The 64,153-nt window shown below is 40.9% G+C and overlaps 2 protein-coding genes across 4 annotated transcripts in view; one reads left to right on the top strand and one right to left on the bottom strand.

Moving 5' to 3' along the window:
- Positions 1–3,766: 3,766 nt before the first annotated feature.
- PIK3CG (phosphatidylinositol-4,5-bisphosphate 3-kinase catalytic subunit gamma) lies at positions 3,767–41,814 on the bottom strand. Of its 3 annotated transcripts, none has more exons than XM_080575814.1 (11): positions 40,645–41,814; positions 32,077–34,092; positions 27,714–27,779; positions 27,390–27,615; positions 24,046–24,149; positions 21,629–21,775; positions 20,802–20,892; positions 16,638–16,768; positions 13,858–13,969; positions 11,045–11,202; positions 3,767–5,840 (listed from the first exon to the last, which is right to left on the bottom strand). In XM_080575814.1, exons 2-11 carry the CDS (start codon positions 34,078–34,080, stop codon positions 5,559–5,561), a joined length of 3,321 nt encoding a protein of 1,106 aa, XP_080431940.1. In that variant the 5' UTR covers positions 34,081–34,092; positions 40,645–41,814; the 3' UTR covers positions 3,767–5,558. The 3 variants fall into 3 exon arrangements, with proteins under 3 accessions (XP_080431940.1, XP_080431938.1, XP_080431939.1); XM_080575812.1 differs by lacking the exon at positions 40,645–41,814 and adding an exon at positions 40,355–40,590; XM_080575813.1 differs by lacking the exon at positions 40,645–41,814 and adding an exon at positions 35,381–36,937.
- A 21,360-nt stretch (positions 41,815–63,174) lies between these two features.
- CCDC71L (coiled-coil domain containing 71 like) overlaps positions 63,175–64,153 on the top strand; it is a 4,372-nt gene continuing 3,393 nt past the window's right edge. Inside the window, exon 1 of the mRNA XM_080575816.1 lies at positions 63,175–64,153. This exon is cut by the window's right edge and continues 3,393 nt beyond it. The gene's annotated coding sequence lies outside the window, so the exon portion shown is untranslated.

Raw genomic sequence — 64,153 nt, 5'->3', positions numbered from 1 at the left:
TTCTCTCTAGGCAGTCAGAATTACTGTTTGGTAAAGTTTGGGAAATACATCATATTCCGTGGGATAGAAAGAGGTTTGTGAAACAGAAATGCCGTCGTGAACTTCATCAAAATGAAGGATATCTTGACTGGAGGGAGAGCATTTCCTGAAGAGATCTGTTTATCTCACCGAGCTTCTTTTCTGCGGAGACATTTGACAGCAGAGCAGAAGAGCTGCCATCCTGCATCACAGCCAGAGCCTGTCCAGCCCGGTCTCCTGTCTCTGACAGAGGCCAGCTTCAAATGCTTCGGGGAAAAACACATTTCCATCACGATGGGAAATAACCTCCCCATGCCATGAGCTCAGTGCCAATCCCAGACACCTGCTGGTTGACTTGGGGTGGAGGCGCAAGACTGACTGTTCCTTTACAATTTATTATTTTAAATCTCAGGTAATTTAACAGTAAATATTCTTAGCAAAATTCAACTCTGGCCCTATCTTGAATTGTTAATGATCTCTTTGTCAAGAAACTGCATTGCAGCACCAGATTTCTCAGGCTACTAAACCGTCATAGTAGCTCTGGTAGCCTTTTGTGGGGTAATTAGTTTAATCTAGATAAAAGGGGATATGTTCAGAGGCAAAGGAGGATCTGGTACAAAGTCTGAGCTGTAGTTTTAAGACTGTTTTGCACTATGGGCCATTAACACATTTCTGTTTTCTTTTCCTCTCTCCTTTCAGGCATCCTGCCTGGTTATCCCACATTTAGCACACCAGATTTTACCTTCTTTCTTTGTGTGTCTCTCAGTGTTTTACCTTTTCCATCAATGCTGCTACGTACAATTTGCTTTTTCCATTTATTTCTTCATGCACTTATGCAGAGTGTCAGTAAACTCTGATCATAGACGCTACAGCTTGGAAAGCATGACCAGCATTTGCGAACTGACTTGTAAAGCTGAACGCCAGAGAGATTGCAACAAAGTGTGGGATGTGCTCGTACTTACTAGATATAGCACTTCTGCCATACACGGGTCTCTTTTGTTATCTAAAATTAACTGTGTTTCTGGCACGGTGCTGCTGCTGTTTCCAAAGTGACAGCCTCTTCTTTTGCATCCCCAGGAGATCACCTGAGCAATGGTACACCTTTTTCTAAACACCGCCTACTTGTATTGTGGAGGGCTCTTGTCTAAGGCTACCTTGCATGCTCTGAAATTACAAACCCCTATTCCCAGGGGTAGGCAGGGACAAGGTTCTCCTGTCAGGTGCCCACCTGACAGGACACCAACCTTTCTCTTCCTGGGTGAAGACTCATTGGTGCTAGGCTGCTTTGAAAGCCTCTTTTTTTTTTTTTTTTTTAATTGACTGGTGTCAAAAGCTAGGAAAAAACATGCTTTTCTGTCTCCTCCTGTATGTATCACATTAGGACCAGCTGCCAATGCCCCGCTCCTCTCTGACACAATGATGCAAGAACTTCACATGGTGATAGCCCTGTCGTTTGTATCTTTTGATTAGTCTTTATTATTAATGGTGTAAGTGCAGGCAAGTTGCTTTCTTTTCTCTAGCAGCATTTTGCTTTCTGTAAAGCTGTCACAAAGTTTCATATCAGTACATTTTCTGGCCAATTCTGCCTCCAAAATGCAGACTGGGTTGAGTGTGGTTGAACCTCTTCCTGTAGACTTCTGTCCAGGAGAACAGCTGATTTCTGGGCTGCTATTTCCAATGTACTGTATAATTTGCAGCCAGAAGATTCATGAAAGCACGTGTTTTTTTCTGGTACTTCACTGTTGATGAGATACTCAAAAGGCTTACCAGACCTTGTAGGCATTTTGGTACCTTGGATTTTCACTTTAGGTATTATTTTCAAGGCTACATGACAAAGAGTAAGAAAGTCATTGGCACAGTTTGCAGTCTACATTATCTATGGCATTACTCGTGGATTTGCAGAACACTGCCAGTAGATAGTAATAAAGGTTCTTCATGAAAAATACCCTAAAAGTTATGATTCCCATTCGTATTTTTCTCAAGGCAGTTGTTCTTATCTGTATTTCTGTATCATCAGATGTATTTTACAGGAAATTCCGCTAAGTATGTATTAATTAAGGATAAATATTCTGCTAATGGTTAAATACCTCTAACAAGTGCAACCATTCTATTCAAGGGAGATCTAAATATCATAACGTTGTACACCTCTGCCTTACAACCTCTCTTCCTGTCCCAGAATATATTTAGGCTGGAGCCTTGGAGACACACTCCTTGCTAACCAACACCTTTACGATCCTGCTGGAGCCAAAGCGTACGTGAAGTCACAACGGAGTCTGAGGCACTGCCTCTAAGAATAGAATCAAATTGCCACTGTTAGGTGCGGCAATGACGTGAATTTACGCTACTGGAAAAATATAACGCATCTTAAAAGAACATAAAAAATAGACCTTAAAACTAACTTTAAAAAATAATTAAAAAAAATCTTTGGGATAACAGCGGGAAAGGATGATAATTGAGACCTACTCAGAAAAATTAGTAATTTTCTCTCTCCGCATGCTGTGCTAGAGCCTGTGAAAAATGTGTTTAGTGTTTAATTTACACTTCCTGCTTTATAGCCCTTATGAAAAGGCTATTTTGAAGGGCTGGTCTATTTAGAGCGTGCTTAGGCGTTGAAAGACGTTAGGCCCAAACTCAGCAAACTGTGGTCCAACTCCCTGCTCGGGCAGCAGCAGCTGTCCTAAAGAAACACCTTCCAAGGTCTTGGGTGCGCAGCCACCACTGCACAAGGCAACAGCCGGACACTGCACCTTCCAAGGTCTTGGGTGCTCAGCCACCACTGCACAAGGCAACAGCCGGACACTGCACTCTGCCTCCTGGTACCAGCAGCTGCAGAACCTGGCCTGGGAAGAGAAGACCCATACTTGTGCCCAGCCTCCAGCGTGCCCCATCCACCTCCTCACCTGCAGAGCAATTCCATCCCACCTTGAGGCCAGGCTGCCTCAAACCATATCTCCATTTTTTTTCCCCCCCCTTGGCCAAAAAACAGTCTCTTGTGGGTGGAGGTTATGAGAGGCATGTAACAGCCAACGGATCATCAGCCACATGAATGCACGGAAGTGTAAAGGAAGTGGCAGCAAGCTAGTAGCTTCTTCTGTAGGTAGAAAGGAGACTGAGCAGCTGCCGTTGATCTCCCAGAAGTCAGGCTGGCAAAATCCCAATGCGCTGCAGAGGGGTGCTCACCACTGCCTGGCAGCCCAGCCGCACGCTTCATGGGCAAGATGAAGAAAGAAGCCTGCTAATTAGTTCGGCACAGAGGTGTTTCAGATGTCAGTAACAAATACTGTACCTAATTCAGCGTAGCACATTGTAAACTGTTGATAAAAATGACTGGTGTAAGCTTAGTGCAGGACTAAACAGTCTTCCTCTGGGTGCAGGTTTCTTGTAGACCTTTATCTGCATATGGAGGCTGATTTAGGAATGCCTTTTCCCTTGAAGTTGTGATTAGCATTTACTTGACCATGTTGCATTTGAATTTAGCAGTAGATTTACCTGTTCTTTTAAAACCAGGAATTTACTAAAATCTTTAGATTTTTCTTTAAAGAACAAAACAGGAATGAATTAAGTGCTCCTATAAAGTGGTAATATTCTCTTCACACTTTACAATTATAGTAATTGGAATTGTAACACTATAGACTCTTAAAATTGAAGATATTTGATATTCTACGAAGTTATTAATACGGAACTAAAACAATTCCTCTGAGTGGGACTTTGAATATGATTTCTTACTGAGACTACACAGTCTTGAAATGACTGGGTGACAATATTTACTGATATTTTGGGGAAAAGTGCTTATTCATGAAGGAAAATCAAATGAATAGAACATGTCAATTTATTTCAGATCTACAAAATACAAATCTAAAAATATCATTTTACAGACAATATTCACCATTTCATTTATATTTTAGTATGTTCTTAAGCCTATCTTGTGCAGAATGATAATAGAACAACAAAATATTCTACATCTTAACTTTTTAGATTTCCTTAACTAAGTCTATCATATACATCAAAAATATTGCTGTGCACAGTAACCAACTAAACATCTATATTTCAAAAATAGGTTGCCTGTGTCTCATGACAGAGACACCATTTACAGTACATTTATTAAAAATCCTTCCAGAATATACTCAGTAGTAACAGTGGCAGCAGTAGTTAAAATCTTAACAGTTCTGTGAAACTATCGAAGCAAATGATAACAGAATTACAGAATTCAGTTAATCATGTAAATTTAATGTAAAACCCATGTAAAACTACTATGAAAGAAGAAATTACATAGGCACAAGTGCAAAAAAGCAATATTGTAAGCCATCTTCTCTCTTTGGTACAAATCAATTAGGAGGAAGTATACTATATTAATTGAAGTCAAAGACTAACTCATGCTATTTTTTTTCCTACCGTAGGCAGACCACATGATTTGCAGGTATCCTACAGCACACAAGTTAAAATTCTACTTAACACTGCCCGTTTTTTCCTCTTTAAAGTTTAAATATTGAAATTAAAGATAAGGATTTTTTTTTCTTTCATAAATAGCTTTTCAGTAGTATAGTCTCTTCAAGAATTTAAAAATAAATAGCAAAATATACACAATTTCAAAGATTATATTTAATTCCTTATGGGTATATCCTGAAAATATATCTCCAAAGAATAAATAACTTTGGGTTTCTCGAATATTTGGTAAAATGTCAATTACTCTTATGTAAGGACTTTTCTCTGAGGAGTAAGGAAGTACCATTGCTTTTTCTATAAAGCTTTTACTATACAGGTGGAATTTTAGTAAATTTACAGTAAGAATATGATCTGTAATATAATACGGACCTTCCCCATTAAAAAAATACAGTAAAAAAACTTCCAAAAATAAACCTTCAGAATTTCAGGTTCAAACCTGAGGAGCCTCCAGGGAACTCTAAAGTTCTCCTGGAGCGACAGTCACGCTCAGTTGTGTATGTCAGGAGGCTAAAACAACAGTAAGGTAATTTCTTGTAGCAGTAGAATCAAAGCTGTTTCCTACTGATGGCACATTAAAAATCCCAAAACAACAAAATGTTAGGAAAGGGACAAAGGGGAGTGATGTGGGTGAAGAACACTTGATTGTAAACCATCCTGAGAAAGAAATACATTTCCTACAGGCATTTCAATGTATTTTAAATAGAATTTTTTCCCCATTTGAAGGGCTTGACCCTCATGAACAATTAAGGTAATGCCACAGAAAATTTCTATTTGAGTTTGCAGGTTATCATCTTACTCAAGCTCCTCCTTCACTACTACTAAAGAAAAAAAAAATTGCAGGCCACATCAGCAAAGCAGCTAGGTAACAGAATCCAGCAACTTGAAACGTCATTAGACATTCAGGAAAAAAAAAAGATCTTCACTGCAGGAAGATCTTCTGGAGCAGCAAAGCAAAAGCCCCTGCCTTTTTGAAGATCCAGTTAAGCTGCCAGCAAAGTAAAGGCAGTTTCGACTGCTCATTTATTCGGAATGCATAAATAATAACATGTAGATTCGCTAACTTCCTATTCACACCTACAGCTGATTTACATAAAATGTTAAGCAGAATGCTTTTCTACTCCTTGCTTGATTCCAAGCACAAGATGTAAAAACCAATTAAATTGCACAGTCCAGCCCTTATCTCTGCAAACCTCTATCTGATCAAGAAAATGCTTTTTGGCATCTTCTTCGCTTTTCCCTACTGTCAGTGCATCCCGGATATATTCGATATCCTCTTTGCTGGTTAATTGGGGCATTCCAGTCATTAGCATCATGGAGAACAGGATGATCAGCAGGTTTGTGTGGTGTCGAAGAGCTAAATAAGCCTTCACGCATACATCCTACAAAAGAGAAGAATTGTTTGTTAATTGATGAGGTCAACTGAAAGGGATGGTTTAAGATTTTCACAGGAACTCAGGTATGAAGTGCTCTCACTGACCAACACTATTCAATTACTGGCGTACATCAGACAGAGGAGACCCAAGGGAGCTGTTCATCTGAGCAGAAACATTAAACTGATGTCTGCATCCCTTGCTCGTTGTTACTTCATTCATGAACACACCTTAGGGCAACAAGTCCTCTCCTGGTGTACAAACAAAAGGCGCTTTTTAATAATATTATATTAATTGCTAAAGCGTAAAGCCTTAGCTTCACCAAAATTTCAGATTAATTTCCCTGTTGTATAATCCCTTTCTGTGACTGTTAAAGAGACGGCAGTAATTCATCGTCTTCCTCTACAGCTGGAATGTTCCCATTTAAAGACCATGGGACAGCAAGTGATACTGAACAAAGCAGCACCTCCAGGGGTCTATTCTTCATTTTATATATGCGTCTATAAAATGTGCAGAGGTGATGGCTTGCTAATGGAGAAGATTTTTCAGGCTTGGCGTTCTGAGAAATTTTTCCAGCTGACAGCTCTAGTTTAAACTCAGGCACACCGCCTGGCTTTAGGACTGCTATGTTTATGTACTGCCATACTGCATTCAATGGATTATTGTTCTTGGTGGTGTTGTTTTTTTTTTTTCTAAATTGCATTTTCACTTCCATATATAAATAATTTTTGCTTAACAGTATAAACTTTAGAGGAATGAAATTTCTGCAGCTTGGAAAAACATGAAATGCCTTTTAAAAGAATACTTAATGATAAGTGACTAATACATAAATTGAAATGATTATTTTTTATATTAAATTTATTACTCATTTACTTTTAGAAATAACATTTTAAGGAAAACAATGCAATGAAGAAATCAATCAAACATTACAAAGTTAAATTGGACCTGCAATGCAGAAATGTAAAAAGATGAGAAATATTTCCAGGAAGGCTGCTGCTATTAAAACCTAGGCTGAACCAATGCTGATTTTTGCCCAACTAAATATTCATATTAACGTTTCCAGAAATTTATATGAACTTATTTAAATAAATATATGAAATTTAAGTGTTTTAATGTAAATTCTACCAAATCTCATTAGCTCTCTAGAACTCTGTTTATTTTTCACATGGTACATGTTTATTTTTGTTCCTTAGAAACAGTAAGGATTGCACAAATAATCATAACATCTATCACTGTTCACATCAGCATCATCAGGACAAACAATCAGACAGGTTAGGAAGATACAAAGGAAGAAAGATGACACTTTGAAGATCTGTCTGTAGGGTTTCTTTCCTTTTTTTTTTTTCTCCTCTATTGCCTGAGCCCTTAAATCTTTCACTCTAAATTTCCAAATAAATCCTGTCCTGAAATAAGATGAGAACTTACAAACTCTAATGTCAGTTTAGTTCTTGCAAAGCAGAAGATGAATTGCAATGGTCAAAGCACAATTTACAATAGAAAACACAACCACCTTTTCACAGGGATTAGTTTCTCTCCGTGACACTAGGAAAAAAAATTCTACTTATGTGTATCAACTTCAAACAGGGAAATCGTGTCACAAGAGTTAGCGTGTGTTTTGTTCCCCTTGAAAGAGATGAAAGCTCTTTATAGTTATATCAAAGAAGGTTTTGCATTTCTCTATGGATGATGTATCTCGCTACTGAAGGTGTCTGAAGACAGAGAAACAATTACGCAGTCAAGAAACTGGCATCACTACATCTCAAATGCAGTCCTTGTAAGAATTCAACAGATTAAAAAAAATCTGCATCTACTTGTTACAGTTATTTATTCAGGCAGGAATTGAATGGAGGTTTGAATTAACATCTTTCAAGAAAAGTCATTTTTGTGCTTCTGAGAAAGGCAGAGAGAATCAAGAGTAACACAGATGCGTGTGTCAAGGGTTTGTGAATACCACGGGATTAGGAAAAAAAAATGTTGACTAATATAAAGCCACAGGCAAAATGAGAGGAGCTGAGGAGAAACCAACCCCATCTTGGCCAACAGAGAACAAAGAACAATTGATTAATTTGACAGCTTGAAACCGTCATAAGTGTTAGCATCCTAAAGGTCAAGCATTTTTTTAATATAAACTGTCCAAGTTCTGTTATATAGGTCATCTCTTTCCTGTACAGTATACTACAGAAAAAGTGTTTTTCAGTGATGAATTGTACATCCTCCTTCTTTCTGTCACCTTTATTTGACAATCAAATACATGTGATTTTGGAAACAAATGGTACATCCAGAAAAGATTATGAGATTAGTAATGAAAATACAGATCTCTGTATTATCAAGTCAGCAGGGTAAAGTAATGAAATATTAACTAATTAAATAAATGAGATATAATGAATAAAAGTTCATTCATAACTCAGTGGAAAAACTAGTAAAGATAAACTGAGGGTAACTAATGACAGCTATGAGGACAAAGCTCAAAAGACCAGGAAGGTCATCCTACTGAAAAACTTCAATCTTCTAAGTGATAAACTTGCATGCACATAGGAGTAAAAGAGTTGTATGGGTTTCAGCCAAAGGGTGGAAAGGAAACGCCACTACATTTGACACTTACAGGAGAAGAAATCTGGACAGTACTAAGGCATCTGAAAAATTCACAGATGGTACAGAAAAATACTTGTCTTCTTGGATTAAGTCATGCCTATCAAATATTGTTTTCTGCTAAACATTTCTGTCATGTCATTATTAACCTCTGGCATCTATTTTTTTTAAACCATTGTGGGAAAAACAAAAAAAAAGGGAATCAAAATTTAGACTAAGAGCTAATAGAAGTGAGCTTTGCTGCCAGTTTCATAAAGGCTGCCATGCCACTGACAGCTTTAAAAGTTCAGCAATAACTAGCTATACTCTGTTACAGTGGATTTAATCAAAGTTACCTGTCTAATTAGCCTTCTCTGTCGCCTGCAGTATGAGCTGTGGCTAACACATCTGTGGGACTCTATCCAATAGGTGACAGAGAAATAAAATCAAACAAACTCAAAGATATTTTCAAATATTAAAAGACTGAAGCCTGTAAAAACAAAGGATTCATCTAAAGTACAACATATTTAATGTAGCTGAAGTACAAATTAATGAGAGATGCTCTTAAAAATTAATGAAGGATAAATGCTGAGACTTTTCCATTAATACTTGAATGAGTCAGCAGGCACAATGAATGAATCCCTATTAGGAAACACGATAAAACCAGCCAGTTGAAAAGCAAAGCTATCATTTTGTTTACTTTTGGTACTCTGAACATATAATTTAAAAAATACTTTTTTTCCAGCAGAATATGTTCTGCATGTCTTGCTCCATGTTACTATTTTACTTGTATGAAAGTATTTTGCTTTCAGCTTTGTTTTTGATGGTCTTTGAGACAGAAAAGCCTTTCTTAGACAGAAAAGCCTTTTAATGTAGTACCAGTATAGCAGGTTATAAACAGTATGTAATGAAGCAGAACTGTACATGAACTTACATTTTTTTCAGTCAGCGTTACTGTTGTCTGTGTCTAAATCACCCCACTTAAAATGACCAGGTCACATATCACAGTCACAGTTCACAAAGGTAAAGCATGTTAAACACTGTTCAGCTGGTTAATGACACTATGGAACTGATACTGGCACTATCACAGCATTTCTAAACAGTCAGAGTAAAAAAAAATAAATAAAAAAATTGTATTCAGTCAAAACCAGGACTTGCTACTGTATTACAAAGGCATTGCATACCAAAGAAAGGCTAAGACCAAAATCACCTCCTATTACTTTTGGTATTTGAGCTGCTGCAGTAAAGGTCAGACATTCTCTGAAGAGCTGGATGATCCATATACACTAACACAACATCACCTCACCGTAGACAGTAAGACGTTGCTACTCTTCCAATTCTCTATTAGCCCACTTTCATATTTTCTTTTTTTTTTTTTTTGCTTCCAGAACAGAAATATTCTACGAAATGAAATATCCCAAATGGGCATTCTGGTCCCACACGTGGGCATGGCTTACAGCTGCTGAATAGCCACCCTTCTTGTATGCACAGCTCGCAGGCTTCTTTAAGAGCACAGGCTCAGCATTCCCCACTTCCAGAGCAAAACCTACCCTGCTTTTAAACCATCTGAGCTACAAGCCCCCTTCGAAACACCCACACTGTAATAAAGCTAGGCCTTGTGCAAAATAAAGATTCAAAAATAGCACCTGGTTGTTTAGTTATTTTCAGAAGTTTGAGCTCAAGGATGACAATTGCCTCGATACTTGCTGTACAGTAACGTATACGTTCAACAGGATGTATTCACTATCCAACAATAGGTACTCAAAGTTGAAAAACAAACTCTTTACCATGTCAGAGAGACTGGTTCATCCAAAGAGAATCCAGACATCTCATTTAGTCTTCTGCTCTGACTCTAAGACTGGGAGAGACTTTTTCTTTTGATAATATATGGAACCTCCTTTCTAATCAGGCACATATTTAAAGTTCTTGAAGATGTGCACAGGAATACCACTCCAGCTATCCATTTACCTCTGCTCAGCCACGCTCTCAGACACTTCACTAAACATACTAAACAGCATTTTGCTTTGTTCCCTCCTTGCCCAGGTCCCACACAAGTTAACAAAATCACAGCTGTTTTGGAGGGGCTCACTTTCAAATGGAAACTGCAATAGAATAGATTTTTAACACTGTTCTTCTTTTTCAGAGCATTAAGTCCATCCACTTCACAACACTAGAATGTGACATAGTTTAATGCCACTGTAAATTTCTGTCCAGATGCAGTAAGCTGAGCCCCAGGACAAGAGGGCAGATGCAGGAGGGAGTAACACTGGCACAACCAGATGAGGAACACCTAGTTGGACTACACAGAAGACTCTGCTTAATGCTGTCACTCTCTACTGCCACAAATACTGATGTCCCCTACAACATATTTTTGATCAAAACAAGAAAGGGCAGCCTGGCTGGTCTGCTGCTAACTGAAAACCTTCAGTGTGGCTTTGTGGGTGTTTGCATCCTAGTTCCCATAATCCTACAGATAATGTTTGCTTTTAGTTGGAGCTAAAATATCCCAGAATTGTATTATGATACGGTAAATTTTATTAACATAATACCCAGGAGCATAGACCTTTGAAATCTAAGGCACTAATGTTCATTTCAGAGAGTAAAAAACACCGCTTAATTGACTTACAGCTAAATATTCACTTTACCTGAAATTTGTGGAAATGGAGACTTGTCTTCTTTCCGGAAGTCCCCATGACAAACAGAAAATCCGGAGTCAGCACAAAAGGAACTCTTTCCTTATTAATTCCAAGGAAGCTTTTATAATTCCCAAGAATATGGCCGAAATCGATATGAAAAAGGTTACCTTCATAAAAAGAAGTCACAGTTATGCTCAAATACAATAAATTGTCAAGAACACTAATTTGTATTCAACTATACTTCCAAAACCTCTTTTTTTGGGGTAAATATGATAGCTCTTTAGTTCAGCAGAAAACAACATTTTCTCTCTTTTTTTTTGAAATACATAATCATGTCCTCTTGGCAAAGTTACTTTTTGTTTGTCTTTGGAAGTTGTTAAAAACCAGGCCCAACTGCTGTGTTTTCTAAACATACACTTACAGCTTTTCAAAAATGAAGCAAGGAAGGCTTGTGCCTCAGATCCGTAACAATCAGATCCCAGCACATCTGTACATGGAACAGGCTTGCTGGGTACCTTACAAATTCCCAGGGATTCTGGTGCTGTCCAGCTCCTCGACTAATGCCAGGCACTAGAACATGCTTGTTCCTCCCAGAGCTGCATTACCAACTCATGTACCTTCCTGAACTGTACTGAATAAGTTTGTCTTGCCACCCCCTGGATAACTTTGAGATTGTAGTACACTATCAGGTCCCAAGAAAGTGATGAAAAAATCCATTCTTAAGACTGCTACACCTATAGGATCAGAGTGCCCTGCTGCTCTTCGGATTACTTTATTATTTTGTTTGTTTGTCAGACAAGATGGAAAGAGTATGTTTACTTAAAAACATATATTTGTAATAATGGTGTATGTATACAAAAAGATGAAACATCAAATGATGTTAGATGGTACTTGATAGTGATCCTTACGGGGACCACCCTTAGATGTTTCAGCATTTCAGGCAGCTTTTGAGTCCCCATAACCTACCCCACATCCTTCTGGCTTCTGTTGTTCAAGACAGCCTCTGCTAAAGTCTCTTGCTAACCTGCTCCTGATTACAAATGAATAACCTTTCCTTTACTGTCTCCCTTTCTACTGACCTGTCCCTCAATTTTCTGCCAACAGGCACTTACACTGAATTACATAATGCTTATAGTACTATATATATTAATGTTGAATTTAAAGCCTTTTTCTTCTTTTCCTCAAGGACTTCTGGTGAACTTTTTTTTTATTGTAGTCTCCAATTAGCTCATTTCTGCCTTCAGGGTACTTCCTTTCTCCAGCCTTCAACTGGTAAAACTTTAACTACAATATGATTAATATTAAATATACAGTCATCTAACTAAGCCCAAAAGTATTTTCTGTCTCTTAGCATTATGTAAAGACTAATTATGAAGTAGCAAGCTCATGAAACCAGAAGTAAATTTCTTAGACCAAATAAAACTCCCTCATATGTACTGCTTGATCTGGGGTCCTTTCTGGGATTTCCATAGAGAAGTAAAATTGGGGGTGAATCAATACACAGCCACAGAAATGATTCCCAAGGTTTGTAATACAAAAAATTTAGGTTCTTTCAGGAGACTTGCAACCACATGGTAAGATGCTTCTTTCCTCGGGTATGGAGTGGGACAAAAGGAACACAGAATGCTCATGTAACATGCTTGCACAGCCAACTTACACAAAGAAATCTGTGATTTATCACGTTTTTAAAGATATCAATGGACTATTCACAGCTGACACGGTTGTGTTGACCTACTGAGTCACTTGTGAATGGTCTAGACAATGTCCTCCTCTAGACATTGATGGTAAGTAGACAATAGTCTGGTATTCACGGACCAGCAACCTTCTGGAAACACACCTGGTGCTCTTGCATCAGCTCGTCAGTCAGATGACCGAAAGCAGCAACCCTGCAAGAGTAGCTCCCCAACTCAAGCTTAGGGTAGCTCTTGTTGGTTGATCCGGGGGTGCCGCCCAGCGAAGATCTCCGACGTTGCAGAGAGTATGAGAGGTTGATAATTTCCCCAATTTTAGCTCATTAGTCGGTGTGATTAATCTTAAAGGTGCCAATCCCTTGTCAATTGTCAAGTGTGCTTTGCCCCCTGCTTTAATATGCTTTAGCATGCTCATGTTTAAATTGCTTGCTCTTTTAGTATGCTCACTTTGCTGAGTACGCTTATGTTTAAAAGGAAAAATAGAAGTAGATGTTTGTGTAGCTAAGGTTCACTGCTACTATAAAATTACTGCAACCTGGCATTCAGTTTGTTGTCACTTTGTGTTCTGGTATACAAGGAACCCTTTTGTCCTGGGACAAACCATCCCACAGACTTCAGAAGCAAAACCACTACACTCCACGTACACTTTCTAGGATTTTCTACTGGTATATAAACCAATTATGTTCCTCCAGTAACATACAGTCCAGTAACATCTGAATTCTGACGGCAGATACAACTCCACTGGACACACTCAGAAACCCATCCACACTCCAGACAGGTGAATAGATGTCTCCTTTTTAGAGTTTTTTGGCTTTTAGATCTTGTATCTAGACATAAAGATTACTTTTCCATTCCTCATGACTTAGTTTGTAACAAACTCGTCCTTGGAAAATAATAGCATCATTTATGATAAATATCTAGAGCTTATAAGAAGGCCAAAAGGGGTGATGATAGGCTTCAATGTCACACAAGTACCTGAATTTGTAAGCAATGCTGACAGAACTGGATTCTTTTTCTTCATTCATTGTTACATGAATTATTTATTAGATTAAAACATAAACCTAATGAAGTGTAGACAGTCCTCGCATCTTCTATGGAAATCTAAAAGAAAACCAACAAGCCCAAACTCACCGGTTTCTGTAATCATAATGTTATCGTTGTGCCTGTCTCCTATTCCAAGTACAAAGGTTGCCACACAATATCCAGCACAGGAATAAACAAACCTTTCCACAGCTGCCTGAAACTAAAAATAGATTTTAGAGATGTTAAATGCTTCAGTGCTAGAAACTAACATTTCTTCAGTCATTCTCAAATTCATACGCCTTTCTGGTGATGCGTATCAAGCAAAAGTTAAACAAATTGTCTTAAAAAGAACACTGTTGCACAGCAGAGATTAAGATCACAACCCCGCATTGCACTGCCTGTGGCTCTACACCTTAGCTCAAATAAAATAAGCGTGCAGTTGTCCGCACCTTCTGAGAAAGAATAAGGGGAAGAGGGGGGTGAGAAATGCCGCACAACAGCAGCTGGGAGAGCGAGGAAAACCAGCCCTGCAGACCCCAAGGTCAGTGCAGAAGGTGGGCAGGAGGTGATGGATGGACCCAGTGGTACGGAGCCACGCGGGAGGAGTTCTTGAAGAGCTGCTGCCTGAGGGCAGCCCCTGCAGGATCAGTTCGGGAAGGACGGCATCCCGTGGGAGGGACCCCACGTGGAGGAGGGACAGAGAGTGACCGTGAAGGAGTGGGGGAGATGAAGTGTTAGGGACTGACCGCAGCCCCCATATCCCTGTTCACCTGTGCTGCTTGGGGGGAGTATGTAGAAGACAGTGGATGGGGGGGGGAAGGTGCTTTTAGTTTGCTTTTAGCTTCTCACTGCTCTAGCTTGTTAGTAACAGGTAATAAATTACCTTAATCTCCCTACTCTGAGTCTGTTTTGCCTGTGACAATAACTGTTGAGCGATCTCCCCACCCTTATCTCAACCCTTGAGCCCTTTGCATCGTATTTTCTCCCCCTTTCCCTTTAGGAAGGGAGAGTGAGAGAACGGCTGTGGTGGAGTTCAGCTGCCCAGCTGGGTAAAAACACAATGGGGCATCCACAGCTCCTCTGGGCAAACTGTTCCAGTGCCCCAACACCTTCTGAGTGAAGATTTTCCTCCTAACATCTCACCTAAATCTCTCCTCTTTTAGTTTAAAACCATTCCCCCTTGTTCTGTCTTTGTCTGCCTGCGCAAAAAGTCATTCTCCATCTTATTTATAAGACCACTTTAAGTACTGAATAGCTGCAATATCTCCCTGGAGCCTTCTCTTCTCCAGGCTGAACATCCCCAGCTCTCTTAGCCTTTCTTCACAGGAGAGGTGCTCCAGCCCTCTGATCATCTTCGTGGCCCTCCTCTGGACCCACTCTAACAGCCCCCCATCCTTCTTGTGCTGGGGGCCCGAGACCTGAACACAGGGCTCCAGGTGGGGCCTCACAAGGGCAGAGCAGAGGGGCACGATCCCCTCCCTCCCCTGCTGGCCACCCCTCTGTTGGTGCAGCCCAGGACGCAGTTGGCCTTCTGGGCTGCAGGCACGCACTGCTGGCTCATGCTGAGCCTTTCATCCACCAGAACCCCTGAGTCCTTCTCAGTGAGTTCTTCTCCCAGTCTGTGCTCATGTCTGGCACTGCCCAGGTGCAGCACCTTGCACTTGGCCTTGTTGAACCTCATTAGGTTCATGTGGGCCCACTTCTCAAGCTTGCCCAGGTCCCTCTGGATGGCATCCCTTCCTTCTGGGGTATCGACTGCACCACTCAGCTGGGTGCCATCTGCAAACTTGCTGAGCGTGCACTCAATCCCACTGTCTATGTCATTGACAAAGATATTAAACAGCACCGGTCCCGGGACAGGCCCCGGAGGGACACCGCTGGTCCCTGGCCTCCACCTGGAGAGAGAGCCATTGACTGGAACTCACTGGGTGCGGCCTTTAAGCCAACTCCTTATCCACTGAATAAGAATATGGAATTGGCCTCCTAAACAAAGGAGTTGTGAGTACCCAAACCTGTACTTAAAATACTCTAAAACCACACTGCCTCTCAGTGCTCCTAGATGTCCTTTCAATCTGCTCCTCATGTATCACTTCTAAATAACACTGACAAAGGAGCCATTTCTAAAGCATCTTGTTACTCAGGAGCCCGGCTGCCAGCTGGATGCAGAAGGCTCTTTCACAGACACTCACAGATGAGCACAGGGAAAATGAATAGATTTTTCAAACTCATTTAAGTAACAAAACCGTAAACACAACCGTGTTATGGTTAGGAACCCTCAATTAGTAGGGTGCATTTTAAAACCCTGTGTCCTGGTTTAGGCTGGGGTACAGTTAATCTTCTTCATAGTAGCTGGTACGGTGCCATGTTTCAGATTTAGGAGGAAAATAATGTTGACAGCACACCAATATTTTAGTTGTTGCTGAGTAATTCTTATACAAAGTCAAGGACTTTTTGGCTTCTCATATCACCCTGCCAGTGAGGAGGCTGGGCGTGCACAGGGAGCTGGGAGGGAACAGAACCAGGACAGCTGGCCCAAACCGGCCAAAAGGATATTCCGTGACATCCATATGGATGTCATGCTCAGCAATAAAACTGCGGGAGTTGTCTGCCGCAGGGGGCTACCATTGCTTGGGGAGTGGCTAGACATCAGTTGGCTAGTGGTGAGCAACTGCATTGTGCATGACTTGTGTTTTTTTTGTTTTGTTTTGTTTTTCTTTCATTTTCTTTCCTAATAAACAGTCTTCATTTCATCACACAAGTTTTACGTGTTTTTCCCCTGATTCTTTCCTCTATCCCACTGCGGGGCAGAGTAAGCAAACAGCTCTGTTGTGCTTAGCTTCCTGAAGGGTTAAACCACAACACCCTGTTTAAAAATTCAAAGAGCTCACCTTCTCCTCAATGACGCATCTTTCCTTCAGCCACTGGTTTAGTATTTCATCTTTAAACGCACCGGTATTACCAACTGTACTCTGCTGGATTTTGGCAATTGTTGTAGCATCTTTCACAATTTCGATCATTCCTACAGAAAGGAAGGGAGAAGCCAGAATTTATATTAAATGGACATCAAAGCTTATACAATATGCAAAATAATAAACTGTATTTTTTTATATCAACTGCATAATTTCATTGCTTGTGAGCAGCAGTTTATTTTACAAGCAACAGTGGTTCTTGCCCACTCCCAGCTGAAGCCAGCCAGAGCTCCAAACTACCCTGGCATCCTAAACTCTTCCATGAGAACGTAAAACCTTTTAAAATGGTAAGAATCACGCGATGAGTGTACATGAGGCTGCATGAGGCTTTTCCTGAGCAGGGGAACTACCCCTCCTGTCCTCATCCCCTGCCGGAGCCCAGGTACCATCCACTTTCTGAAAAGCTTCTCCCCAGCTTCACTGATTTGAGGAGCTGAAGAGAAGCCACAGTGTTGGGGTAGCCTGGAAACAAAAGTGATACTGGAGGAGCAGTGATGCAGAGAGAGCTATTGTGGGCCCTCCCACTGTAAATCCAATTTAAGCTTACATGTGCATATACACTAAAAGGTTCAGGAATACCAGTGTGCCAGTGGGTTGCTGGTGGAAAACTCATGCTGTTGGGGCCTACACGTTGGTCCAAGTCAGTAAGGACACACTGTTCTTCACCAGCAGAGAAACACAATTCAACAACCAGTCTTTTTCCCACTGGCCATGGGGAAGGTCAACAGCAGACAAGGGTGAAAGTCCCTAAACGGAACAGATCCTCACAAAGGCAAATCAGTGCATCACAGCAATATGTGCAGAAACGTGGACTTTTACTGTTCATACTAACAAGTCATGCAAGAAAAGGGTACCCTAGAGAGAGAAAGCAGAAAGGGAGGCTGCAATACAAAGCTGCACTGTAGCCAAGACCGGCATATGCAGTCTCCTCTTATATTCTCTATGCCTGTAGGAGGGAAGGTCAGATTTTAGTTGAAGTTATTTGGTGACTGGAAATATATTTTCTTCCTCCAGTTCAAGTTCAACAAAGTCTTCTAGGTAAAAGCTTGGCGTCAGTTCCAGCTGAACGATAAGCAACCAACAGAAATATCCCATTCTCTCAGAAGTGACTCAAAGCAGTTTCTGATCTGGATTCAGTTTGACTACCTGAAACAGATGAATTTCTATCTGTTCATAGCCCTACCCTTTTGCAAGTACTGAATTATGTGCAAATTTTTCAGTAACGGAAAAACAAAATAGTAATCTTCTGTTCCATGCATAGATAAATTCTCTTCTGCCTTCCATGCACAAATAAATTCTCCCCTGGTGGTATTTCCTCTGTCATGAAAAAGACGTGGTTTTGTTTGTAACCAAACTGTTGTGGAAATACGACCTCCGAAAACCACCACCACGAAATTAAAAAACTCTGCATTTTGGTTTGTGCTTGTCAAGCTGTTGCTTTCCTCCTCAGTGAGCTCCAGATCACATTCCAGCTGTTGAAAGGCTTCCCCCGTCTGTGCTCACAAATCTCCCTCTACTGGTCAACAGCTTCTTGATTCCAGGGGAGTGGAGCTGCTGCAGGAGGCATCTTCTGCGTTCATTTTCATTTTCAACTTCTCCCAGCAAAGCTGTATTGATTAGCAGTGTGAAAGGTCTGCAGATTTTAAAGCAGATGCTCATGAAAACTCTTTACTGATCATTGTCCACTGTAGTGCCAAAAGACTGATAAAAAACCTACACAAAATGTTGTAGTGATTATTCTGCCTGAGTAAATACTTTAAAGGCACCATGGTAAAAAATAAAAAATAAAAAAAAACGCTGAAATAGTACATCTCTACTGGCAAATCCCTCTGAATACAGATCTGTCTCTCAGTAGGTATGGTTAGTCTTAGAGAAGGCTTCAGTTACTGGGATAGAGGATCTCAAGTGAACTTCATTCAGCTGGGAGGAATCCACAATGTTTCTAGGGATCTGTGGTACTAAAGCAGGTGACTTTTACATTATGTGCCAGCTTGAACTTTTTAAATTTGGCAGTGATACAGCTTAGTAAGTAGTGATAATTGCTCTGCAGAGCCAGGAACATATGGCAACGTCAAGGGGAGAGATAATAGGGTATGATCTTTTACTGGTGATACATGGAAGAGAAAGTTCTTCCCCCTGAGGTCTATTTGGCAGCAGCAGTGGAGGGGGCAGATGTTTCCAGAACTGCAAACTGCATTAAATGCAGATGTCTTCAGCAGACTGAGAAAGATCTATTCAGGAGGGGATACCAGCCAGGTGTCAGGAAATCTGTAAGACACTCGGCTGTTTCCATATACTCAGTGTAAAATGTGGTATTGTCCTTGTGTAAATACACAGAAAATGCCCCAAGTTTCATGGAAATATTATGAGGTAGGGAAGAAGCAGCTTGGAAGAAAACCACAAACGAGTATCATGAAGTAATGTTTGCATGTCACCACTCTTTGGTTTTGTTCTTAACAAGCATAAGCTCTACATCAAAGTGTCCCAGATTGGGTATTACTAATTTAGGCTGCAGGTATTCTCAGCAAACTGAACAGAAGCCTTTATGTGATTAACCATGCCCCTACTGTGGTGCTGGGGGGATGCTAAATTCTTACATCTCCACCATGCAAGTAGGAAAACAAACAATTATTTCCTAACCAAAGATCAAAGAATGGGGAATCAATTAAGAATTCATGAAAGAAAACTGAAGTCTGTAAGTTGAATATGAGAATGCTATGATCACTAGCAGAATCATTCCACCTTCCCCAATTATTTCAATGTTACATTCCCTTAGGATGATTTTAAATAAAATTAAACAAAATCCTGAAATCTATCTAAAAGAAAATAGCTTTTTTTTTTTTTTTTTTTTACAACTTACATAAGGGTAAAAAACAAACAAACAAACACACAACTCCCTATATTTACAGTCAAAGTGTAGTTAGTATTTTTATATATTGTGTTCCATTTCCTATATTAGAATTCTATCAATATGATTTATTTAGTTTTAAAACACTTATATTGGAAAAAGAAAACTCTTTATGTGTCATGAAACCAATTATTTTATCAGTGAGCTTGGGTTCTCTGCAATGCTGAGAAATCTTGAAGCCAAAAGAAAGGATGATAAAAATTTTATGTGGCAATGTATTTTAGAGAGGAAGTACATTGCAGATATTTATTAAAAATTCTTAATTTTATTGGGACTCAGTTCATCATTCTTCAATCCATAAAGCAAAATATATTGTAGAAAGAAAAAAGGAGTAAAAAGCTGGAGATCATGGGAGATATGTGGCAGAATTTATATTATCATTATTTTATCTATCCATGCAGTTACTATCATACTGCTAACTACACAGATGACAGGAGTTAACAACCTTACTAATTTTTACGCATGTCCAGGCTTTGAGTAAATGGCAGAGCAGTACTTGTTAATCCATCTCACTGATGCATGGTTTATACCTGCCAAAGCATTCTTTTCAGCACCATAGCTTCATTTGGACATGGCCAATTTTTCTACACCAAGGAGGTTTTTCTCCAGCCAATTGTTCAGGAACTGGTCAGTAAAATTAACTCTACAAACAATTCTGTATTATCTGGGTACCAGGAAACTGTACAAAGTGGATGTGCTAGGATACATAATATATGCAAACTCAATCACAACGAGTCAGCTTGGAGCCATCAGAAAGTACAAATTATATATCAGTTTGGCATTTCTGGGTGTAAATGGACTTTTCTCAAGCTGATCAAGCTGCTCTACACACCATTACGTGGTCCTTCTGGAAGCTTCAAAAGCAACTCCTTGATTTCTCCCAGCATAAATTCTAGAAAATAGATGATCTGTGCTGTGTTACCTAATGACAAATGAGGAATACAGACTGAACATCCTGTTAACTAATGCTGTTGCTTCTATGTAGTACAGGGTATGAAGTTTTAGGTCAGGAAAAAACACAAATGTTTTGTTAGTTTAACCCTTTTCTCTGCTTCATTCTTATTAATACATTAAAAAAACATCTGGAATAAGTCATTAACTTTCACCACTTCTTCATACCAAGTATGAATATATGATATTTTAAATTTCTAATTATAGTAAGCATGATCTCATACCTATTTTGTTCCCTGTAGAAATACAGCCATATGGTAGCAGACAGAGGTCCAACGATTCTGCTTCCCAAATGGATTCCATAATTCGAAGAATCTAGTAAAACCAAAATGTATCCACTAAGTTATTTCAAGTTGTTTGGGCATTATTTATTACTCACACAAATAACACCACCCATACGTCTGAGATAGGGCTGAACTTGTCTTATTTTGCAGCTTGAGAGATAAACACAGAAAGTGTGCAGCCATTTAAAATTATCACTTACAGAACCAGGCTTTATATTTCCTAACCTGTCCTATGCTCAAGCACTCTCTAGCGTTTTATAAAGTATTAATAAGTATCTTGTATGATTTCTACATGATATGAGATTGAACACATTAGTAAATACACCCATTTTCCCCCATAAATATCACCAAAAGTGCTAACAAGCCAGTTTGTCAGAAAAATTGATGAAATATTACTGCAGCAATGGTACCTGCCAATTTCTTTTTCATTTGTAACTTCACCCACTGCATAAATAAATCACAAAAACTCTTCAGAAAACCAGGCCATCTTGCACTAAATAACCGATTCCTTCTCTCAAACACTAAAATGTGGAGTATGTATGGCATATGGCAGGAAAAAACAGGGTAGCAGTAACATAAAACACTGTAGTACAAAAAAGAAGATCCAGGTTTAATATCAGCTTGTCATACAGTTTAAAAAATGAAAGACGGCCTCCTATTTTATGTGGACAGTAAAGAAAATGTGTACGTTTCTGAGAAGTAAAACAACAGTTAAATATTCACATTATTCACTCTATACCTACAGCACAGCATTTTAGCTATCATACCTGTAAAATAAGCATGTCCTGGCGGAGGTCATCTCCATGTTTGAAGATGATGCCTATGGTTTCATTCGATAGAGCGGTTGGATCTGCACATTTAAACTCAAGCCACAGGGGCTTCTTCTTAGATGCCATTACTTTACATTTTTCTATCTGTGAAAAGACACATTTATTGCTAGGCATTGTACTCCAACATAACACAGCTAACCTTTTCATACGTCAGCTACAGAGTAGTTCACAAACCTCCAACCTGTTATACCACACGAAACACACCGAAATGACATGTAAAGAATGGTACTCGGCTGCCACAGAAAATCTCACTGAACCTGCAAAGCTTTTAACACTCTCCACGATAAAGGGAAAAGCATGCCTTGATGCTCTGAAACTGGATTTAACTTGTAAATCTGCTTCAGACAGAAAGAACTTTCGAACCAGGAATAAAAGCTTCTGACATAATTGGCAAATATTGAACTTCCCAACAGCACTCTGAGAGCTGCTTTGCAAACCAGGAAAATAATAGTTGTCCAATGCAATTTGCCACATCATCTACCCTCATGACTTCTAGTCACCTCGGTTATTCCAGAGTGCTTGATTTAATTCAATTTCCTAAGCAAATCATTCAGTCAAATTTATGTGGAAAATGGCACTTGTGAAAGTAATTTAACATAATAAGTCATAAAATAACAGAATAAACAGTCATTTAGGCTTGCTAAATTTTTAATCTTGAGAAGTTCAGCAATGAAACTACAGAAATTGCATAATTTCAAATGTTTTCTCAACTAATGTCTAATACAAATGTAGTATTAACACTTTCTATCCTGGAATTCCTAGATCATTGTTGGAACACAACCATGTACAGTAAAGGCATCTAAAATCTAGGATCTAAATCTAGATCTAAGCATCTAAAAAAACATTCGTACACTAGTGCTTGAGAGCTGACAGAATTAATGTCAGAAAAAGAGTATTTTGGGATATTCATATTTTGTAGATTGAGGTTCTGAGCTTGCAATTTGAAATAAAACAGTTTGTACATGTTTGTTTTTTTTTTTTTAAAGAAAAGAAATGCTTATCTTTGAATGTACTAGAAACACTGATTTTGCTCCTAATATCTGGTTTAGAATGTTCAAATTTCAGGCTAAGAGGATTTTAAGCTTACGGACAAGTAACACTTGCTAGAATGAAGATGAAATTAAAGGTTACCAACATAGCTCATTGTATCAAATGTGTCTGTTCATACAGTTTGAAGAAAAAAAAAAAGGCTGTAGCCTATGTATTTTTGGACATAACTACTTTCCTTTGTAAATCAATTGCTTCCTGTATCTAGGAAGGTCCTGGTAGGGCTGCACACTTCCTATTGTGAAGGAAAACTAGAAAATATGTTTTATTTTGAAGTCTATTTTTTGTTAAAAAGCTAAATAAATGAAGTTTAAAAGTTAAAAAAATATACAAGTATAAAAATTGATAATATTTAAATTAAGATTTTGAAGAAGTCAGAAATTTTATATTCTTAAGTAAATAATGCTTGAATTGACTTCTGTTCTCACAGCACCTCTGTCGTGCCCAGCTGAGAGGTGTTCAGCTCTTTCAATCTGAAGATAGACTAGGTTGTAGCCTGTCCACAAAGGCACGGGTTTATTTAACAGAAACATGGATAGATATGGAGAAATAATATCAGTTACCCAAATGAGTACCCTAGTGACTGGCTTGTGGGCTCCCTCTCGCTGCACATCAAGTGAATCCAAAGACCTTCATTGTGCTTCTTCACCCTAACCTCACATTGCATAGTAGGTGCAAGAGCAAATCGACTTTCACAACACATCTGTTGTTTTATTAATCATGTTTTTAACTTCGCAAAACATGCAAAGGCATGAGCCTTCATAATCTCACCACAAAACTGTAGGAAGCAACACATAAAAAATAAGTGTTTCTTAACATGTTTCTAAAAATGCTAATTTATATCCTAATAAAAGCAACACAATCAACATATAGATATAGAAAAAATCAAAATAGCTAAGGTCAACATTTTTGTCTAGTAAGACCATGGTCTGGACCTAAACCTTAATGACATATGAAGGTCAGAGACATCTTTAAGGTAAGACAGAGAAAGTAAATGTAGGAACAGAAACTGAATATCCCAAAGCCCCTGAAGTGAACTGAAACAGTTTTATACAGGTATTTAATGTAAAAAGAAGTCAGTTACCTGGTTAAATCCTCAATTTAATTGACATTTAATGATTAGGATTCTATGGTGTTTTTGTTTTAGTGCATGGTAGCATGTAATTACATTTAGAAAAATGCTATTAGCTACGGGAGTAAAATCCTTCGGAAGCCATGAAATATCATCATATTTCATGCAAAAAAAATTTTACCAAATGAAACATAGATAGGAGATTCTTTTTCAAAAAAGGATTTGTACTACTTACCACTAGGGCTCCTGCTCTTAGCCCAGGATCATATGGGACTCTAAAACTTTCTGGAAGTTTGCTGCTCTGTAGTTTTTCAAGCTTTTGTCTAAGCTGTGCAATAACTGCAATTGCAAGTAAGAAAAGTTATTGAAATCAGAAGGTGGAAGGAAAAAAGTTATAACTAATCAAACTTGTTAAGCAACACAATTTAACAAAAAGAGTCCCCGTTTAGTTTTAAATTGCTTTCCTCAAGGATGTTCTGATTTGAGGAATGAAGGAAAACTCTTTAACTTGCTTTATGAATGGGGCTGTTTCAGACACTTAATGCTAAAGTCTTCAAGCACCTCACAAATCATGAGCCCTCTACACAGTGTTGAAAGTACTACACAGTGCTTGGTGTTCTTCTGAAGACTATCTCTAGGGTTTAGGAGATTACATTAAAATGTCACCCTTCATTTAAAAAGAGCAAAAGAACACAGCACAACACACAAAAATATATTTTGACCTTATAACTGCCAAAGAAAAATTGATATATCTACTTCAAAGGCTCAAAAGGAAGACGCAACTAAAAGCACCCTGCATTTTCCATTATTTTGACCTATCTCACTGCACTTATAGCCAGACTCGTGGCTTTTGAATTCTTGGAGTACCGTGTACTATAACCATAAGGTATTCAACTACAGAGATGCTGAATTTACCATCCAAGATTTCCTGTTGTAGCCTTGTTAATCTCACATTCCAGGAAGAAGAAAATTTGCAGTTTATTTATTTATATGAACAAGATTTTTTGTTTACATACAAACTGAATCTCTTCATTGATAAAACCTCAAGCTTTTGAGTCTTCAACTTAAAGCAGTATGCATAATACCATGCACTTTGCTCATCTCAGCTAACGGACATGAGCAATATAAGCAATACATTGGATATTACCCTTTGTTAGGAGAAATACCTGAATGCTACTCCAAAAAAAATTGGAGCTACACAGTAGAGACTGAATATACATGTTCAAGAACTTTTGATGCTAAAAATTAAAAAGCAAAAAAAATAGATTTTAATGAGAAAGCTTGCAATGGACCTGGATATCTAATATATACAAAATTATGACATTTCAAAAGCTGCTATCAAATTAAGAAAGTCAAGCCAAGAAAATTCACAGAATACACATGGGAAACCTATTCTAAATGCTTTTAGAAAAGAAGTACCTAGAAATGCCAGGTGATTGATGTGACGCTGGTAAAAAAAAAAAAAAAAAGATCTGACAGCAAGATACAGGAACTCATAGTAAAAATTAGGCATTAACTGATTTTAAAACACAAGTGAAAGCACTTGCTAAAACATTTTCCAATGTTGACCTAGCTTAAGAACAAAGTACTACGCATTTTAAGAAAAGAAACAGCTGCAAAGGCACATACTTGGAAGACAAATCATCTAATACAGTGGTGATGAAAGCAGACAATCCTATCTAAGCTGGTAATACTATGATCTTAAGAACTTATTTATTATCACTTGTTATGTTTAATTAAAAACAAAGAGATTACACAAAAAGTGAAAGAAAGTTTGATGGCATGATTGCTACTGGAGTACCACAGACCTAAAAGCAATTTAAAAAAAAATCCACAAGCACTTGAGGAAGAAAAATATATACAAGAATTAGAGGAGTCTGCATGACAGAATGAAATGAAACAGTCTAAAGCATTCAGGCTTAAAATATAAATAAATAAGAGCATTAGAAACGATAGGGCAAATAAGCAATGAGCTAAACAAGAAAGTTTAGGAAATGCATTTTTAAAAAATTAAGAAGTATAGAATGCCTATAGGAAAAATTATATCCTCAGTAATCTGAGAATAAATTAAACCAGATATGTCATTAGTAGGACAGTCTGAATGAAAGCCTTATTCAGTGGAAATGTCAATTATGTAAGACTTCTCTAACTGTTCTGCTGTAGATTAAATACAGAGATTCTTTAATTTCAAAATCCGGTGGGTGTTAATGTGATTGCTTTCTCTTGAAACTTTTCTTCTTTTCCCACATACCCTTCACAGATAATGCATTATGGAAACCACTGCTGCTACAGACGTACATCTGCAAGGCTGTAAGTTTCTTTCTGAGACATTCGAATCTGACCAAATGTGTTTAGATTATATAGCACTTTCAGATAAATTTATAGTGCTGTTTACAAAGAATACTTCATATGCATTTAGTAAGTCTTGTAATTCACATTATGTGGCAATGTAACTGATATATATTGAAGAATAAATGAATATTTCCCTTTAAATTTCTTTGTGATTTCATGAAGTGTCTTTTTCAAGTGACATAAACAATTTTAGTAACAAAGGCAGTACCCAATGCTCTGTGTTTATACCATGCTTTTGATACAGAAATCTCCAACCCCAAACAATATCTCCTAACAGCCAGTAAGTACAACAGTCAGTTCCTCAGAGGACGCCTCACTTCTCCAGACAAGGTCTGCAAGAACATCTGCATCCTGACCACCACCCCAGCCACCTCTACGTAACCAGAGCAGGAATGACTTTCTGAACCAAGGACGTTGTGGCCTAGAACATACTAGGCTGAACACACAGGAAGAGCTGGTCTCTCTCTACTGCTTTTAGAATTTGAATATTGTCATATGTCTCATGCAGTTAGTCCCAGCTCCAAGCAACTAACAGGAATGATGATAAAAAAGCTTTTAAGGAAGTCAGTAAAACAAAACAAAACAAAAAACCCTGCTTCCAAAGCAGTGCTTACAGGAACTGAAAGCAACAATACCACATTTGTGTCTCACAGGACTCCTATTCATCACATCACAAAGCACCAAAGATGTGCTCTGATTCATGGCTGATCCACCAGCTTCTTTGTGACCTAGCAGAGACTGTCCTCAACTCCTCCATGGTCTTGCCAAGGGTGTTGGAGTGACTGCTTAGGATAACGCTGTGTTTCTTGGCAAGTGTCATTTTTTGTTCATTTCCAGTTAATGTTTGTGTCCTGGGTTGATTCTTTTTTCAGTGCTGGCACTGAACTAAAGGATATGTTCAAGATCTTAACCTCCCAGTTGCATGGCATGAGGTTCATGAAGATAAGTAAAAGCAGCATGAAAATGTACATTCTACAATATTAATATTCATCCTTTTTGGGGTGGAAAGAGAAAACAAATGTATTATTAGTTCAATCACTATCAACTTACACTGGCATTTTATAAAAAGTAATAACAGCACCCTTTGACTGTCTATGTAGACAGGTATCTACAGCATCATCTATCCATGATTTTTTTTAATAAACAGTACAATTTGATGTCTATATTTTCACACCCAAAGGGAAAAACAACACTATTGCAAATGTAGAAACGCCTGTTAGTGCATACCTTGAGAAGTGACATCATACTTTTCTGCAGAAACCGATTTTATCTCCATTGTGACTTTATGCAGCAATTCAATTACTTGAACCTGTTTCATGAAATCATGTAGCATTGCTTTTCCACAGCCCCTAAGATAGGCTTCTAGGATCACAGCAAATCTCTGCTGGTAGTGCATGGACTGGGCAATCTCGCTTCTTAAAAACCAAAACAAGAAGTGACCGATTCTTTTGTTCTAGAGGTGAAGTAAAACATTACAATTAGCACACGTGACAATTTCTTGACATAATGCCAGGAATTTAGCATGAGTTGGCTGTATTTTAGAGTACTTACTCTCAAACCCCGTTTTAGCAGAAATCTAGCTAATGCACTGTCATGATACGGCTCAAATTTCACAGCCTGAGTAACACAAACAGAGAAGACATGTTAGTAACATATATAAGGCACTTACACTTTATAGTTGCATTTAATACTTTACAGATGACATACAGAACACATTGATGTAAGAGAAGAAACTATAATAAAACAGGCCTTTGGAGAAAACAATGTTGAAGAACAAATGCATGCTTTTTTTTTTTTTGTGTTTCATTCAGCAAGCGCCTTCTATCTGCAACAAGTTCTTTTCAGATTTGTTATTGATGGAACAAATAAAAGCAAGGCAGGGACTGGCTAACCAGTGAGACCAATCTGAGCTCACGAATGCCAGTGAAACAACCCAACACCATCTTCAGGCCACAGCAAAAACCAATAAAATCAGAACAGTCTGCAGTCTGGCTGACACAGGGCACTTGAAAAGATTATTGCCAAATGAAATTATGTGTTTATAACTATTCTTTAATTAAATTTTTCCATTTGGAAGCACCATTTTTTTGACTAAATCCACCATGTCAGGACTCAGGCACTAGGGTTCGTGGCTGCGATCCCCAGCACTAACAGCAGCAGCAGAGGATGCAGGAGCAGCTTTTCAGCGCACCTCATCTCAGGCCCTCTGCCCTTCAGTCCCTAACGAACCCCACAATGGAAGGAAGGCTCTGATACATACCCTATTCTGGTGGAGTACAACTAAGAGGAAGACTTCACCAGAGCTTTTTTTTTTTTAACGACTATGAACACAGACCTTTTTTCTCTTCCAACAGCCACTCCCTTCCACCCAAGCCCGCAGATATTTCAATGCTGCTGCCAAAACAGGGTGGAAACAAGAAATCAACAACTTTTTTGAAGTCTCAGGACTGGAATGTTTTTTTACTGTTATTCTCACCCTCACCACAATAACCAAGTGTCTACAAAAAAAGAAAAGACGCCCATCACATGTTCAGGCACTGGGCTGTGGTGGGGAACTTGTCCACTTCAAGTGGGTTTTCCAGCAGCTTCTTTCCTGTTGACCTAAGGAGTCAAGATCCAAGGAGGATCATATTAAGGCTAATGGGGAAGAAAGGTAGGCATGTATATCCTGTGACACAAAAAGGGAAATAAGAAGCAAACAATCTCTGAACAGTCACAAAATCCCTCATGTGGTGAGAGGTGGTTGGTGAATGGCTTCAGGTTCTGGAAACAGCGAGCCAGGAAGCAGGGAGATTAAGGACAAAGGGATGTGCAGAGAGCCTGGTGCGTGTCCTATGCTCAGCTTTCAGAAGCATCAAAGTATGCCAACGTCTAGCGATAGCTATTCAACACAATATAATGGCTCTTTCAAGACCACTCTGCTCTACAGCTTGCAAAGAAGCAACCAAGGCACCAAGAGAGGCCTACAAAATTCATCAAACAAGTCACAGTGTCCTATGAACTCTTAAAAGTACCGCAGCACACAGCTGTATTTTTATGAGTAGTATTAAAATATCAACACTATTTCTGAAATGTAAATATTTTTGTGGGTTTATTCAAGAGGAAAAAAAAAATCAAGCTTTTTCAGTCAACCTTCTAGAATGAAGCAACCCATAAAAAGCTGTGAAGACTTGTTCCTTCCAGCTGCTAAATGACATTCAAGAAAGCCAAGCACCAGACTTGCCCTTCGAGTCTCATAATTCTGCAAGAACTGTCTTGACCACCTCTGCAATACTGTTTTATTTCCCCAAGCAACAACATCTTATTTAGGAAAGATAATGAGAGCTCACAAGCATAAATTGATTACAAGATATATACAACCTTTTACTTTGTCTGTGAGATTATGGCTATGAGGCTGTTTTTGTGTGTTTTTTTTTTGTTTTTGTTTTTTTAATAAAAAAATCTTTTCACTGCAATAAGGCACCCAAAAGCAATGATTATTGCATAAATTCAGATGGATTTGCTTACAGGTCCAAGAAAGGCTATCACAAACCTCATTCTGGTATACGTTTTGCTGAATGATCGTAGTGCATATCCCTGAAAAACAACTTCAGAATGAAATACAGCCAAACAACCAGCCATTGTTTCCAAACAAGACCTCCTTATATTAAGGTTGTAAATGTATTTTAACATAAAAGAATACTAGAAAAATGTATTATGACTATCCTTATTACGCTTGTGTTTTAGAAATAATTATTTTAACATATCAATCAAATCTTTCTTTTTTTCTTCACAGAGGCAATTATCAACATTTGAATACCAATAATAAAAGGTAGCCATTAAAAACAAGTCTGCTAGCATTTCATCAGGTCCCTGCATGTCAATGCCTTGTCGATTCACCACCAGAAAACCTTTACTCACTGCCATATACAAGCAGTTCAATCTTTTTTTGTTGGTATTTGTTTTTCAATTGATTTTGCTGTATTTTAACTATCCCAACCATGTTTTATCAACTGCACAGAGAACCACAGACCTTTATAGGAAGTTCAGTGGATTTATTTAGGGCATGACTACTTCTGTTTGGGATAAGCTGGTTGGTAAATAAAATGTTTGATTTCTAGCAGCGCTGGGAGGTAGGATGGGAATATCCTGTGCTCAGTGACATAAGCCATAAAGCTTTCAGAAAGGCACACGTGGAAAATGATGACCAGTTTCAGAAGAGACATCTTGGATGTGTCTATCAGAGCAGAGGAATGCCTAACATTCATTCATTCTCTGAAAAGCGTGGATTTTCAAATATGCTGTGGTATCAATGCTCTGCTGCAGGGTGCTGAAGGCCTGTGCTCTGTAATTAGCTACGGAAGAAAAGACAAGAGAGCAGCTGAGAGATGAAAGTTGGGAACTAGTAATTTTTTCCCTTTTGGGGATGACAGTATTTTAATTTCATGATAAGTTTCTCACTGAAAGTGGCACTGTAACATTAAACTACTATGACTTCATGCTACGCTAATTTAATTTACTGTTAGAGAGAGAGATTCTCTTTAAAACTCTCCAGAATTGTATTTCCTGAAAGCAAATCATTTAAAAAAACACATTAAAAAAGATTATTTCCAACCCCCCCTTCTCTTAGGCACTTTGATATGAACCAATCACCATCCCAAACCCCTCATTTGGATACAAAAGCGAATAAAATTGCTGAGCCACACGTAGACTGCAAACCTTGCAGCCAAGCGTATATATAGCAGCAGCTCCGTGGGAGGTCCAATGAGGTAACCACAGCGGTTCCTTTGGTTAATGCATAAGTGCATAAATTCTGCCTGGGGAGCCTAATCTTCAGACAAGCGAAGACAAGGCTAAAAAGGCTTGTTTAAAGCATTACTGATGTGCAGCAAAGTCTGAAAACCTAACTGCATTTTCGCAGTAACCAGGGCTCTCTCGGAGCACACATAAATTAAAAGCCCCATCCCACAGGTTCCCAGGCTGCAGCATTTCCCTTTTTTTTTTTTTTAAATGCCAATTCTGCCCTCTGATTCTTTAAAAAAAAAAAGTATTTCCTGCTCTGCAGGCTGACAGCCCTTCCATGCGAACCAGAGACCTGTCAGCTCTGGGAAGCCTGTGGAGCCGCCGTGCTCCAGGGGACGCGTTTACCACGAAGGGCTGCGGGGTTACACCTTTCATCAGCCATCAGACTCGACTTCGCCACTGACAGCCTGCCCAGCTCCAGCACCACTTTGTTGAAAACAAACCGACCAGTTTGCTTGGATAACTGCTATAAACTTTCCAGGCATTTCATCTAGCAGATCGCACACAAAGCACTGCAAATAAATACAGTGGTGACTCATTTCCATTAAAAACATTTTTTTTCACGCAACTTCCCAGAATGAATTAATTTTATGTATGGAGACATAACATCCTTTTATTTACAGTAAAAATTGTTTAGAACCTTCTAAATAAATTTTCCCCCCTTAACAGACCAAGACCATTGCCACATATTACGTAACTACACTGTCATTCTTGACCTAAAATCCAACCTGTTTTTTATTTTGCCTTCACTGTGTTAACATCTGCTTTCTTTCTCTCTACTTTCTCTCTAGAAATTGGTAAAGCTGATCAACAGTTTGTCAGTGCTGTGGGATTCAGACCTGACATGACCAGGGTTAGAGAGCACAGTTGGGATTTCCTCCCAACATATGCCAACGCTGACAATTTTCAGAAAAACACACTGTTGTAGACACGAGGCAATGGTGCTACAAAACTAATAACATAGACAAAAGATGAAAGTGGAAGGTATGTTTTGGGTTAATTTGGTTAGTACCACTGCTTTGATTAAAGACCAAAGACTTCAAAACCAGGGCCACTTGCAGGCATGGGAATGGTTATGTGGTAATGCAAATATTCTCAGAAGCCAGAGATCAAGAATGCAAATACCCCTTACCTGCACAAGTTGCAAAAGATAATGAAGAACATCATCATCTTCTAAACTTTCCAGTTTTTGAACTGCCATTGCTCGTACATTTTCATCAGAAAAGTTACAGTCCAGAAGTTGCATTGTGAGTCCAACATCTAAAGTGCTTTGATCCCACGCCTCCTTTTTAGCTAGCAACTGGTACGTTTTGGCCACTATTTCTTGTTGTCCCCATTTGACAGAGCTAAGCAGCTTAGGATACGCCTTGGGGTGCTTTATGCTTTCGTATCTAAAGTGCCACAACAGTTCTTTGTCCTCCGGAGAAAGTGGGTTAAGTGGGTCAGTTGCGATGATCTCTTCAAGTTGCTTGCGAAGCTGGTTGGGCATTTCAGCTCGAGTCCTGTCCCCTTGGGAGTCAGATGTTATCCTGTGCTTGGGCAAGGCAATTGGGTGACAATACTTGTCCAGCACAATAGAGATGGCCATGGAGTTTTCTTTATCTGGATTAGTTGCCGATGTGAGTTTGTCTGCATTGATACTTCCTTGTTCTTCCCCCTTGCCTGGGATTTTCCACATGTGGAGCACATACTCCCCACTTCGTAGCAGGAAACGGTGATCTATCAGCAGAAGATTTACATAATAGAGAAGCTGGGTTTTGCATTTCGAATCGGAGTTGGGGGAGTCATGAGACTGAAGGTTCGTCTTTGTGGACAATCCCTGTGCTTTACCACAGTATATCTGAAGATTCAGGAGTGCTCCCTTAGGCAAATCCTTGATTTTGATATCAAACTCCAACCAGATATTCCACAGAACCTCCTCAGTAAAAGGCTTCGAGGAAGTCCTCCTCTGCGAAAGGAGCTGTTGCCCGTGTTGAATGTTAGCCTCAACAAACACCGTAAGATCAGTATTTCTTGGTAAAACTGGGATATCAATGCCAATTATTTTCACCCTAAATTTCCTGTTACAATCCCACAAAGAGATAGTGAAGACCCTCTCGTGATCTTTTCCGTCTATCGTCAATTGCTCATGATACCCTGTAACTCCTGTACAGTCATCCACCAATGGCCACTCCTCCTTCTGAACCTCATCCTCGCTTGGGTCGGGGGGGTTGTCTAACACCAAGTGGATTTCTTCCCCATTCTTAAGGCATTGTCTTATCCAGTGAAAATCTTTGATTGGTGTCTCTCCAGTAATGTACTCATCCCTGCCACAAATCCTGAGAACGAAATCCAATTCGCTGTGATCTTCAGGAATATCCATCAAAGATTTCTTCTTTGCCATTTTTGTGAAAAAGCTATGGAGAATCATATCTGGAGTGTCATCTATTGACACTTTAATTTTTTGGCTAGTTGTTCCTCTATGTATGATTATGAAAATGTTATTATTAGTGATCTTCTTAAACAAATATTCTGGGAGTGGCTTAGATGTAGTCCATGGGTGCATCGCATACAATTTAGGATCCCTGCAGGCTACCTCTATCATTCGTGGAGTGACTAATCTGCGGCGGGTAAATTCTAGTTCATCATCATGCACGTTGCTCACGTCGGTAACATCATACCCAATTAAATTGTTAAGCTGCCGCTGAAATTCCTGAACTTCTTCTGATGGTTTTTGTTTCTGGACAACGTATATCTTGCCTACCTTCTTCTGTAACACTTTCCAGTACAGTATGCAGTCTAAGGTCTGTAATACTTGATGCTTATCATAAATTTCATACCATTGCCCCTTCTTCTGGTACTGGAGAATGAACTGATCCGGGGTGAATGCATGGTAGAAGTCTGTGGTTTGGCTCATCTCTATTGCACGCATCCAAATCTGTGCTTTCATTTGCTCAACTGTACAGTTTCCAGCTATTTCGAGTAACATCATTTCCGGTATTTTAGTATGTTTATTGCTTGTAGGTAAAATGAACTCAATGGCTATCAGTTCCATTGAAGACAAATTACTTGATGTACAATAAGGTTTCATTCTTCTTCTCCTTCGTTTGTTTTCCTCTCTCATAACAACAGGCTGTTCATAATCCCCCAACTCCATGCCAGAAGAAATCTAGCAAAACATAGGAATATTTGATTATTTTCTCATCTACATTTTTCTTTACTGTTTTCTTTTTTTTTTTTAATTCTTTGTAATTAAAATCACAGGCCAGTCCAAATCCTGCTGTGTGTTTTTTAGGTTTCCTCTTCCCCTTAATTTCTGGTCATAAAAACTTGATTTATATAAACCACTCCAGACGTAATCTATTCAATTCAAAACCAAATATATAAAAAAAAAACAATGATTAAGTAATTGAAATAGAGCTTTTAAACAGCCTTTCCAGATTTCACTAAGAATAAGCGGTCTGACTGTATATTTCTGCCATACTGACTTGCTCTTGCTTCTCTTTAATCAAATTGATTCTTCTGCTGCTTCTCCTGTTTTGATGTTGTTGGTATTAACATAAGTGGATTTTCATAGAAATCAAAGGACACATTAATGTGTCCGAGCACAACACTATCCTACCAAGCTCTAGGAAAGGCTGAAATGAACAAACCAAACACTTCATTTGCAGACTGGACAGAAGTGAGCCTACTCCCATTTTCCTCTGCCTCTCTTCTTAGTGATGAGGAATAAGGATTTACACCCCAAAAAATCCCTTAAGATTCAAAAGTCTAGTTCTTCAGACAATTATTTAATATGCATCTAAATTCACGCCTAGCGTCCTTAGATGTGCTTTTTAAAAATAAATCAATTCACCAGACTGGTAACACCCAACCATTTCAAAAGCTAGGACTTTGATTATAAACTATTACTTTGTTTCAGAAGAAAAAACTCTTAAGGGGAGGGTTGGAACTAGATGATTTTAAGGTGCTTTCCAACTCAACCCATTCTATGATTCTATGACATTTTATTACCCTATGCATCCCATCACACCTAAACCAGCTGTAAAACTATTTTGAATGTCAGTAGTTTACCGTATTGGGTTTCAGTAAAAAAAAAAAAAAGTTCACTGTTAATCTCCATTAAACAATATTAAAGTGGAAGTTATTCACCAAGAGCCTGGGAGAGGAAGGCAGCGTTGGTCGGATGCACTCGCACAAGCTGAGTAAAGTTAAGTTACAGCGATACATGAACATCTTTTTCAGATAACGTTTTTTACAAAAAATCTTCCTCTAACTGCTGCAAAAACTCAAATACGCCATCGTAACGATGCCCTAGCAGATAACAGAACAAGAAGATAAAAATATCTTAAACTGAAACAATATAACCTGCTAACGAAAATTATTTTTTCAAGTCCCGGAAAGCAAACAACTGTGGACACCACCTTTATCACTAACAAAACACAAGGAAATATTACCTGCTTATCAAATAAAGGCTGAATTGCTGAAGACGACTCATTTGTTTAATTTCTGAAGTTCCTTTTTTTTTTTTTTAAAGGAAGATCATTCACACAAAAAATTCTTTGTTTAAGCTGTTCTGCTTTTCTTGCTCGCCCTCCTATCCAGATGCAAAGGAAGTGCTGCACTTACCAGGAAGGAAGTTTTAACCAAGTTGATTATACATACGATTGCTCATTTTTTAAAAAAGTCAGAATGCTTTTCCTGTTACAACAGTAAAAATACATTTGCAGTATAGCAATTTAATTTTAACACACATGCATACAAGACATGCTTACAGCCTGTCTTTAGCACGGGCACAGACTGCTAAAAATAATTTGGGTGGTAAAACTGATGAATCTAAATAAAACATTTTTAAAATAGTGTGAGGATAAAATATATTTTAGGGAACCTAACTACATTACAAGAGTCGAATAAATAATACTAGATAACAGAAAGCAATTTGCAATGTTTCCTTATTTTTATTTGCATGGTGGTCCTTGAGGGCCTTTGAGGATTCCCAACTTAAATTATTTACAGTTTTTTAAGCCAATCTTTGTACAAACATCACATGAAGATGGTATATTCCCAGCATCTTGCATGGTAGCCTCATTGACAGAACCACTGGGCAATCTTCCTCCGCGTACTTTAACTCATCCCGTTATGATTACAAACACCCAGTGAAACCCATTGGAAATTATGACGTAAGATTTGGAAAGAATTTAAATTATGGACTTTCAGCCTTAATTCTTGTGATGAACTACAACATGAAGAGCTGTTCCTTTGCCAAAAAAAAATCCCTACAGGAAAGGATTTGGAAAAGCAATTTCAAATCAGAAAGGAAAGACAGAAAAAACTCCAATCTTACTCTTTCCCCTATGATTTTTCCAGAGAAATAGTGACTATTTTGAAGAGCAATAAGTAAATGCATGCTACAAAAATGATGACTTTAAGAAAAAGAAAAAAATACAAGACAACTGAAAGATATTTTAGCAACAGTGAAGTGATGGTGTCTTTTATTTTTTTTTTTTACGATACACTTTTTATCTCATTAGACACCACCCTTACTAAAAAGAAAAAAACAACTCCCTCTGTATAGGCAAAAAAAATCTGATAGCTTCTTACCACCTCTAATGTGCCGTGCACAACCTCTGAAATTACCACTTTGCCAAGGTTAAGAAAAGAAAATACTCTCCAGAGTACGTAACTCTTCTTACTTCTAGCACTGTTTTGCTTGGCAGCTAAGACTGATTTCTTTTTAGAGATTATATTTTCTTTTCTACAATATTTCTGGAAGTGAGTTTGGGGAAAACACACCCTGTCCCAGCTACCTTTATGTTCTGGAGTCATTATTTGAAATTTCTCAAGGAACTTGCGAAGGTGCCCTGGATATTTTGCCACTGCCACGAGATCTACCAGTTTAGGCAAAAACATCTCCAGAACTCATCATTTGGGCACGTGCAGCCCATTAGCTCTCATCAGCTGCAGCCTCCGCAGGATCCCAGCACTGCATATGACCTTCCTCCCCACTGTGCCTCCTGGCTGAAAAAATGCGCATGGTGCTGGAAAACTTGAGCACTCACCCTTCAGCCTCAACAGCAATGCCCAGGATGGTGGAGGAGAAGGAGCAGCCAGTATGAAATACAAAGGAAATGGAGCTGGAGGTGTAGGAAAAGAAATGGAGCAATGTTGAAGGGGGAAATGGGTTTGCAAAACCTATGTTTTGACATTCCCTGACTTTGCAGCACTCTTGTAGAGTCTGTATTTTGAAGTATAATATCTAAAACACGTAATATAGTCAGGAATTTCATGTAGGTTTCTTCATTTAAACTTAAGCTATCAGCAGCGTGACTTTTCATGCCAAGAGGTAACACAGTTTTATCACAAATACCCCTCATTCCAGCAGTCCCTGTGCTGACCTTTCAAGTAAAACTAGACTTGTTACAGTTTTGTAGGCTTTTTGCCAGACCTAGGACAGAATGCCTGTTTAAAATGTCCTAATTTTGCCACCATATGATATGCACATAAGGAAAAACTTATCAAACACATATACAGATATATTCCATCTCCTGCTGAACTGTTCTAGTTCTTCTCCATTGATCATGACTATCAAGATGTTCAAATGAAGCATCTCTACCTCAGGCAGCAGAGAATTACCCTGTACGCTGCTCATCTGCTCTAATTATTTGACAGTTTCATCCACTTAAAAAGTCCAGGAGAGCAATACTGTGAGAGGATGAGATATTCCCAGCCAACTGCATCAGCTACAATGCAAAACGTGTGATGCTTGTGCAACTGCCCATACAAGATGCTCTTCTCCCACATTCATTTTCTTCATTCACGTCCAATCTAGACGTCCAGCACCATCCCCAGTCCAGCTCTGAACCTTCTTCGTGAGCTTCAGCAGCCAGTTTTTGGACCAGTGACCATCTCTAACCTCTGTCCCTGTCAGACCAGTGACCATCTCTAACCTCTGTCTCTGCAATGACAGACAGAAAAGAGTCCCCATTCTTACAGTGACGCCAAAATCGTACCTATTTCTTGCTAATCCATGTGTGGGAAAGGCCCAAATGTATTTCCTCATCCGTATGCGTCAGAAAACTTTTATAACTGAAAATCATTTAAAATAACTTCCTAAAACCTTTGTCATGCCGACGCATTACTTCCAGTATTGACTTTCGCATATGCCTATTGCAACAACGCCAAGAAAAAGATTTTAAAAAATCAACTCTTTTTTTTTTTTTTCAAATTCTTACAAGCCTCCACAATTTTGAATTTCCCTGTATCAGGAGAAGTGTCCCACTGCTGGCCCGTGAATCCTGATGGGGTGCAATGGAGCGGGAGGAGGTGGGCCTGTAAAAGGTAACAAAGAAAAGCAAACAGGCTCGCCTTCGTCTCCCATCACGGTCCTATCTCACCACTCAGCTCAGCAAACTGATCACAGCAGCAACAGAAAAAATTGGTTAATTTTCAGCTGGATCAGTTCCTTGATCTTACTCATCACTTGCAGGAGTGGTAGGGCAGGGAAGGGAAAAGAAGGGAGGGGAATGGAACTAGCGCTGGTCAGGGTAACCAAGACTGAAACATTCGCAGCGGGATTAGGAGATTCATGAGTAAACTTGTTAAGTGATTTGATAACACTGGTTGAAATGTGCTTTAAAAAGACAATGTGGTATTATCGTGGGTTACTTCATACATTCTGCTACCAAATTTTTTTTTTTTAAATCAATGGATCTTTCAAACTTCAATGCCTGGTTAGGATTGTGTTAGATTTTTACTAGTTGTTTATTCTTTACTAGTTACTCTAATGCTTTTTTTTTTTCTTACTAGTTTCTGCTTGTGGTTTAATCCACCATGTGAAAAACAAAAATTAGTGTTTTGATTTTAGTGTTAACTCCTTCCCAGACAATATAACTTACAAGAAAATAGGCGCTATCAGAGAAAGAATTACCTCATGCACACGTTATGCAAATATAATAATAATCCATTTACATTTACGCTTTCAGATAAAGCTAGCTTTCAAGATAAACGCAGAAAATGACATGACCCAAAGGTTTCCAAGTAACAAACTACATCTACTTGCCAGCATTGTTCTGTAGGAGACTGCTTTGCATTTGCTAGATAATAGTAAAATTTATCTCCCTAATGTATGTATTATGATGCAGCCCCAAACTACACAGACAGCACACAGCACTAACACATTAAGCATAAACACAACTACAAAAACTGTTTTGCTTATTTTTTTTTGTCAAATCCGCTAGCAACTACTAACTTTCAAGGGAACTGAAACAATGCAGGTTCCCATTAGCTAGTAAACTTCACCAATAATACAGTCGTGTTCTTCATCAGAAAGTATACTAATCAGCAGACACACCTTAACACCTCCGTCAGAAGTCTGTACAGGGAAGCAGACTGCAATATTGCTAGGGCCGTAATATTTTCAGGACCCCCCTATCTTCACTACAAACCTCTGCACACTTCGGTTTCTTCTACAGGTATCTACTTGGGATAGATACCCCAAATCAAACAAAAACTTCCAGCTGGTTCCAAAAATTTGGATAGGGAGTTTGGCAGAGTTCTGGTTGTGTACGTGACAGGTGATCCAGCTTTAAACCAGTACTTTACGGAGCCCGAAAGCACAGAGACCACAGCTATGGTTCCTGCAGTGACCCTGTTAGGATGCAGCCTATCCTTTGAAGTTGTGCTCATTTTTCCAAATACCGATCTTTAACTGCATGATCTGATTTTTTACACCGAAATCCAACTCCTGAACGCCCTAAGTGACGCCTTCAGACATTTTTTTGGTCAGGGAAGGTTTTATGGTCTACACGAGCCGGGTAGACACGAGAGATTCTTATTTGTCAGATGAGGAAATACAGTTATTTATTGTCTAGGAGCTGCGTCGCAGCAGAGCTGACTCAAGATCTTAAGACCAGCGGGAACAGCCTCGTTCAGCTCGCACTGCTCGGTTCAGCGTATGAACAGCTGTTTTTAGCAGGCTTAGCATCAAACCTGTGACTCCTCTTTGGGCCACGACCAAGGCCGCGACGAGCGAAGCCCCAGCCGACCTAAGGCTGACTCAGCCCTTCCCTGGGAGGCTGAGACGCCGGCTGACGACTCCCCACACCCTCTGCAGGGGGTCTCGGGGCCAGGAGCCTCCCCTGCGCCCCGGCACGGCCGGGAGCAGCGGCCCGGGGCTGCGCCTTCCCCCGGCCCCGGGCGGAGCGGGGCCCCCGCCCTGAGATGGCGGCCGGCGCCGTGCGCCCGCGGGGGCCGCTGCTGCGAGCGGGGCAAACCCCGCGGCCGCCACCTCCACCGCCGCCACCTCCGGGGGCCGGGCAGGGCCGGGCCGCGGAGCTGCGAGACCCCGGCGGTCCCCTGCGAGGCTCGGCCGCGGCGGGCAGCGCCGGCCTGGGGCAGGGTCCGGCGGCGCCCCCCGGGACGGAGCTACTCACCGCAGCGGCGGGGCCGCGGCCGGGCTCCGCGCAGGTGCTTTCCTCTCAGCGGGAAGCGGAGCGGGCCGGCGGCCGGGCGGGAGGCTCCATGGCCGGCGGGAGGCAGCTCCGGAGCCGCCGCCAATCACACGGCGGACGAAGAGGGAACCGGCGCTGGGGCCTCCCCGCCCCGCTCGGCCCGGCCCCGGCCCCGGCCCCGGCCCCGGGCTCTGCGGGTTCCCCGTCCCGTCCCGTCCCGTCCCGTCCCGTCCCGTCCCGCACACCGAGGCGAGGACGAGGCTGGTCCTTACCGGGGCTTGCCTGGGCTGTCCTCGAAAAGCCCTGGCGATGGTGGTCTGGTGGTCTGCTCCACTGCTCCGTGGCCTTCTCCTTCGGAAAGGCTTTCATGCTGTCTGATTAGATGTCTACTTTTGCAGGATTAGCCTCTTACTTGTCTTATCCCCCCACACTCCCTCTTTTTTTTTTTTTTTCCTTTTTTTCCAGCTACTTTTTATTTGAAGGCGCTGGATTCTTGCTTTTCTGCTAGCCTCTCATCTCCAGGCCCCGCAGCCCTGTCTCTCTGCCTTTTGGTCGTCTTCCTCAGCCCCCTGGCGATTCCTGTAGCCTGCCCCTGGGCTCCTGCCAAAGGGGCCGCATCGGCTTTGGAAGGCGCTGCTCTGAACTGGACATCGTAGTACTCCAGCTACGGCCTTGCCAAGGCTGCCCGCAGCAGGAGTATTAATTCATCAGCCTTCCAGAGCCAGGACTCAAAATGCAGCACAGGCATAACCGTTCACTTCCAACTCAAACAAACAGCACCCCGTCACAACCCGTTCGCTCCCCTGGCTGCTGCCTGTTTGGCTCTGAAAGGAGCTGAGCATTTGTATCTCCTCACCTCTGCTTTGAAATGGATAACAAAGTTATTTCAGTGGTTGTACCGAGACCTTTTCTGACCTTGATCTTGCAATGAGACTCAGAGGTGAACTCTGTGTGGCAAAGAGCCCACATGCTTGCCCTGAACGACATGCTGACGGAAGGTGACATCTTCAGGGAGTGCTTGACAAGCCCATAGATTTCCACACAGACTATAAAAGGGAATCTGAATTTTCTATGTGCACTGTGTTAACCTCCATAGAGCGAAAAATATCAGAAGGGAATAACTAGTGTGTTCCTGTGTGTTCCTCGTACAGATGCTATTGTAAAAGTTTGGATAATTGTCATTATAACAGTGGAGTTCTTTTCACTTAAAAAATCATTTGCATGACAACACTAAGAGTTGTAATACCAGCCTGAAGCAGAAAGTAATTCAGAAACAATAGTATAAACATGCAGTTTCAAAATTAATGTGTTACACTGAACAGTGGCTAAATGAAAGCGTAACTATTTCAGCTTCAAGTTCCCTTTTTACAAAGCTGGAGGCAAAATGAAAACCTTTAACAACCTTCACATGACGTGCTTGCAGCACAGGGGAAACACGGTGAAGATTCACTGACTTTGTGCTTGGTTTTCCTGGTACAATTGGTAATATTTGTCAGAGGAGTTCAGCTTTGCACAGCACGTGTATTGCTGAATGCTTTAAAATAGATTAGAAAACCTTATCAAATAGGAAACCTCTTTTTTGTTGTTGTTGGCTGGGTCCCCAGATGGATCACTCCAGGAACAGAAATACAGCCAGTTTGGCTACTAATCCTGTTAAAATCCATGGACTTTATTTGGGGATGCACAAACATATGGAGATTTGAGCAGATGAATAAAAAAGACCTTCATTTGTCAAAAGACAAATACAGAGGGAATAATTTACAGCCTGAGCAAATGACACGTTTCATGTGTCACTTCAGCCAGAATTGTATAAAATATTTTTAAATAGCTATAAATCAACATAATGCTATTTGCAATGAAAGAATAAATTATTGTCTATATTCTATTTGAGAAAAGGAGGTAAAATATTTTGTAAGGTGTTATAGAAAAACTGAAAATCTTTGTCATTTCAGGATTTAGAAGCTTAATAAATTATTATTTTTTTTTTCAGTTAATTTTCAGCTCCTATATAAGCAGCACACTTACTGCCCTTTGTGGCAAGTACGGGCTTTCCTGTTACCAAGCGTGCTCTCTTTATAGGCTGCATAGTCTTTAGAAATATATATTTTAACATTATTTTATTCCTGTTGATTTCCAAATGTGACTTTAACCCCGTTCCATAATCTGTCACTTTCCATTTTTTCATTGAATGACAGCCTGTACAATACATTGAAATGCACATTTTACCATATAAAAATGGAGCTCTAAACATTCAGAAATACCATAGCTTAATGAAGGAAGGTGAAGAATACAATTTGGTATTTAAATGAAGCTGATTTAATCAAAATTAGTCATGCAAAGAAGCAATCATTTTGCTAATATAATCTTGTGGGGTGCAGTCAAAATGCAATTATTTCCTTTATCTTTCAGCTGTAATAAAAATATGACAAGCAATTGCTGTCATGATCTTTAATGGGAGTTTTGGAGGCTGGAAAAAATGTAAGATGGTATCTTTTGTGTCCTCTGCACAGTCAAACATCAGTTTTTATGTTGTTTCATGGAGAACTGAGATAAAGAATAACAGCCCCATTAAATGCTCAGCAACAACTTTATGTACCAACATATGTTGGAACTTGATGTGAATGTTCTATTGTCATTGACAGACTGGGTTCATTGCAGTTTACGGAGTAGTATCTAATAGTTTGTGCTTTTTTTTTTTTCCCTATATTGCTATCAGAGAAACAATTTTAATTGCAGAAGCTTTGTAGGTCAACACCAATAAAGCCAGAGCCTGGTCACCTCATGCCAGCAATAGCTCCACTCACTTTTGTAATTGCTTTCTTATGTAAAGCAAATTGAAAAAAACATTGTGGGATACATTGTGCTTTATGATAGAATCACAGAATCACAGAATGGTTTGGGATGGAAGGGACCTTAAAGACCACCCAGTTCCAACCCCCTGCCATGGGCAGGGACACCTCCCACCAGACCAGGTTGCCCAAAGCCCCATCCAGCCTGGCCTTGAGCATTTCCAGGGATGGGGCATCCACAGCTTCTCTGGACAATGGTATGTAGCTTTCTCCTTTCTTGCAGAATTTATAAGTTGGAGTTTTCTAAGTGAGTCATAAGCACTTTATGATGCATTCAGTTCAGGATTGAAAATAAATTGACAAAATGCCTTTATTTTACAGCTCTGCCCTGAAAACTGATCATGTAAATATCCGATCAGCTCTGTTAACTTCATTGTAGTTGCTTTGTCCTTATGCAAGATCATATTTTAACTTTGGTATCAAAAGTAAGTTTTTGTTCTTGCTATAACTTTGCAACAAGCAGAGGAGTGAGCTGGACTTTCTTTGGCTTTTGCATCATGTTCTGGGTATGGTGGCTGCTCATGTAATGGATGGAGCTGACAGCTAAGCATTGCCTGCAGTTCTGTCTACCCCTCACAGGTTTATTTCATGGGAAGGGAAAGGCAACATCTCTCTTTTTATGCCAGTTCTTGTTCACTGGTTGGGGAAGCAGCAGAATGCTGTTTCCTGAAGCAGTGAATGAGAACTGGCATAAAAGCCATAAAAGGCTCTGGGGGAGAGCAGTGGGATTCAGAAGAAGAGCAAATTAAGGTTGTGCTCTTGCTGCAGAACCCCTCTCTGAAGGGACACTAACAGGCAGTTACATCCTCTGTATATCTTTCAAGATCGGTTGAATATAACCCTGTGGCCTGGTGGAGAACGGCCTCTGTGAACCTCAAAACAGAGGCAGGAAAACTCAAACAAGGAAAAGAGGAGTCTTGTCCATCTGTAGTCCCTTCTCCTCCAATAAATGCCTGCTCCTTCCTTTTCTTGTGCTAGGTCTGTGCTCCTGCCGATCTAGATTCTGCCTAAAATCCCTCATTTCAAACACCTCAAACTTTCAAAACAGGAAGCAGCAGGTGTTCAGAAGGCTTCCGAGATACATCTGCTGAAGGCTTTGTCTCCCAATTTACTGATTTAGGCTCTTGCCCTTCAGAAAAGGTATTTAAAGCACAGGGGTGGGAGTACAAGCTGTTTCCTCCCTATACCTCTGAAAGTTACATACACACAGCAGTTGAGATGTAAAACTCATGTAATACCTCTTACTGGCTTGAATACATATTTTATCTCTCTATATGTCTGCGTGGGTTTGTCAGACAGCAATGTTATTCCTCATGGCACCACAGTGTGTGTAAGCAGATCTTTTAGGACCACTGTTTATTCATAAGAGGTAGGTAAACTCACAAGGAGTTTGCAGCTGCTGTCAGAGGTCTCAGTATTAGGTGGTGATGCAACATTGCATCATCTGGGACTTGGCAGAGGAAATGAAAGAGGACAGAAATAGAAATGTAAAGGAGTGCACACTTTAACAAGGCTTCTAGTCTAATAGAGAGCATTATGTTAAGTACTCCTAAATATAAGGTGCGGATGGCGTTTGCTCAGTCTCTGAAACTCACTCTCACCAAACATAATGAGCCTAATTGGCTGCCCATAGGTTGCAGTGCGAAGCTTCTCTGCGTCAGCTCTCTCAACTGCATTGCTATTCTCACTGGCCATTATCCTACTGTCTCCATATTTATTACTCTTAATATCTGAAAATTTGCTCTGCTCCATGCTTATTTGTTGGTGCATTCTTCTGTCTGTGAGGGGGTAAATGTATTAGAATTACATAGGAGTTATGTGATGGGAGACTTTTATCAGAGGATTTATGTATTTCTGTTGTTGTAAATGAGCAATGTAAAATGTTTTCCTTTTAAACTGTCTCATTGCATCCTTCTGTGTATTTAAATAATATGTCCTTTACACACACAAGTATTTCTTACAGGAGTTCTAGGCACCCTGCTGGCTAATTGATCTGCTGTCATAAAACTGGGGAGTACTAAAAAGACATCCATGTAGGAATATATTTGGTCCTCACAGTTTAGTTGGATACAGAATCAGCGACAAAGAAAGCTCTTTCCCAGCCTGATCTTTTCTGGAAACATACCCTTAACCTTCTCCAAAAGCCTTAGCAGATGGCCTTAGCAGACTGCCCAGAAGATCACCACATTTGGGTTATTCTGGACCAGAGATGAGGATTTAGTTCCAAAGTGCTGAGTCCCGTGTGTGTGGGCAGATCTGTTTCTTTTATGAGGAGGCTGGGAATCCTGTTTGGGTGCTGCGGTTGCATCTGTGACAGCACTTCGCATTCAGGAGACAGTACCTCATCGCAGTGAGGTACTTCGGTAAACAAATACCTAGCCTCACGCTGGAGTACAGAGCTTCTTTCTTTACAGACAAATCAAAGTCTTGACAGACAGACTAGCACAACTAAAGTTAATGAAAGGCCAGATTCAGACCTGGAACTTTATATATGCGCTTCATAGAAATGAAAAGGTAAGAAAAGTGGAGAACAGTAGGACAGGAAGGGTCAACCCTTACACGCAAAGGGAGGGCAGTGTTATGCTGTGGGTTCATATTCATACTTCATCACATGGCAGTCTGTCCTGTATAGACAGTCCTCCATTGAGTATGTCTGCGAGGGCTGGAGACACATGGGGGCATCGCCCAAGTAAAACAGCTGATACTGCCAGCCATCGTGTATTTTAGGATTCCTCAAGTTACCCTCACAAATATTACATTACCTATGAAATGCATGTCCCATACTTTCCTACCTACGGTTGAGAGCCAGGGTTCTCCAGCAAGCTTTTGTGAAACCTCTTTAGTCTTTTCCTTTTTGCAGCATGAAGCCTGAGCTGTTCAGTGGGGGAGGACATGGTACCTCAGCCCAGTTTGGGTGGGACTGTCCTGGTCCATCTTGGAAGGCAGTAATCAAAGTGCTGGTCAGAGCCTGCTCTTCACATCACATGCTCCCTATGCCGCAGCTCCACAGGAAAGGCAACTGTGCCCTATTCTCCTTTGAACTGCACTTCTGCACCCCTAAGCACAAGGGGAATGTAGCACTGTCTGACTCTGCTCCATGGCTCAGCTGCAGCCACACCACCTCATGTATTAGCTAGTTAGGTGTGTGATACAAATTTTTAATGTCTTTTATTTTTTGCCCTTAAAATGTAGCAGGTGGCCAGAACATGCTTTCCAGAGCATGCAGGACACGGTGGTCCCAAGTACATTGTTCAGACTAATGTACCTCCAGGCTTTGTCATGCCAGCTTGCCAGCATGCAGCTCTGTGGCTATAAACATGAAGGGCATGGAGTTGGATCTCTTCAAGGTAGTTCGTGTGGTTGTCTATCAACTACTGAAGAGACATAGCCCACAATATTCATCTCCTGAACAACATTCAGAGTCTCTTTGAAGCATTTCAGAAGCTACAGGAAGTCCTCCTAAATTCACATAATGAGGCAGACATACAGGAGCCTTGTATTTCATCTCGGCAGGAAGCAATTGTTCTTCACTGTGAAGCTGATGCTCTTTCCCAGTATTTTTCCTGTGTACCTCCAATAACAAAATGCTTCGGCTGAGATGGTATAATTTCCCTTGCTGAAGAGGGTGACTGAACACTAGACAGACCAGATGCTGCAGTGTTTCCACAGTACACCTCAGTACCCCAAAAGCATCAGGTAGGTGGACAACAATAAGGATATAAATATGAGGTACACATGGGAAGATACTAGGAGGGTGTTCCTTCACTGGTCTCATGATCTAAAATACTCCAGATAGTCCTTGGACTCTTCCTGGATTCCATTAAAAAGAAGAAAGTAGATGGGTGGAGGGTGAATCCCTGCTATGCCTGGAGGAGGATGCTTCCATCTAGGGAAGGACATTCCATCAGGAATGCCCTTCCTTCATGGGGGAGTGATTGGTATTAGGGATCTGTAATGAACCTGAATGAATGAGTGACTTTGAGGGCTATATTTTGATAATCTCTTAAGAAGAGGCAATTCCCCTGATGGGCCACAGAAGCTGAGTTGGTCTTAAGCACAGAAGTTGCTGGTACTGGGATAGCACTGCAGATGTGGTAGGAAGCACATCCTTGAGAAGAAGGATGGTGAGGATTGGGATCGGTGCGATGGAGCTGCCCTGAGGAAGGGAGGTCTGCTGGCACAGCACTGTGTGATCTCTTGATTGTCAGTGCCTGCACAGAAGATGGGGCCTCTCAGACTTTCAGCACCTCAGAAAACAAACCCCAGAAGTGTCTAATGACCTGTACCTTGACAGGCTGAGCACTGGAGATGGCAACCACGCTTTGGTTCATCTTTATTTCTGCCTCTGTTTCAAGTAACAGATGTCATAGTGTCTGTAGATGAAAGGGACCTTTGAAAAGGTTTTTATGGGAGTTTAGGAATTGAGGGTGTGTATCCAGGAGAATCTTAATGAGGAGAAGCAGCTCAGAAGACCATGGCCTGTGGTGTGCTTAATACACAAGATGCTTGTGTTAGCAGCACAGGAAAGAACAGGATTTGCTGAGCTTGTTTAACTCTCTGAGTGCCACTTAGATCTAACATGATGCTCAGGGCTGTGTCCATCTGCTATGAAAGAAGGCATTTCAAAAGCTGGTTGATCTGAAATCCCAGATTTAGCTTACAAAATGTCTCTGCTGCTCCAATTGTCAGATGAGTACCATGAACTAACCTGTCTGAAACCTATGGCAGATAAAATGTTATGAAGGCCACTGGACTCTACAAGCTGTCCTTAACTAACAAGAACATTGTTTAAGTAATTCATAGTCAATGCACAGAAAATAAATAAATAAATGGTCTGTTTTTGTGCACACATGGTGCATGTGCGACAGTGGCAGTGTTGTGTTGGCAGTCATTTCAAAGGGACTTGGCACTACCCCATTATCCAGCCTTAATTCCATGAAAGAAGGAATACAAAAAGCAAGGATTCTCTTCACTAGTGATTGGGGGGGAAATAAAAGCTGTTTGAATCTTAGTTAGTCTGATAATCCTGTTTAAACAAATTATGTATGTTGAATCTGTGGATTTCTGAGATAAGCATATCTGCCACAGGTCCTGCAGGCAGGGGGAGGGAAGGGCTTGTGTTTGATGTGCTCGGGGAGACACGTGTGCAATTTCTGGCCCTGGTACTTGCCAGGAAATTGAAAACGAGCCTGGATTCAGTACATGGAGAGGGTTTAATGTCTTTGGAGGTGTTTGTCTATCCACGCTGAGTCTATCCACGCTGACTACGAGTCCGTAGTGTGCCTAGGCCAGGAGTTTCTGTTTAGCTGTCATGAGCGTAGGCATTTCAGCAGCACTGTTGGCCACAAAGGTAAATTAAATTAACTCCCTGGGATGCCAATGGACATAGGCTTTCTGCACTGCCATCCTGTCAGACGACGTGAAGAGCCCCTTCTGCCCTGGCAGTGCAGAGGGTGCCTGTGGGGCGAGCACCTTCTGCTCATGGCCGCAGCGGGCCCTTGGTCAGGTAATTAACAGCACTGACGGCCTTTCCCTGCTGCTCCCGACTGGAGGCCGCTCCCCTGACGGGCCTTCGCTCTCCAGAGGCCACCCCCCTCCCGCCATTTGCCCGCTCGCTGTGCCTGTTTGCGTCACAGCCGCGGGTGTGACGCCATCAGCAGCCCTGGCAGTGCCGCTCTTGCGTCACGGGGCCGGGCGGGAGCCGAGCGTTGTGCTGTGGTGACACCTGCCGGGCCGGCGGGCGAAGCACCGGGCAGGCGCCATGGCTGTGGTGCCGGTTTTGTTGTGCCCTCGTCCCGCTTGGTGCTCGTTTTCCTGAGAAATAAAACAGGAAGGCGAAGAGTGAGGAGAGTCTGGCGTCAGCGGGGCTGGGGTTTTCTTCAAAGCCCCACCACAAAGTTCCCATCTGATTCCAGGGAAGGTCTTTGGCTTCTCCTTCGATGTGCCTGTCACCGTCACTTCACTAGGGGGCATGGGCAGAAATGTTGGTCTCTGAAGGTGTCCTGTAGGTTTTTGTTCGTTAATGTCTGAAGGACTTAAAGGTCCTTAGGGTATGGAAATGCAAAATATTCGTGTGGTTATGGAAGAAAGTTGGCAACGCGATTTTAGCGCATCTGTGCTGCAATTTCATGTGTCATCTGCAATGAGCATTGGCAGAGCTCTCACATCGCACCAAGTCACCATGTAGTCACATAAGCACCTAGAGCGGTTCTGGACACAGTTGACAGGAGCAGAACGGGCACAAGAGTGACTTCTCTCTTGTTCAGACAAGGGAACATGCTCAGGGCGAGTGCTTAGTGCCAGAGGTACTGTCGGCTGCCCACCACGTTTTGAGCCGAGGCACTGCTGGAGCTGAGCCCACAGCTCATGCTGAGGAGGTCAGATGTGGACCACAACTCTCACAGATGATCAGAGGGCTGGAGCACCTCTCCTACAAAGCCAGGCTGAAGAGAGCTGGGGTTGTTCAGCCTGGAGAAGACTCCAGGGAGACTATATTGTGGCCTTTCAATACTTAAAGGGAACTTATCAGAAGAATGGAGAGAGACTTTGAGACTTTTTACAAGGGCACGTAGTGATAGGACAGAGGGTAACGGCTTTAAACTAAAAAAGGGTAGATTTATATTAGATACAAGAGAGAAATTTGTTACTCTGAGGGTGGTGAGGCCCTGGCACAGGCTGCCCAGAGAAGCTGTGGATGCCCCATCCCTGGAGGTGTTCAGGGCCAGGCTGGATGGGGCTTTGGGCAACCTGGTCTGGTGAGAGATGTCCCTGCCCATGGCAGGAGAGGTGGACTAGGTGATCTTTAAGGTCCTGTCCAACCCAACCCATTCTATGATTCTTTGATTCCCAGCTTGCCTCTTTCAGGGGTTATGGCTGGGGGTTTCTGGCAGAGCTCACCTGTCCAGGGACTCCACACAGACCAGCGAGACTGCTGACATCTTAAGGCTGCTATTATATAGGTCCCTCACATAAGAGGCCAGTCTGAAACCAGCACTGAGGAATGTGACACGGTGGCTGCTGGTGCTGGTGCTGTGTCAGGCCTTCTGGCTGCTGTCATCTCCCCGCAACATGAAACTCCCCTACTCGATTTTCTGCAGAATGTTTCCCTACCTTAAATGTGTACCTTGCATGAATGCTGCCTCTGCTTTGTTGTTCTTTTCCATCAGCTCCATTATCTCCCTTGTCTCAGGTGTAAATTGTCTGGATTTGAGGAACTTACATACTTTATTTCTCCTGCTTTCTAAATCAGACAACTACCCCAAGCATGAAGAGCTGTGTCAGTGATATTAGAAATACAGAACCTGCCATGTGTGATGCATGGCATCAACTCAAAGGTGTTAAAATCTGACTTCCACCCCCGACTCGCCCTTTTCCTCAAACCCTCTGCCTTTTTGCAGCCACCTTCTCTCCACAGCTTCTCAGGTGGAGACCTTTGAACACTCTTAAATGAAAGCTACTGACATCCCAGTTATTAGACTGAATACTGAATATTATCTGCCAGAATATGGAGAGGATGGTAAAACTCTGCACCTTCATAGCACCAGCAGATCTGATTGGGGGTGGACAGATGGACAATGAGCCAGCTTCTGCTCAAACTTGTAAGCTGACAGTTATCCCTGATGCAGGAAAGCAGAGTACAGGACAAGGTTATTATTAAATTCAGATGTAAAGATCCTGGTCAAGATATCAGCAAAAGAGATAGAGAAAATACTGTCAACTTTAGTAAAAGAAGTCACATGATTATGAACATAAATATTCCCCCAGTAATGTGAGAAGGGATTGAGTTATACTTGATTCAAAAAAAAAGAGAAAAAAAAAAAGCATACCAATGGAACTGCAGGGTGACTTACGAAAATTGATATTTAAAAAGGAAAAGTCACCGTTCCCGGAGAACAGTATGAAGTTGAATGGTATGCAGTCAGCAATGTTGTTCGGTTTCAAAACATGGCTTTTCTCAAGTGAATGGAATGTTTTAGGAAACTTTTAGCTTGAAGTTGAAATTAAAAACCCTAGACTTCCATTAATAAATTGTAATTAAATTTAGAATAATCCCATAACTCAAAAAAGCCACCTTGGATTTAAAATTTTCCCAGGAAGTCAGTACGGGTGGGGAGAAGCATGAATTGCCCTTTGGGAGCTGGCGATGGCACTCCCCTGCCTGCCTCGCAGTCCTCAGCCTCTCTGGCCATAGGCGAGGGACCATGTTTGCTACGTGGCAGGTGGTCTCCGTCTTTCACTGATTAGGAAGAAAAAACTACCAACAAAAAAAACAATTGCCAGCTCTAGTGAGGGCAAGACAGCTTGTTTCCAACAGGGAGCGCTGGAAGTCTCCGGGAGTCTCAGTGCAAGGGACTGCTGGGAGGGGCACTCACTTTGTGGTCTTAGGCTGGAGACAGTCCTACTGTAAAAGTTGTTTTATTGTTGTTGGTTTGTTAGTTTGTTATTGTTTGTTTATTTTGTTTTTCCTAGAGAAAACGAAGAGAGAGGAGAGGAGAGATGCTGGTTGTTTCCATCTAGAAACAGAAAATATGTGTCCTGTGACTTGGTTTGCTTGGAGTGGGTGTAGCTTGCTGACACGTTCAGCCAAAGGCCCTCCATATGGAGTCTTCATGTGTTCCAACCTCCATTCCTGCCAGTCACAGGGCAGCAGAAGCAGAGGAGCTGCCTGGTGTGTGGGAATGAGTCTCGCCATGCTCTGCCACTCTGCAGTGACAGGAGAGGGTATGGATGGGCCAAAGGCAGGATGGTTCTGCCCACAAAACTGGTGAAACCGATGTCATTTGTATTGCTGCTGCATGCAGTGACCTCCAAAGACCTAAGAGAAGAAGGAGGAAATTAATGCACAGAGGTGAGGTTACAGCATTAGTGATGTATAGCAGGCAGCTAGAAGGCAAATGACTCATTTGGGCTGGGCAGAGATGGTGACACAGCAGGGAAGGTCTCGTGCTCATAGCCGTGCAGTGACGACTGGTAAGAAGTCAGGTGAGGACATTTTAGACTGCAGTGGAGGAACGCAGTGCCGTGCAGTGAAGCAGGGCATATTCCTATTCATTCTCAGTCAGCTGTGTTGTTTGTCTGATGATCATTTTATGAAACTTGAAAATAGTTTGCTATTTTATGGCTTTGTTTCACTGTCTTGCATCTTTTGCAAGCTCATTCAGCAATGTATCACACAACCAAATCCACCCTTTAACAAACTCAGTGTTAATAAAATAGCCTTGATATTACTGGAATCTTTGTAGGCAGGCAGGCAGCCAGCCAGCTGTAAACAGCTAGCTACAGATGCGTATGCTGAATTCAAAACTGGATTGCAACAACTTGGTATTAACTGAAGCACAACATCTGAAGGATGGCCTTAGTTTTGGAGCAACGCTGAGTGGAGGGAGGTTTGCTGTACAAAGCCCAGGGCACTCCTGCCTGTCCTGGCTCACAGGATGCCCACTTCCAGGATCTTCCTGTGGCCATGCTGACCTCAGCAAGTAAGGAGGCAGCAGCAGGCAAGGAATGGACCTGACCTCAGCAGGCAAGGAATGGAGGTTGCTGGTACAACAGGGGCAAGAGGGAGTGTTTCCCACAAGTATCCAGAGCAAGTGTCTGTACAGCACCAGCACTGCTTGGCCCCCATTCTGTCAAAAGTCTTTGGGAAAGTGGCAGCAGTATCTGTCCTGTTCTCCCTTTGCTTCATGGTGATCTTGATGTCCATTTATCTTGGGCAAAGGATGCTCACTGTATTATTTCTGGACTTCTTTTTCCTGCTTGCAGTGGATCCAGAAGAATTCTCTTGTGTCACCTCAGTACATCTAATGCTTGGACAATGGAAGAGTGCATTGTATGTCAGTGCCTAGAAAAAGAGAAGTGCCATCCTGGGGCATGCACACCACCTACTTTAGACTGTTTTAAATGCATACATTCAAAGCAACTGGAACTGGAAGGCCACTTTTTTTTTCTTTAATTGAATAGTTAGGCATTTTCCATGGGCATTTCAGCATCGGTGTTAGATGCCTAAACTAAGTATGCAGTTACCTCCGTTCAGTTTCTGTATTAGGACAAGTCCAGAAGATATTTTTATCAGCCTTCTGTGTTTCTGTTTCTTCTTGTTAAACTTCTTTGTCTAGTAGCTACTGCCTTGTATTAACATATTTCCAGTTAAAATTGGTTATGGTGAGAATTTCCTTTTATTCTTTTTTTTTTCTTTTTTAATTCTTATAATTGTAGTCTTTGAGGTCTGCTTATGATTACAGCAATCATGACAGATGCCTTTTACCAGCATTTATTCCTTTTTAAATTAAGTGCAAAGCTTGTGAACAAAAATCACAAGTTTCCTTACGGGCTTTTCCCTGGCTTAGTTTTCACATGCTGTAAGGGAAACTTGGGCCCCTGTATCTGCCATGCTTCCCATCCTCAAATTAGGTCCATGCTATTGCAGTATCCTTCAGAACTACAGTCTCTGTAGTGTTAATTATTATCTTTACCATCATCAGTAGACCAACTACCACGTATGTACCTGGAGGAGGACTGGCATCTCCAGGCTGTTCTCTGGGCATGGTCCTGGGGACACAACCAGGCTTCTCACTAGCACATCCAAACCAAGATCCTGTGGTATGACTTCATTTAATAGTGCTTGGTAGATTATTTTCAGCCAGGAATTTGTCTAGTTCTACTTTGAATCATGCCAGCTTTTGAAACCCATGGCATCTTGCAGTCAAATCTACAGCTTAACTGTGCACTGCATAGCAAACTGTCCCTTTTGTTTGCCACCTGAGAATTTGATTTTATGCCTCTAGGTCTCGAATTATGAGCAACAGTGCATAACCATTCCCCATTTGTCTTTCCCATGCACATTTCATATTTCTGCCGTGAACCTATTTTTCATAGGCAAAAAGTCCAAGCACTCATTTCTTGCACAGAAACCACCCTGTTGCTTCTTCATCCCGTCACATTTCTTCCTCACAACTTTCCTAGTTCTGCTATACCAAAGCTATTGATAAGGACTGTATATTGTGTTCAAAGGGGTGCATCACTTATAGTCACATACTCATATTTTATATTGCCCTTTACTTTATTCTCTTTTCCTTTACTAATAATGCTTATTTTCTTAAATTATGTATCATCTGGTCTTATTTGCCCCTTGGAGAGAGGAGGATGATGGATCCACAGCTTGCTAAGTCTCATCCAAAGACTTGTGACAGTAGATTCTAGAGAAGAGGCACCCTCAGCCCACAGTCCAGTGCTACACCAAAGCCAAAGAATTCACACAAAGGCACACAAAGGGTTTGCTCCTCACTGGCTGGCTATGATTAATCTTATTTCAGGAACTTTGCTTGCATGCTTTGCAAATACGTACTTAGCAAAGCGATGATAGCAGTGTATATTGCTGCCTAGCGGAAATTACTGCCAATGGTGATTTCCAAGCTGTTGCAACTGCAGTGTAAGGAAGACTGAAGACTTTTAGAGGTATCATAGCTTTTGTACAATGTCTGTGGAGCTTTGGAGAATGTTTTTGCCAAGAGCAGCTACAACTATTCCTTCCTACGTGGAATGATTGAATCACAGGTTTCTGGTTAACCCGCTGCAACATATCTAGTTTCACTCTTTATCTCCTCCTTTCTATAATGCCTGTGGCCCTGCACTGTGCACCAGATACATCCAGGCCTTGAGTTTGTGGCACTAATAATGCATCAATTTCTTCATGAAATTAGGTCCTTCTGGACTGTTGTTTTTAGCCTTTCAGCATGTCTCCTTAAAACTCTTTATGTTCTCCTTCTTGCAATTCTTTCCAGAGTAATTTAAACCCCACATGCTGGTTTCCAGAATGCGCTTGTTGCATAGCAGACCCCCAGAGCTCCTGGCCAGATGATGTTGTAAATGCTAAAAATTTGTGTGGGTTACAGGAAGCCTGAGCACACTCACGGCCAAGAAGTTCACCAAAGGTTTCAGGAATTCCCAAACTGAAAATAGTTTGTGGTTAGAGGTGAGGGTAAGGATGGGGGAGCTCTGTGCTAGAGGCAGGATGCTGGGGTGAGCTTAGCTTCTGTGGTCTTGCCTCTGGCAGGTTTGCTTTTGTTTCTCTGTGGCCTCTTGGTTGCTTCAGAGCAGCAGCACTTTACCTAACGTGGATGCTAGCCCAGCTCCTGCCTGCTACTTTCCACCACTGAGATTAGAGGATCCTCCCTGCACCAGCATCCACTTCTGTTACCACTGCTGAATCTCCACCAACACCACCATGAAGTACTCAGAACGGCCGGACCATGACTGTCTGCAGTGTCAAGCAGCAGGAGCCAAGAGGTGCACTCGATACAATGCATCTCACCCTTTGTCTACAGAAAATTGGAAAGGAATCACAGGGATTGGTGACAGGTGGGGAAAAAAAAAGAAGAAAAAAAAAGACAAAGGAAATTAAAACAAATTGAGAGAAAGAGGGACGTGCGCAAAAGAAACCACATTCTAGAGGGAGGAAATGAAAGGTGAATGGTTTTTGCTTGTGAGAAAAAAAGGAGGCAATAGGTGGATGGGAGGGAGAAGCATCAGCTCAGAAGGGTGGTGATACACATAAAAAAATAAGACAGCCCCTTGGGGCCACAGAGGAAAATTTGGGAATGGTGGAAGCCAATTCTTCAGGTGACCATTTGTGGGTTATGCTGTACTAAGGTGCTGGGTGCAGCGATACCACAGAGTGCTTGGCTCTTCCCAAACATAGTGGGAGATGAAACTTCAGAAGGTGGTGGTGTCAACGGTAGCAATTCCCACGCTGTTGACACTGGTGGCGTTGACACTGGGAGCTGCAGCTCACTTGTTCTTCACTGTGTTTCTACCTCTCTTTTTTTGTTATGGGAGAAGAAAACAGCAAGACAGCTAGGAGCAGAACTTTTGGTCCACAAGTGTGCCTGGCCTCCAGAACAAAAAGAAGTGGGTGAAACCAGTTATTTTCTATAGCTGACCACTACCACAGACGGACCTCCATTCTCTCCCAATGTAAGTCATTTGTCAGAGCCCTCAGTGCCTCCCCCAGCTCCTAAGAGTTTATCTGGCTGAGTCAGGCTCTGCTTCTTCACTGATAAGAGCTGTTGTGAAGGAAATTAAAAGAGTGGGCCTTCCCCTCCTTCCCTTGGGAGCCACTTTTGACTTGATGCTCTTTTGCCTGGCCCTGCGTGAGCTACATAGCAGCTGTGCAGCAGCTCTGTCTCCACTTGGTCTCGTACCTCCTCAGTTCTGCCCTAGACCCACTGACTTGACTTCCAGTCTCCCCCTCAGACCTCATCAAGCCAGACTTTCCCAGGTGATCAAATGGCCTAAGGAAGACTCTCATCATTGTCTCCAGACTTGTTTCTGGTCTGGACTCACTGACTCAACTTCCTGATGCCTTGTTGGTGAGGTGCTGCTCCTGTCACCTTCGGCTCCTGGCTCGCATTCACTTGTGGACCAGCCCGCCATTGCTTCTCCCTGACACCAGTTGTGTCGTCTTCTAGAGTTCTGCGTTTTGAATTTAGAAAGTGTTAGGTATGGTGGAGTATATTTTGATGTCAGCTAAGCTTGGCAGAAAAGAAGGTTTTTGTCCTGAAGATATTTTGAAATTTTCAAAAAATATATTCTCTTCCTGCAGACCTCAGGATTTTCGGAGTAGTTCTGTTGGTGCCAATGAGCTATACTAATGGAATCCTGCACTATGCTTGCCAGAGTCTGAGAGAAGCAATAATGAGTAAGGTAGAGTTGGAAGTCAAACATGGATGTGCCAAGTAGTTTTTGTCTATACTAGGAGCTGTACATCCAAAAAACTTTCCAGTGAAAACTCTTTTACCTAGCTTTTCTAGGTTCATTCATCTTTAATATCAGCCCAAACACATGCCATGCTGAAAATAATGCCTTTTTCCTGGCAATAACTGAATGGTGCATCTCTGGATCAGAACATGGAGATGTTATTGAAAGTGGAAATAGCTAGGGATGTGAAGAAAAATACGAACTGGTAAGGAAAGCTAATGTACTAGAAGATAGTCCGCTGGGAGGGATTAGAGAAGGCTGCGCAGGAGCTGAACTGGTTTGGCAATAACCAATTTCTTTTTGGCACAGATCTCTCCGCTTCTACTGTAAGCATCACATAACTGATGGAAGTTAATTTAAAGAAGAGGTTGGCCAAAGGAAACAATCAGTCTTGACTGAAAGCATATTCACACCCATGGTAGAGTTAATTTCACTACAGTCAGGACTGCTAGAGATTAACTATCTAAACTAGTCATAAAATCAGTGAGATAAATGAATGAAATGCCCAAATCCACCCTGACAACTAGCTTACAACAGACAGTTTAGCAATTTAAAATGTGTCCAATTTAGTTCACCACCAGGTGAGCCAGTTCTGCCCCTGCAATCTATTCGTATTTCTCTGCTTATTTTCTAATCCCTTTCTAATCCTTCCACTTTTCTATCATTGGCCAACTCTCCATCTTCCTGTGTTCCAACCTCTCCTAGCACAAGAGCATTCTGCTAGGAAATTCCTGCCAGTGGGGAAGGCCATTGTGTAGCTCTCTACTTTGTTGAGATAGAATGTTTATTTTTTTTCCAAATTTCATACAAATACAGATTGTACTTGGCAAGATCAGCAGTGATTCAATTCTCCATGACTGACAATTTTTACAGTAGTCTTAGAGTCTCAGCTTTTCAGTTTTCTCTATTGTTTCTTTCCTGGTTTATTTTTCCTTTGCTATTACTGTGCACATGACATGTACACATCAAGAGCTGCATATTATCATAATCATTCTGTAAGTAAATTGTTCGATTCTATAACCATTGTGGGACTAAACAAGTCACACACCAAGCAAAGCAAACTTGTGTTGTAATATATTAGTCACTGGAAGGAAGCGCTGCTTTTGGAAATGCTGGCTTGTTTTGGCAGGAAGCAAATGAGCAGGAATTTCAGTGATTCAGCTTTCAGTCTGGGAGGGACAATCAGGAAGAATTTGGATCAGGAAGAAGCTAGAAAAGGACAGGAGAACTCAAGGAATATGAAAGGAAAAATAATTCTAATGCATGTAATAAGTAATGTTTAGACTAAATGTAATATTTCTCTGTTACACTGTGTTCAATCCATCTTTACAGATCTGAGATTAAAGACCTTGGTCTTTGTTTCTTAAGTAATTTACTGCATTTCTGAAAGACCATTTTCAATTACTTGTAAATGAGCCAGTCATCCACCTGGAGCCATTGAGCTTTGCTGAGGATGAGCCTGCCCTGAACATCAGTGGTTTTTTGAGTCTTTACAGTAATTCAGATCGTATAGAGAGCCAAGACCTCAGCTAGCATCAGTCACTATATCTTATTGAAATGAAGATTATCTACAGCTACAGAATATCTTTTCTTTCAATTTAAAATATACAATCTTTTTAGATCTACCCCTTCTCAAGGTAGTCTTTAAGGTTCCAAATTTTATATCAATATTCTCGAAATTAGTCAAAATAATTAACGTATTCCAAACATCCAGTTTAGATACTTATTTTGTGCTGAGGTGAATTCACAATATTTTTAAATGGGTTATAAGGAATGGTGTCAACCAAGTGTTAGCGAACTGCAAATTATTAGAATATTGTGGGAAATGGATACAAATCACAACTCGGGCTTTTTGAACTAGAAGTGCAATGAGTAGAAAATGGTACAACTAAAAACAACATGGGCACACTTCTGGCAGGCTTTAAGCCGGGGAAGGATCTTAATTGAGGAAACACGCCCGGAGCGAGGGGGCGCCTCCCTTTCAGCCGGGTATCCTGGCTCTGGCTCAGGTCTGTATGGATGCTGGCGGTGCCTACCCGGGTTGCTAGCTCTGGCTCAGGTCTATATGCATGCTGGCAGTGCTGCACTCCAGAGGCACCCAGCTCCTTTTGCCATCTCGCCGCGGGGGTAGAGGTCCCTTAGCAGGAGGAGCTGGAGGGTGTGGAGATAAGCCTTCCAGGCTTTTGAAGCCCCTGCCTAACTCAGAGCACAAAAGAGAAATTCAAAAGGAGGTGTTAGGCTAACAACCGACATCTACATACTAATTGGGTGCTTACAACACATTCACTGAAAGAGGGAGATCAAGACCCTTTTCTACCTAGGCGTTTGAAGCTCACACTCCTCATTCCCGTGGAAGTGCCGGGGACAACCTGAAACAGGTTGGGTTTCTACCACCTTCTGCTAGAACAAACACGGTGGCAGTGAGAGCGGCAGGATTCGTGTGGACAAAGAGAACGACGAAGAGGGTGTCTGCCTAAGACGTGGTTCAGTGACAGAGTAAAGCTGCTCTAAGTATCCATTTAATAACACCACGACCGTGTGACATAAAGAGTTGAGCCAGTGTGGATTCCCTCACTTACTTCATTCCAAGCAGTCTGAAGGGTAACTTTCTCTCCATGGGCTTTATGCTGGATCACGTAGCGTGTCCTCCCTAGGCCAGCATAAAACATAAATCCAATATAAACATTGCATTGTATCCGGTGGCAAGTTCAACAAAGAAAAATCAATTGTGTGCTCACACTGTTCTGGGCTGAATTTGTGCAGTCAGATAATCTGGCAAAGTGCAAATCTGGTAAAGGGGAAGCACAAAAAAAATCATGAAAAGAATTCTCAAACTGACATGTTCACTAACAGTTGGCATCAAGAAATAACATTTAAATAATAAGGTTATTAAATAATTCTTCATAGACTTTAAAAATTTTTGAGACAAGGAAGTGAAATTCACATTTGATTTAACAGTCTCAGTACTTTAAATCGAGTGGCTCAGGAAACACAGCGTGACCGATATTATAAAGCTGTGAGGTCTACAACGTGTGAGAACCATGTTCTAGAGCAACATATTTCTTATGTTGGAATTACATTGAGTAAGTAACACTAGACTGATCCATCATTTAACAATTTTATGCCATTGATAGCATACATTTCAAGAGTGAAAACACACCAGTTTGGGAAAGTACTGCAGAGCATTTTTGGTTTTATAAATGAGGATTACGACTTGAAGGATATACAGTAGGACCATATTTTAGACAGAAAGTAACTGAAGACATAGAAGAAGATGAATGTTCCAGGATGTATTTTACTATCAGTAAAGAAAAAAAAAAAAAGAATAAAAAAATTTAAAAAAATGGTCTGCCTTTTCTCAATCAGTGGAGAATTGCAGAGGTTGGCAGGGAACTCTGGAGATCATCTAATCCAACCTCCCTGTTCAAAGCTGGGTCAACTAAAGCAGTTAGCTCAGGACTGTGGCCAGCTGGGTTCTGAACATCTCCAAGGATGACTCAAGAGAGTCTGCAACTTCTCTACGCAACCTATCGAATGTGCAGTCACCCTTACAGCAAAGACCTTTATTTCTTATGTTGCTGTGCAGTCAGCTGACATCCTTTGAGAGCTCCTTTACCCATGGAACAGTGGAACATCTCCTGTGGGCTAAAAGACCACCTCCTGCTGTCCCAGCCTCATTGGGAGGCCCCAGGCACTCCCTGCAGCCTGCGACCTGCACAGCTGCATCCTCCCTCTGAAGCTCCATCTGGAAGCTGTCCTAGAATAAAATGAGTGGGAACAGAAAGCGGAATACGTAGTCTTAAATAATCTCATTTATGGAAACATTTATTCTAGAAAAAGATTTTTTTCCCCTCCTGGTCTAGTACACGCAATTTCCAAAAGCTGCATGCTGTATCTACACTGCTTCCCCCATTTCATTTCTCACCCTACCAGCTTAATCGGTGAAGGCAATACAGTGCAGCTACCACGATGTCTCTCAGCATTGGCTTTCCACACACGGCACCATGGTTTAAGAACTTCTACCTTGTCTACTGTAAAGTTAACATCAGGTGAATAACTTTAGACATAGAAAAGACAGCAGATTTGGGAATAAACACAAAGCCAACATGACTGATTAAGCAGATGGCTAAGTTGGACTGAAGGGAATAAGGAAAAAAAAAGATAGAATAAAAAACAGGATTAACAAGAAAAGTTTTCACTTTGGATATATAAATTATGAATTTTCTAACATTTTAGACTAAGAGAGCATTACTGACCCTCAAGACTGCAGTGACCACCAGTAGAGCTATTATCAGCATTCATTAATAGCAAGACAATGATATGTGACACACAGTTCATATGGTTACGTGCACCACATACAGATTACTTTCCAGAATGCGGAAACAAATGTTAAACGGCATCTGCTGAAATATCTTCTAAGAGAGCTTTCTGTATCACAAAGCATGCCTCTTTGTGCATTTTTATGTTTACCATTGCTTGAGGGGTTTTTTGAATGTATCAAAGTCTTCTGCTAAAATATGTTTGACATTTTTTCCTCTTCCAAATATTACTGCCAACGAATGCTATTAAAATAAAATGCTTATTTTAAAAAAATATCCTTTCTTCCCCTCTGCATATAGTCAGTCACTATTTTAAAAGAGTGTTTACTGAGGCTATGAACAAAAGGGAAAAATGAAGATGCAATAATCAGAACCAGCGGAATACACTTTACCTCAGGCTCCATCTTTGCTGGGTTTCTGCCCTAGCTGTTGATGGACTCTGTAACCTCCGTACCCTTTTCTCTACAAATGCTTCAGAGCTTTTCAGTTCTATAATATGTTCTTCCACTCATGTTCACCACTTCAAATGGCAAACTCTGTAATGTCTGCAACCCCTTCTCATCTTTATGCTCAGTATGGGGGCACATGTTTCCATGTTGGCACCCAAAACTTTGCTGGAAAAATGAACTCCACAGAGTAATTGTAAGTCATCTGAAAAAAAGTACTTCTTTTTGGTCATTTAAAAATCATTGTTCTGTAGCTTCATGTGCTCCCCTTTCATTCTTGGATTATGAAAACTAAGACATAATCATTTCCTATCTGCCTTCTTTGTACCGTCACAGTTTTATAAACCGTTAACATATTCCTCCTCAGCCATCTGTTTTTCAAACTGAAGAGCCTTAGCTTATTTAATCTCTCTTCATAGAGAAGGTGTTCCAAATTTCTGCTTATCCTAGTTGTCCTTCTTTGTATCATTACTATAACCTTTTAGAGATGGTAGGACTAGAAATGCATGGTATCCAAGATTTGTGGAGGCACAGTGGGCATATTCAGCAGAATGCTGTTTCTATTTTGGTTTCTTCCATTTCCTTTCATAGCATTTCCTAACATCTTATTTCCCTTTTTGACTGCCACTACATTGGCAGTTTCTTAAAAATATAGACAGTGATCCCCCCTCTTTGATTGAGATCCCCCCTCTTTTGATTGAATCTCAACTGACTGAGAGACTATTATTGTAAATTATTTGCTTTTGCCTCTCTCTAAAAGTACATCAGGAATTTTGCCAGTACTTGTCTGGGCACAACTCAGACCAGGGAACTTGATGACTGTTGGGTAACATCTGAAGCTTAGCTGCAAATATATGTGGAGTCATGCTTGCAGTGTCACCCAAGGTCTCCTGAAAGTGTGCTAAAGACATTCAGGGAACAAAGTGACTGAAGCAGTCTGCTAGTTAATGCAACCTCTCAACAGCAGAGGAAAGACAGTGAAAAAGAGTGATTATTTTTAAGGGTGTCAGACAGTAAAAGTCTGACCTTGCTAACCTGGGTAGAAGAAAATGAGTATGCTAGAGGAAAAGCCCCAGCAGCAGAAGTGGTGTGACTTAATATCCTGGATATTAGGGCTATTGAGCATGTCTCAAAACTCAGTGTGACCATATGTACAAGATAACATTTTAATAGTTACCAGCAGTGTTTGGTACTAGGCAGGAATTATTTAAGAAATAAAGTGTCAATGCAGTAGTGTGTCAATTAATACTTCATTTCCCATTCTTAAGAATTCTACAAAGAAATTCTAATAAATGGAACAAAGATTACCAGATTTTTTTCTTCTGTTTCAGTGTAGACATTCACTATATTTTTAGAAAGATTGTTAGAAATTAAGGAGACCTACAGAAAATAAAGTCATTGTGTCCATACAGCTTAGTCAAGTCATTTTAATCCACTTCTTCATTCTATTCATCTGTTACAGAAAGGCAATATTTACTTACATAACTCAGGAGTGCTGTGAGTGATAATTAATGCTTATAGGCAGTGGTATGATTGAAATGAAGATGTACTTCCAAAGCATTATTAATTTTATTATCATCATTATTACTCTACTGGGCTATTGTAAATTACTGAAAGAGCCAATTACCATGGATTTTCCCAAGATGACTTCATAACGTATTAAAAGGGGAATGTTACACTGCAGAAAACTACAATGAAGTTGTAAAGCTGAGATTACATTCTACCCTGTAGAATGATATCATCCGTACTGGAAGCAAAAAAAGTCAAAATAATTTGTAAATGCCAATTAAAACAAAAATGTACTAATCTGTCCTTTACGTTGTGGATACAGTGACTCCTCTACTGCTTGCTGAAAAGTTCCCACCTCCACCGCAATGACATTTAACTCGTATGCCAGAAATGTTTGTAATTTCAGAAAAAAGGTCATGGTCAATGATTATAAGCAACTGGGTTTCTGAAGTTTAATGAGGACCCACTTACCAAGTGAGCTGCTGAATATGACAGTGAGGAAGCTCCACCGCTGAGAACACAAGCACAGGTCAGCTCCTGTGGTCCAGCTGGCAATGAGACTTGCGAAGCGGTGGCTACTCCATGGCTGGGACCAGGCGCTCGTGCCAGAGTGTGATGAACTGCAGCACAGCTGGATCAGGAGATGCCTGGCAATAAGGCTTCCAGCTACGGGTTTTTATCCTCTGTGTTATAGGATACCTTCCTCAGGTAAAGCAATCTGCCTGCACCACCATGCTCTGAAGTGTGCTGTGAAATTGAATCTAATTAAAAACTGTACTAACACCATCATTTGGGGAAAGGGCGTTTTTAAAAAACAGATCATTTATAAAGCTGATTTGGAATATGGCTAAACCTCAAGATTGTCCCCATGAAGACTTAAAACAGTTTTGGTAATACTTAATG

Source organism: Anser brachyrhynchus, assembly GCF_964034855.1.
Source record: "Anser brachyrhynchus genome assembly, chromosome: 1".
Taxonomy (NCBI): Eukaryota; Metazoa; Chordata; class Aves; order Anseriformes; family Anatidae; genus Anser; species Anser brachyrhynchus.
The sequence above is the reverse complement of the archived record's forward strand: the minus strand, read 5'-3'. Positions and strand labels throughout refer to the sequence as shown.

What these genes read in the sequence shown, in the direction of transcription:
- PIK3CG (XM_080575814.1), bottom strand. Translation starts at nt 34,080, where the DNA reads ATGGAGTTGGGGGATTATGAACAGCCTGTTGTTATGAGAGAGGAAAAC. An exon ending in AGGACATGCTTATTTTACAG is followed by an intron (nt 20,893 to 21,628) that starts GTATGATAGCTA and finishes TGGTTTTACTAG; the next exon opens with ATTCTTCGAATTATGGAATC. An exon ending in TTCTACAGGGAACAAAATAG is followed by an intron (nt 16,769 to 20,801) that starts GTATGAGATCAT and finishes TCCTTTCTGTAG; the next exon opens with GAATGATCGAAATTGTGAAA.